At 37.6% G+C, this 71,845-nt stretch overlaps 4 protein-coding genes across 10 annotated transcripts; 1 reads left to right on the top strand and 3 right to left on the bottom strand.

The window, feature by feature from the left end:
- Positions 1 to 18,543: 18,543 nt before the first annotated feature.
- On the bottom strand, positions 18,544 to 26,599 carry LOC114463536 (bcl-2-like protein 1). Of its 2 annotated transcripts, none has more exons than XM_028447158.1 (3): positions 26,545 to 26,599; positions 22,836 to 23,431; positions 18,544 to 18,985 (listed from the first exon to the last, which is right to left on the bottom strand). In XM_028447158.1, the coding sequence occupies exons 2-3, from the start codon at positions 23,352 to 23,354 to the stop codon at positions 18,845 to 18,847; spliced, it is 660 nt and encodes a 219-aa protein (XP_028302959.1). In that variant the 5' UTR covers positions 23,355 to 23,431; positions 26,545 to 26,599; the 3' UTR covers positions 18,544 to 18,844. The 2 variants fall into 2 exon arrangements, with proteins under 2 accessions (XP_028302959.1, XP_028302958.1); XM_028447157.1 differs by lacking the exon at positions 26,545 to 26,599 and adding an exon at positions 24,423 to 24,536.
- Positions 26,600 to 28,446: 1,847 nt separating this feature from the next.
- adnpa (activity-dependent neuroprotector homeobox a) lies at positions 28,447 to 35,621 on the bottom strand. Of its 2 annotated transcripts, none has more exons than XM_028448127.1 (4): positions 35,258 to 35,621; positions 33,030 to 33,143; positions 31,281 to 31,373; positions 28,447 to 31,182 (listed from the first exon to the last, which is right to left on the bottom strand). In XM_028448127.1, exons 2-4 carry the CDS (start codon positions 33,135 to 33,137, stop codon positions 28,885 to 28,887), a joined length of 2,499 nt encoding a protein of 832 aa, XP_028303928.1. In that variant the 5' UTR covers positions 33,138 to 33,143; positions 35,258 to 35,621; the 3' UTR covers positions 28,447 to 28,884. The 2 variants fall into 2 exon arrangements, with proteins under 2 accessions (XP_028303928.1, XP_028303929.1); XM_028448128.1 differs by having other exon boundaries at positions 33,030 to 33,139.
- Positions 35,622 to 38,312: 2,691 nt separating this feature from the next.
- On the bottom strand, positions 38,313 to 48,103 carry LOC114463723 (DEP domain-containing mTOR-interacting protein). Of its 4 annotated transcripts, XM_028447474.1 has the most exons (10): positions 47,967 to 48,103; positions 44,782 to 44,872; positions 44,487 to 44,665; positions 43,311 to 43,434; positions 42,230 to 42,408; positions 41,881 to 42,090; positions 41,676 to 41,801; positions 39,196 to 39,266; positions 38,923 to 39,027; positions 38,313 to 38,812 (listed from the first exon to the last, which is right to left on the bottom strand). In XM_028447474.1, exons 2-10 carry the CDS (start codon positions 44,862 to 44,864, stop codon positions 38,687 to 38,689), a joined length of 1,203 nt encoding a protein of 400 aa, XP_028303275.1. In that variant the 5' UTR covers positions 44,865 to 44,872; positions 47,967 to 48,103; the 3' UTR covers positions 38,313 to 38,686. The 4 variants fall into 4 exon arrangements, with proteins under 4 accessions (XP_028303275.1, XP_028303274.1, XP_028303271.1 ...); XM_028447473.1 differs by lacking the exon at positions 47,967 to 48,103 and having other exon boundaries at positions 44,487 to 44,697; positions 44,782 to 44,869; XM_028447470.1 differs by lacking the exon at positions 47,967 to 48,103 and having other exon boundaries at positions 38,314 to 38,812; positions 41,676 to 41,798.
- On the top strand, positions 48,043 to 49,464 carry mafbb (v-maf avian musculoaponeurotic fibrosarcoma oncogene homolog Bb). 2 transcript variants are annotated; one of them, XM_028447475.1, is made up of 2 exons: positions 48,043 to 48,168; positions 48,282 to 49,464. In XM_028447475.1, the coding sequence occupies exon 2, from the start codon at positions 48,330 to 48,332 to the stop codon at positions 49,329 to 49,331; it is 1,002 nt and encodes a 333-aa protein (XP_028303276.1). In that variant the 5' UTR covers positions 48,043 to 48,168; positions 48,282 to 48,329; the 3' UTR covers positions 49,332 to 49,464. The 2 variants fall into 2 exon arrangements, with proteins under 2 accessions (XP_028303276.1, XP_028303277.1); XM_028447476.1 differs by having other exon boundaries at positions 48,049 to 48,168; positions 48,287 to 49,464.
- The last annotated feature ends 22,381 nt before the right edge of the window (positions 49,465 to 71,845 follow it).

Here is a 71,845-nt window from a genome sequence, read left to right as displayed (position 1 = left end):
AGGCGTTTCAACTTTTTCGCTCGTTTTTATGTCTTACTATAGCCTTACCTCCGTTTTTAGGCGTTAGAAATTTTTTTTCCGTTTTTATGCCTTACTATATCCGTACCTCCGTTTTGAGACGTTTAAAATTTTTTGCCCATTTTTATGTCTTACTCTAGCCATACTTTCGTTTTGAGGCGTTTCAATTTTTTTTTGCTAGTTTTAATGCCATACTATAGTCTTACCTTCTTTTTGAGGCATTTTGAATTTTTTAGCTCGTTTTTATGCCTTACTATAGCCATACCTCTGTTTTGAGGCGTTTGAAATTTTTCCCCTGTTTTTATGCCTTACTATAGCCTTACCTCCGTTTTGAGACGTTTGAAATTGAATGTCCTTTTTAATGCCTTACTATAGCCTTACCTTCGTTTTGAGGCATTTGAGATTTTTTAGCTCGTTTTTATCCCTTACTATAGCCTTACCTTCATTTTGAGGCAATTGAAAATTTTTTCCGTTTTAATGACTTACTATAGCCTTACCTCCGTTTTGAGGCGTTTGAAATTTTTCGTCTGTTTTTATGCCATACTATAGTCTTACCTTCATTTTGAGGCGTTTGAAATTTTTTGACCATTTTTATGCTTTACTATAGCCTTACCTTCATTTTGAGGCAATTGAAAAAAAAATTCCGTTTTAATGCCTTACTATAGCCTTACCACCGTTTTGAGGCGTTTCAATTTTTTCGCTCGTTTTTGTCTTACCTCCGTTTTTATGCCTTACTATAGCCTTACCTCCGTTTTGAGGCGTTTTAATTTTTTAGCTCGTTTTTATGCCTTACAATAGCCTTACTTTCGTTTTGAGGCAATTGAAAAAAAATTTCCGTTTTAATGCCTTACTATAGCCTTACCACCGTTTTGAGGCGTTTGAAATTTTTTGACCATTTTTATGCTTTACTATAGCCTTACCTTCATTTTGAGGCAATTGAAAAAAAATTCCGTTTTAATGCCTTACTATAGCCTTACCACCGTTTTGAGGCGTTTCAATTTTTTCGCTCGTTTTTGTCTTACCTCCGTTTTTATGCCTTACTATAGCCTTACCTCCGTTTTGAGGCGTTTTAATTTTTTAGCTCGTTTTTATGCCTTACAATAGCCTTACTTTCGTTTTGAGGCAATTGAAAAAAAAATTCCGTTTTAATGCCTTACTATAGCCTTACCACCGTTTTGAGGCGTTTGAAATTTTTTGACCATTTTTATGCTTTACTATAGCCTTACCTTCATTTTGAGGCAATTGAAAAAAAATTTCCGTTTTAATGCCTTACTATAGCCTTACCACCGTTTTGAGGCGTTTTAATTTTTTCGCTCGTTTTTTTGTCTTACTATAGTCTTACCTCCATTTTGAGACGTTTGAAATTTTTTTGTCCGTTTTTATGCCTTACTATAGCCTTACCTTCATTTTGAGGCAATTGAATTTTTTTTTCCATTTTAATGCCTTACTATAGCCTTACCTCCGTTTTGAGGTGTTTGAAATTTTTCGCCTGTTTTTATGCCATACTATAGTCTTACCTCCATTTTGAGGCATTTTAAATTTTTTGCCTGTTTCCATGCCTTACTATAGCCATACCTCCATTTTGAGGAATTTAAAATTTTTTGCCCATTTTTATGTTTTACTATAGCCATACTTTCGTTTTGAGGCGTTTCAAATTTTTTTTTGCTAGTTTTAATGCCATACTATAGTCTTGCCTTCGTTTTGAGACGTTTGAAATTTTTTTGTCCGTTTTAATGCCTTACTATAATCTTACCTTCTTTTTGAGGTGTTTCAATTTTTTAGCTCGTTTTTATGCCTTACTATAACCTTACCTCCGTTTTGAGAGTTTTGAAATTTCTTTGTCCGTTTTCATGCCTTACTATAGCCCTACCTCCATTTTTAGGCAGTTAATTATTTTTGCCCATTTTTGTCTTACTATAGCCTTACCTCCGTTTTGAGGCGTTACAAAAATTTTTTCCGTTTTTATGCCTTACTATAGCTTTACCTTCATTTTGAGGCAATTGAAAAACTTTTTCCGTTTAATTGCCTTACTATAGTCTTACCTCCGTTTTGAGGCATTTGAAATTTTTCGCATGTTTTTATGCCTTACTATAGCCTTACCTCCGTTTTGAGGCGTTAAAATTTTTTTTTCCGATTTTATTCCTTATTATGACCTTACCTTAATTTTGAGGCGTTTGATATTTTTGTTTCCGTTTTTATGCCTTACTATAGCCTTACCTCCGTTTTGAGGCGTTAGAAATTTTTTTTCCGTTTTTATGCCTTACTATAGCCATACCTTCATTTTGAGGCATTTAAATATTTTTGCCCATTTTTATGCCTTACTATAGCCTTACCTCCGTTTTGAGGCGTTTCAATTTTTTAGCTCATTTTTATGCCTTACTATATAGCCTTACCTCTGTTTTGAGGCGTTATAAAAAAAAAATTCCGTTTTTATGCCTTACTATAGCCTTACCTTCGTTTTGAGGAGTTAGAATTTTTTTTTCAGTTTTTATGCCTTACTATAGCCGTACCTTCGTTTTGAGACGTTTGAAATTTTTTTGTCCGTTTTTGTGCCTTCATTTTGAGGCAATTGAAATTTTTTTCCGTTTTTATGCCTTACTATAGTCTTACCTTCGTTTTGAGGCGTTTGAAATTTTTTGTCCGTTTTAATGCCTTACTATAGTCTTACCTTCTTTTTGAGGCGTTTCAATTTTTTAGCTCGTTTTTATGCCGCACTATAGCCTTACCTTCGTTTTGAGGCGTTTGAAATTTTTCGCCTGTTTTTATGCCTTGCTATAGCCTTACCTCCGTTTTGAGGAAATTGAAAAAAAATTCCGTTTTTATGCCTTACTATAACCTTACCTCCGTTTTGAGACGTTTGAAATTTTTTTGTCCGTTTTTATGCCTTACTATAGCCTTACCTTCATTTTGAGGCAATTAAAAAAAAAATTCCGTTTTAATGCCTTACTATAGCATTTCCTCCGTTTTGAGACGTTTGAAATTTAATGTCCTTTTTAATGCCTTATTATAGCCTTACCTCCGTTTTGAGGCGTTTAAATTTTTTCGCCTGTTTTTATGCCATACTATAGTCTTACCTTCATTTTGAGGCATTTTAAATTTTTTGCCTGTTTCCATGCCTTACTATAGCCATACCTCCTTTTTGAGGCATTTAAAATTTTTTGCCCATTTTTATGTTTTACTATAGCCATACCTCTGTTTTGAGGCGTTTCAAATTTTTTTGCTCGTTTTAATGCCTTACTGGAGACTTACCTTTGTTTTGAGGCGTTTAAAATTTTTCGCCTGTTTTTTTTGCCTTACTATAGTCTTACCTCCGTTTTGAGGCATTTAAAAATTTTTGCCCATTTTTATGTCTTACTCTAGCCATACTTTCGTTTTGAGGCGTTTCAATTTTTTTTTGCTAGTTTTAATGCCATACTATAGTCTTACCTTCTTTTTGAGGCGTTTTGAATTTTTTAGCTCGTTTTTATGCCTTACTATAGCCATACCTCTGTTTTGAGGCGTTTGAAAATTTTCCCCTGTTTTTATGCCTTACTATAGCCTTACCTCCGTTTTGAGACGTTTGAAATAGAATGTCCTTTTTAATGCCTTACTATAGCCTTACCTTCGTTTTGAGGCATTTGAGATTTTTTAGCTCGTTTTTATCCCTTACTATAGCCTTACTTCCGTTTTGAGGCGTTTGAAATTTTTCTCCTGTTTTTATGCCTTACTATAGCCTTACCTCCGTTTTGAGGCGTTTGAAATTTTTCTCCTGTTTTAATGCCTTACTATAGCCTTACCACCGTTTTGAGGCGTTTCAACTTTTTCGCTCGTTTTTATGTCTTACTATAGCCTTACCTCCGTTTTTAGGCGTTAGAAATTTTTTTTCCGTTTTTATGCCTTACTATATCCGTACCTCCGTTTTGAGACGTTTAAAATTTTTTGCCCATTTTTATGTCTTACTCTAGCCATACTTTCGTTTTGAGGCGTTTCAATTTTTTTTTGCTAGTTTTAATGCCATACTATAGTCTTACCTTCTTTTTGAGGCATTTTGAATTTTTTAGCTCGTTTTTATGCCTTACTATAGCCATACCTCTGTTTTGAGGCGTTTGAAATTTTTCCCCTGTTTTTATGCCTTACTATAGCCTTACCTCCGTTTTGAGACGTTTGAAATTGAATGTCCTTTTTAATGCCTTACTATAGCCTTACCTTCGTTTTGAGGCATTTGAGATTTTTTAGCTCGTTTTTATCCCTTACTATAGCCTTACCTTCATTTTGAGGCAATTGAAAATTTTTTTCCGTTTTAATGACTTACTATAGCCTTACCTCCGTTTTGAGGCGTTTGAAATTTTTCGTCTGTTTTTATGCCATACTATAGTCTTACCTTCATTTTGAGGCGTTTGAAATTTTTTGACCATTTTTATGCTTTACTATAGCCTTACCTTCATTTTGAGGCAATTGAAAAAAAAATTCCGTTTTAATGCCTTACTATAGCCTTACCACCGTTTTGAGGCGTTTCAATTTTTTCGCTCGTTTTTGTCTTACCTCCGTTTTTATGCCTTACTATAGCCTTACCTCCGTTTTGAGGCGTTTTAATTTTTTAGCTCGTTTTTATGCCTTACAATAGCCTTACTTTCGTTTTGAGGCAATTGAAAAAAAATTTCCGTTTTAATGCCTTACTATAGCCTTACCACCGTTTTGAGGCGTTTGAAATTTTTTGACCATTTTTATGCTTTACTATAGCCTTACCTTCATTTTGAGGCAATTGAAAAAAAATTCCGTTTTAATGCCTTACTATAGCCTTACCACCGTTTTGAGGCGTTTCAATTTTTTCGCTCGTTTTTGTCTTACCTCCGTTTTTATGCCTTACTATAGCCTTACCTCCGTTTTGAGGCGTTTTAATTTTTTAGCTCGTTTTTATGCCTTACAATAGCCTTACTTTCGTTTTGAGGCAATTGAAAAAAAAATTCCGTTTTAATGCCTTACTATAGCCTTACCACCGTTTTGAGGCGTTTGAAATTTTTTGACCATTTTTATGCTTTACTATAGCCTTACCTTCATTTTGAGGCAATTGAAAAAAAATTTCCGTTTTAATGCCTTACTATAGCCTTACCACCGTTTTGAGGCGTTTTAATTTTTTCGCTCGTTTTTTTGTCTTACTATAGTCTTACCTCCATTTTGAGACGTTTGAAATTTTTTTGTCCGTTTTTATGCCTTACTATAGCCTTACCTTCATTTTGAGGCAATTGAATTTTTTTTTCCATTTTAATGCCTTACTATAGCCTTACCTCCGTTTTGAGGTGTTTGAAATTTTTCGCCTGTTTTTATGCCATACTATAGTCTTACCTCCATTTTGAGGCATTTTAAATTTTTTGCCTGTTTCCATGCCTTACTATAGCCATACCTCCATTTTGAGGAATTTAAAATTTTTTGCCCATTTTTATGTTTTACTATAGCCATACTTTCGTTTTGAGGCGTTTCAATTTTTTTTTGCTAGTTTTAATGCCATACTATAGTCTTGCCTTCGTTTTGAGACGTTTGAAATTTTTTTGTCCGTTTTAATGCCTTACTATAATCTTACCTTCTTTTTGAGGTGTTTCAATTTTTTAGCTCGTTTTTATGCCTTACTATAACCTTACCTCCGTTTTGAGAGTTTTGAAATTTCTTTGTCCGTTTTCATGCCTTACTATAGCCCTACCTCCATTTTTAGGCAGTTAATTATTTTTGCCCATTTTTGTCTTACTATAGCCTTACCTCCGTTTTGAGGCGTTATAAAAAAAATTTCCGTTTTTATGCCTTACTATAGCTTTACCTTCATTTTGAGGCAATTGAAAAACTTTCTCCGTTTAATTGCCTTACTATGGTCTTACCTCCGTTTTGAGGCATTTGAAATTTTTCGCATGTTTTTATGCCTTACTATAGCCTTACCTCCGTTTTGAGGCGTTAAAATTTTTCTTTCCGATTTTATTCCTTATTATGACCTTACCTTAATTTTGAGGCGTTTGATATTTTTGTTTCCGTTTTTATGCCTTACTATAGCCTTACTTCCGTTTTGAGGCGTTAGAAAAATTTTTTCCGTTTTTATGCCTTACTATAGCCATACCTTCATTTTGAGGCATTTAAATATTTTTGCCCATTTTTATGCCTTACTATAGCCTTACCTCCGTTTTGAGGCGTTTCAATTTTTTAGCTCATTTTTATGCCTTACTATATAGCCTTACCTCTGTTTTGAGGCGTTATAAAAAAAAAATTCCGTTTTTATGCCTTACTATAGCCTTACCTTCGTTTTGAGGAGTTAGAATTTTTTTTTCAGTTTTTATGCCTTACTATAGCCGTACCTTTGTTTTGAGACGTTTGAAATTTTTTTGTCCGTTTTTGTGCCTTCATTTTGAGGCAATTGAAATTTTTTTCCGTTTTTATGCCTTACTATAGTCTTACCTTCGTTTTGAGGCGTTTGAAATTTTTTGTCCGTTTTAATGCCTTACTATAGTCTTACCTTCTTTTTGAGGCGTTTCAATTTTTTAGCTCGTTTTTATGCCGTACTATAGCCTTACCTTCGTTTTGAGGCGTTTGAAATTTTTCGCCTGTTTTTATGCCTTGCTATAGCCTTACCTCCGTTTTGAGGAAATTGAAAAAAAAATTCCGTTTTAATGCCTTACTATAGCCTTACCACCGTTTTGAGGCGTTTCAATTTTTTCGCTCGTTTTTATGTCTTACTATAGCCTTACCTCCGTTTTTCTGCCTTATTATAGCCTTACCTCCATTTTGAGGCATTTAACCATTTTTGCCCATTTTTATGCCTTACTATAGCCATACATCTGTTTTGAGGCGTTTCAATTTTTTTTTGCTCCTTTTAATGCCATACTATAGTCTTACCCTCCATTTAAGGCATTTGAAATTTTTTGCCTGTTTTAATGCCTTCCTATAGTCTTACCTTCATTTTGAGGCGTTCCAATTTTTTAGCTCGTTTTTATGCCTTACTATAGCCTTACCTCCGTTTTGAGGCGTTTCAATTTTTTAGCTCGTTTTTATGCCTTACAATAGCCTTACTTTCGTTTTGAGGCGTTTGAAATTTTTTGTCCATTTTTATGCCTTACTATAGCCTTACCTCCGTTTTGAGGCGTTCCAATTTTTTAGCTCGTTTTTATGCCTTACTATAGCCTTACCTCCGTTTTGATGCGTTTCAATTTTTTCGCTCGTTTTTTTGTCTTACTATAGCCCTACCTCCGTTTTTATGCCTTACTATAGCCTTACCTCCGTTTTGAGGTATTTAAAAATTTTTGCCCATTTTTTTGTCTTACTCTAGCCATACTTTTCGTTTTGAGGCGTTTCAATTTTTTTTTGCTAGTTTTAATGCCATACTATAGTCTTGCCTTCGTTTTGAGACGTTTGAGATTTTTTGACCATTTTTATGTCTTACAATAATCTTACCTCCGTTTTGAGGTGTTTGAAATTTTTCGCCTGTTTTTATGCCATACTATAGTCTTACCTTCATTTTGAGGCAATTAAAAAAAAAATTCCGTTTTAATGCCTTACTATAGCCTTACCCTTGTTTTGAGACGTTTGAAATTTAATGTCCATTTTAATGCCTTATTATAGCCTTACCTCCGTTTTGAGGCGTTTAAATTTTTTCGCCTGTTTTTATGCCTTACTATAGCCTTACCTTCATTTTGAGGCATTTTAAATTTTTTGCCTGTTTCCATGCCTTACTATAGCCATACCTCCTTTTTGAGGCATTTAAAAATTTTTGCCCATTTTTATGTTTTACTATAGCCATACCTCTGTTTTGAGGCGTTTCAAATTTTTTTGCTCGTTTTAATGCCTTACTGGAGACTTACCTTCATTTTGAGGCAATTGAAATTTTTTTTCCGTTTTAATGCCTTACTATAGCCTTACCTCCGTTTTGAGACGTTTGAAATTTAATGTCCTTTTTAATGCCTTACAATAGCCTTACCTTCGTTTTGAGGCATTTGAGATTTTTTGACCAGTTTTATGTCTTACTATAGTCTTACCTCCGTTTTGAGGCGTTTCAATTTTTTGTCCGTTTTAATGCCTTACTATAGCCTTAACTCCGTTTTGAGGCGTTAGAAAAAAAATTTCCGTTTTTATGCCTTACTATAACCTTACCTCCGTTTTGAGACATTTGAAATTTTTTTGTCCGTTTTTATGCCTTACTATAGCCTTACCTTCCTTTTGAGGCAATTGAAATTTTTTTCCGTTTTAATGCCATACTATAGCCTTATTTTCGTTTTGAGGCATTTGAGATTTTTTGACCATTTTTATGTCTTACTATAGTCTTACCTCCGTTTTGAGGCGTTTAAATTTTTTCGCCTGTTTTTATGCCTTACTATAGCCATACCTCAATTTTGAGGCATTTAAAATTTTTTGCCCATCTTTATGTTTTACTATAGCCATACCTCTGTTTTGAGGTGTTTCAAATTTTTTTGCTCGTTTTAATGCCTTACTGGAGACTTACCTTTGTTTTGAAGCATTTAAAAAATTTTGCCCATTTTTATGTCTTACTCTAGCCATACTTTCGTTTTGAGGCGTTTCAATTTTTTGTTGCTAGTTTTAATGCCATACTATAGTCTTGCTTTCGTTTTGAGATGTTTGAAATTTTTTTGTCCGTTTTTATGCCTTACTATAGTCTTACCTCCGTTTTGAGGCGTTTTAAATTTTTTGTGCTTTTTCAAGCCTTCTGATAGTCATATCTGTTTTTGGCTATATTTCACATTTTGCCCGTTTTTTTGCCTCACTATAGCCTTACCTCCGTTTTGAGGAGGATAAAATTTTGGCCGTTTTGTCACATTTCGCTTGTTTTTCTGCATTACTATAGCCTTATCTTTGTTTTTGGCTGTAGGTCACATTTTGCCCTCTTTTATGCCTTACTGTAGCCTTATCTTTGTTTTAAGGTGTTTTCAATTTTTATATATATACACTATATATAAATAAATAAAAATTTATTTTATTTGCATGTTTTTCATTCAAAACATTGGTTTTATCATGCCATGTGCCAACATCTTAAAATAAAAACAAATAACACAATCTGCCTGTGGCTTTTAAACCAACTTTGACTTTAGTGCATCTTAGCTGAGTTATATGTCTAGAACAACAAATAAATGCAGAAAGTTAGTACTTTCTTTTTAGATTTTTTTGAAGAAACACAAGCTGGTCAACATGCCCAGGTTTTAGCGCACTCCTTTGTGCAGTTCCGTCTCCTGCAGTGGAAAAGACTCGCTCTGCGGAGACGCTTGTGCCTGGGATGCAGAGGAATCGACGGGTTACAGAGGACATATGAGGATAGGCTCCCTCCACCAAGGGAGAGGATCATCATTCAGGAACAAAGATGTCTCCATCCTGAACATCTTCAACAGTCTTTGTTTCAATGCCATTTTTGAGAATGTGGAACCAAGGAGATCAACTAAAGCACACGATGCTATGGGTTTCTTCAGGGGTGGCATGTTGGTAGCAGGTTCACATTCTACTGGCTGAAAAACAAACAAGATTTTATTCACACAATATAATTGTAATGTAAATCTTATAAATAGTTATAAAAGATTACACTACAACTTACAGTTATAATTGTAAACATGCAAGTTTAACGTTTGTTTTCTTACACTGCGTTTTCACATTTCTGCTACCACAGCCTCAGTCAGTAGGGAGAAGATGTGGGCAGTGTCTTCAGACAGGAAGGGTAAACTCTTGAACCACAGTTCAGCTGCTGATGCCATGTACGGGGGTCTCCTCATTGGCATATCTTTTAGACAGATCTTGTGCTATAGCCACCGTTATGTCCATAACTATATCTGACTCCTCTGGGTTTTCATCTGTTCCCATGATCAGCTTGGCATGAAGTGGGCCAATCACAGAGTTGGCATGCTCTCCGCAGACATCACTAATGTAGCATCTTTCATTGGCTTCAGTGCTTTGAGTACCTCCTCTGCACATGTGATGTCAGTCTCACTCAGTGTGAATACTTCCTTTTCATTCTTTCGCACTTTATTGGAATTAAGTGCTGCACAGATAGCAGGTTGCTGCTCTAAAAACCTCTTAGTCATGCCAGAGGAGTTATTCCATCGAATGACAACATCTGTAATCAATCTATGCTTTGGTAGCTCCAGTTGAACTTGTTTGAGCTGTAGCTGGTGACTTGCTGTGATACTGTGTCTGAAGAATCCAGTAACACGTGTAATTCTCCCAAGCCGCCTTGCCACTGCTGGTAGTCTGAGTGCTTTCTGTGACTCAAGGTTAATGGCGCATTCACACCAAACACGTTTTGGGCGTCAAAATTGTGCCTGTAAATGCCTTACTGCATTCTTAGACCTGTTTAAGTTTGTGCGTTATATTTGCAGTAGTTTTTAGGGTCTAATGATGATCCTAACTCTATTTTTATTCTTTGAAATTTTTGAATTATATGCCTTACTATATGTTCTTACCTCCGTGATTTTCTTAAAATTTTTGTCATTTTTTTTGTCCCTTACTACATTCTTAGCCCTGTTTAAGTATGTGCATGTATTTCCATTTTTTTTAAGTTAAGACCATCTTATCTCCGTTTTTGGCCGTTAGTCACATTTTGACCATTTTTTTTTATGCCTTACTAATAGCCTTACCTTAGGAAGCAATACAATGTGGGACTCGAACCCACACCCTTTGAATTACTTAGTAACACTACCTAGATGTCAGACTAAACCCTTATTGTTTCCTGTAATAATGCTAAAATCTGTCTTTACTTTACTTTAAATATGCTGACCTTAATGTTGATAATGTGGCCCTCACATAAGATGCAATCACATTTTGTGGCCCCTGACAAGATAAAACACATCTATCTTTGCCTTTGATTTGTTTCACTCTGAAAAATGCCAGACTACAACAAACAGGAATATATAGTGATGAAAGTGTTGGAAAATAAAAACATCTCACTACATCAAACTTCCTGAGCGCGCGCGTGTGCGTGCGTGTGCGTGCGTGCGCTGTGGAGCTACTGATAAGTTATCAGTGAGGCTCAGACATTCAGTGCATCCACCTGCTGTTAGCAGCAGCTTCTTTCACACACTTTGTCAGTTAATAGTCATTGAGGGTGACAAACTTATCATATAGAACTTATCCACAAGCTGCTAAATGCAGACCTGAGGCCCACAGTGTATCCCCAGGTATTTTATTTGCTTTTTGGCTCCAAACTGTTAAAATCATACAGAAAATATGGTGAAAGTGAATCACGACATGAAACAACTCGGTTATCACTGTTTTCATTGTTGATAATAGTGTGGTGCCCGTGGGAAGTATGTCTTGCTGTAGAAAAGTGGGAGGTCAAGTTGCTTTTTCATGGATGGTTTACATGGGAGCTAAAATCCTCTTTAATTCAGAATAAAAGTTAAATCCTCTTTAAAATTACCTTGTAAACACTCAATTCCTAATGCAAATTTAATTTTGAATTACATATCCTGAGTTACCATGACTACCAGTCAACATTGAGCTGTTCTGTAAAGCTGCATTTATGACAATTTCATGAAATAATTTATGAACGGTATCATTGCAGTCCAAACAAATCTGACGTTGCACATCCTTGAACTAAGCAGTAGCCATGTTGAAAGTCTCAGCTCTGAATGAGCATGATGAGCTGAAACACACACACACACACACACACACACACACACACACACACACACACACACACACACACACACACACACACACACACACAGAGGTTCCTTGCTTTATAGAAAGACAGATAGACAGATAAATAGATGTGCTGCTCCACACGTTTTAGAGCAGGTGTCTCTCAACCTTGGGGTCAGGACCAAATTTGGGGTCGCGGGACACTGGGAGGAGGTCGCCAGATGCCTTCAAGAAACGAAAAATATATTTATTCTAACATTTTGAGCCCATTTTTGCTTATTTTTACCTTTTTTCTGCAACTTCAACAAACTTGCCATATTTTTTACCTATTTTCCCTAATTTTTTCTTACCATATTTTTGCTCCTTTTAATGCACTTTTGCTATTTACTCCCATTTCTGCCACTTCTCCATCAAAATAAATTTTTTCCACTTTCAAGACATTTTCAGCACTTATAAACTCTTTCCACCACTTTTCCACTTAACGTCGCATACGTTGAGCTTTTATTGTCACTTTTCTCCATATTTCATGCTTATGTTTTCCAATTTAACCACATTCACCATTTGTCATGCCCATTATTTGCCAGATAAAACTAGTTGTTCCTTTTAATTGTTTCAATATTGACACTTTGAACCATTTTTTAACACTTTTTCTGTCCGTTTTGGCCCACTATATTTTGCAACCCAAAATCCCATTTCACCACCTTTTCCACCATTTTTGGTCACTTTTAACCCATTTTATTTCTGAACAAAACAAGAATTTCCATCATTAAGATGACTATATACTATGGAGCAAATGATAATAAACTTCCTGGATAACAGTGGATATTATTCAGATGAATAAATAAATGTGGTTATCACAAATTCAAAGAACAATGAACAATCATTTTGCTGACTTTATGGGTGGGCCCCAAAAAGTTCCCCAAAAAGTTCCCCCCCTTTTTTTCCCAAATTTAAAAATAATTAAATAAATAAAAGATAAATTTTAATATTTTTCTCAAGGCAAAAAGGGCATAAAATGTACAATGTCCATGAGACAAAAATAAAATGAAGAGATTCTGCAGCACATGCATCATCATTAATATTCTATCCCTATAACTGTGTGGATCTGCTGTTTATCAGCTGCTGTCTGCTCTGCTGTGGGGAAATGGGAACAAATGACGAGGTTAGATATGCGACCACAGGCCCATCAGATGCTCCAACCCGGCCCTGAGAATTATTTCTGCAAAGTTTCTTGGTAAAAAATAAAAAGAAAGCTCAGAAAATTCAGTCAAACATTTTAGTTTTTCATTCTGTATGTTAATTAATGAATGCATTGCACCTTGGTTATTTAAAGATGTCATGTTTAAACTGACAGTTCATAGATTTTTCCATATTCCAGCATATTTGGAAATATGATGTGGTGATGTGGGCTGTTCTGGGTGCACCAGTCAAAAGTTTGGTAGCAGCATTTTGTACGATTTGAAGTCTGTCCAGAGTCGACTTGTTGAAACAAGAGAAAACAGAGTTACAATGTGCGGGACGAGATGAACGAGTGGATAATCATTTCGAGATCTGATTTTGCCAACAGATTCCTCGAGATTCCTAGAGATATTTCTCAGGTGAGAAAAACAGTTTTTGGTCACTTGACGACAGTGACCCTCAAAAGACATTGATTGATCAAACACAACCCCAAGGTTTCTGAGGCTAGTTTTCACAGATGAGTCCAGAGCACCAAGGGAGTTTATAATCACAGGGATCTTTTTATCAGGAGCGTTGATCAGAGTTTCTGTTTTGTTAGAATTTATCTGAAGGTAGTTTGATGACAACCAGTCTCTGATACAGGATACACAACCCAAGCACGCAGATGAAAAGTGAAACTCTGAGTCATTAAGAGAGCAATAAAACTGAATATCATCTGCATAGAAATGATAAGACACATTGTCAAAACCACGGATCAACCGACCAAGACGCATCAGATACAATAAAAACCAAACAGGCCCCAGAGCAGAGCCCTGGGCGACTCCACATAGCAGGTTGGACACATTCAACACAACATTGGTAATAGCAACATTAAAGTTCTTCCATTTATATATGTAGTAAACCACGGGAGAACAGCATCAGAAAACCCCATCTCAGATTTGAGTCGATCAATCAGTATACTGTGTTCTACAGTGTCGAAGGTCAATGTCAAATTGAGTAAAACGAAAACTGTGTAGCAACCAGAGTCAGCGACAATTATCACGTCACTGGAAACCTTCACAAGAGCAGTTTCAGAGGAGTGTATTTATCATAAAAATCAGATTGTTCCTGGAATGAGGTTAGCTGCTTCGCCACCACTTTCTCCATGATTTTAGACATGACGGTGTGACATGTCACATAATGGCAGACATGTTTAATCTTAAATTGATGCAAGAACTCTCAATTTTTTCAAAATGCTGCAATTTTCCACAAATTATTTAAAAAAATTGTCATTTGTATAATTTAGTTTTTATTTTGTACTAGTACAGAGCCTGTTGGAAGTATGCATTCATGTGTGGGCTTAAGTAGAGTTGTCAATTATGGACAAATGAGTATGTGTTTGAAGGTTGAATGTACAAAGAGGTGTACATACTCTGTCTCTGTGGTGTTATAAAGGGTTTTTTTGCAGGTGCAAAGTAAAATAAAGTAATATATTTCCCTGGTTTAATTCTATGGGACATGCGCATGATAAATGTGTTTGTTGTTTTTTTACTCATCTTTATATTTTTTTCATCTACTATATATTTTTGTATCTTTCTATAGTCTTTTTGTGCATTTTTTGTATGATTGGTGTTTTTTGTTGCCATTGTAGTGTGATTCTGGAATCATTTTGTGTATTTTTGTATCTTTTTTGGTGCAGTTTTGTGCATTTCTGCTGTCATTTTGTGTTTAAATATTTAGTTTTGTGTATGTTTTTTGGTGTCACTATGTGTTTTTGGAGACTTCTTGTAAATTTTTGTGCATTTCCGTTGTCGTTTTGTGTACTTTCAGTATAAATATTACGTCACTATGTGTGTTTTTGTATCTTTCAGTTGTCTTTTTGTGCTTTTTTAAGGTATATTTGTAAAATAGCATGTGCGATTTCCCTGGTTTAATTCTATGGGTTATGAGCATGATAAACGTGTTTGTTTGTTTTTTTACTCATTTTTATATTTTTTCGCTTGATGTTTTTTTCTGTAATGTATGTTTTTGGAGTCATGTGTATTTTTGTATCCTTCTGTTTTTGTGCATTTTTTGTATAATTATTGGTTTTGTTTCCATTGTAGTGTGATTCTGGAATCATTTTGTGTATTTTTTGTATAAATATTTAGTATTGTGTATTTTGAGTCATTTTCATATTTTTGTTGAAGTGTGTGTGTGCGTGACTCGCTACTCCGTGGCTCACACACACGCACGCGCTTTATGCACGCACATCAGTGACTCACATCAGGCCCAATCAGCGAGACTTGAGAGCTTTGCTAGTTTATCAGTGTGATCGCCCCTCCCCCTCTCCGGTCTAAACTATCTTCCTCTCTTTAACTCGTGTGTTTACAGTCCGTGTCTGCTTGGTTGTGTGCGCAGCGATTGGCTCTGGCCACACACGTGACTCTAGCTCGCCACTGTGAGGAGCAGTGCAGTGAAATAGATATAGATGGTGTTCTAGCGCCCCCTCACACACTGAGGTCAAAAGCTGAATAGGTTTCACTTCTGGGTGAACTTGAATGTGTCGTCAAGCCGAAATAAAACTAAAATAAACATTTGGAAATGACCAAATTCCTCCAACATAACGGATGCACACACTCGGAGTATTTGGAAGCAGTTGACAAAGTTTCAGGTCCACACACACGTACGCAAAAGTTCTTGCTTTTATAGACTAGTACAGTGCCTGTTGGAAGTATTAATATAGTGGGAGGAGCTTAAGTAGAGTTGTCAATTATGGCCAAATGAGTATGTGTTTGAAGGTTGGACATTTTTTTTGTTTTTATTATTCATTTTGTATGTTCTCTTACTTTGTGTTTGTTTTGTTGTTGTGTTTTTGATTCATTTCGTGATTGTGATTTTTTTTTCCTTGTTATTTTGTGTGTTTTGCATATTTCTATTGTCATTCTGTAATTTTTTTTTTGTCATGTCTATTTTTGTTGGCAATTTATTTGTTTTTTTTTCTTAAAATGTTGGGTGTTTGTTTTTGTTTTGTATTTTATGAAGTCATTTTGTGTATTTTTGTTATTGTTTTAAATGTTTTTCTGATTTTGTGTACTTTTGTTGTCAAGTGTGTTTTTGGGGGAATCATTTTTGCAACTTTCTTTCCTTTTAAGTTTTGTATTTTTAAAGCTCCTGCAGGCACCAATATCTGTTGTGTATTACATACTTTCTTATCATATATATGACATCAGATCTATATTTGGCCCCTGAACTAAAGTGATGTGTATGTGTTTGTTACACACACCAACAGTGGCTCTTTACTCAATAAGTGGCTCACATACACCACCTAGTGGTAAAAACAGAGCACTGCATCTCCAGATTTTTTTTACTTAACAGAAAGTAAAGCAGAGGTTCCCAACCTCGGGTCGTGAAGCCATTTTTATACCACAAATGTCCGGCGACCCCAGAGACATATTTTTTTTCTAGAATTAGTTTTTGAATCATGTTTATTTAAGTGTTAAAAATACTGAGTAGGCGGGATTATTGCACAAAGTGCCCCGTGTGCAACCTCAGATATTTTTATTCTGCATTATATTTTAACTAGATTTATATTTGAGAAAGTTAATGCATAAGATAGTTATTTTATTTTTATTGTGTGTGATGTGTATTTAAAATATATCAATAATAAAAATATAGAATTTGAATCAATTTTTACCTAACATTTTTTTTTTTTTAAATAACTAGACGTTCCAGGTGACCCCACATGGGGTCCCGACCCCAAGGTTGAAAAACTCTGATGTAAAGCTTGAAGCGCTGCAGATTAAGATAACACACGACACAGTAGTCTCACTGCATTTTAAGAAATGCACACAATGTAATGTTTCCACAGAAAACTTCAAAAACATATTTTTTCAGCAAAAATCTAAATCTGTCATGACAAACTATAAATATTGCATAATATATTGTAGTTTAATCTATTCAGACAACTGAGTCTTTGTCATAGCCGTCTGTTAATCACTTTGATGTTTCCTTTGATGTTTTGTTGACTTCCGTGTGATATTTTCGGCAAGATTCTTATTTTTCTTCTTTTTTGTCAGAATAAATTAAACCTTAAAGCTGCTATCCGGAGTTTCTGAGAAATGTCTCGATGTCCCGTCCTGTACAGCCTCACTTCCTCCCACTGCCTCTGCCAATCTACCAGAAGCTCTACTTTTCTGCATGTGCATCGCGCAGCATAACAAGGTAGCATTGGGTCGCATTGATATATGTCTATGGGTCAGGTAAGAGCCAAAATCATATTCACCTGTTTGCTGTTGTGACGCGTGGCCTTGTTTCTGTGCACAGTTCCACATTCACTTTGATGGACAGTCTCAAAAACAGGAAGTCAAAGCCTATTGGCTAGGGGCACTCAGCGATCATTTCCATTTGTATAGGTGTCTATAGGACGAAGGAGGGACTTATATACAATAATGTACATGAATGACCACCATCAGTAGACCATAGTAAAAGACTAGTTTGGTATTTTTTCGCATTTCAAAAGAATCATACTTAAACATAAGATTTCTCAGAAACTCCAGATATCAGCTTTAACATATTAATTAAAAAGAAGAAATAAAAAATCTTGCTGGAATTACAAATATCACATTCTTCAGCCCAAACATCATAGTTTAAATCCCAGAACGAGGCCTTCACTTGTTTACTTACCCCCTCTTGCAGACAATTGGTTGGGGCTGATTCTAGGAATGTGGGATGCTGGAGGAGGTTATATTACATCCATCCAACAGAAATATTTCCTGGTATGACAGAGGCGCTGTGTTCAGCAATGTGAGGTATGTGACCCATAAGTGTGGTTCTCTGCAACAGATCAAAGCATTAAAGCCTGGTTTATTATTACAACAGATTTAAACTTTCGATGAAAACCATCTCCAACTTTATTATAATTTCACGTTCAGTATTATTAGAGTAAAGCAATAAGGAAAGACTTAGCGTTACATGGAGAACAAGGCAGCCTATATCACTCTGCTGCCTATTTATTAGAGGTGGGACGATACACTGAGTTAACAACATGAAACATACTGTGTATATCAGAATATTAGGCCAAAACTTTCCAAACTATATGTTTCATTTGTGATGCTAATAGCAATAATTTTCATGTATTTTTCCACCTCACCCAACTATTATTAACCACTGGGACAAAAATTGAGACCTCTCTAAGAAAATCTGCATGCGCACACACACAGGTCATCTTTTATATGTATATATTATTATAAAACTGTATAGCTATAGCTCTGCTTCCATCCTGTACTGTCTTTATTTATGGTTTTGTGTTTTTGCTTGTATTGTTTGATCTACAATGAAATCTGAAAAAAAGAGAGAAATTTAGGCCAAAAGTTTCCAAATTAAATTATGTTTCAGATTTGTCAAATTACAATTATTCCTTGAACCTCTGATGTGAACCTGGCAATTCACTAGTTTGAGTCTAATCGACATATTTCAAATACCTAAAAGGACCAATCAAAGAATATATAATTCAAATAGTGTGGTAGTTGGATTGATCTGAAAGTATTTTTTCTTGAAAGTGGCTTGGTCAGAAATATGAAGACACAATAAAAACATAAATATATTTATTTGTGAAGCATGCTTCCAGTACAGCCAACAAAAGGAGCTGAGAGTTACACAGTTACAAAGAAAGAGCGTACGCTCTCTGTCCATTTGTCATAAAAAATTGGTCCTCAGAGGAATGCATTAAAAAACAAAACAAAAAAAAAAACACTATTTAAAAAAAAAAAACAAAAAAAAAAAAAAAAAACAGGCTTCTTCCGTCCCATTGTCTGTTAGCTTATAAGGTTTAAAGCACATCCTGATGGAATCCACACCCTGAAATACTCTGCAGTATGTTATTAAAAAACAAAACAAAATAAAAAAACAAACACTGGGCAAAACAAGGTGAGTATTATACCAGCTCACCAAGCTACATATTATGGGATGCTCTCACAAACTGCTACAGCCATTACACATCCTGTCAGTGCACAAGCAGGCTTTATTTTGTAAACATTAGGTACGTAGTTAGACGTGGCGGAGCGTCACACAAGGCTCACGGGTACAAGCGGCACCGTCACCGTCTCTTGACGTAGCAGACGAGAAACAGAACTCCTGTGAGCACAACGGCACCAAACAAGAACCACCGTTTCATACTGGTCCGAGCTTTCCTCGCCTTGGCAGCCGCGTCCTGTCCGAAGATCTGGGCAAAGGAAGCCTGCGTTCACAGAAAAGAAGGCGGAAGGTTAGCATTTAAGTGGAAAAAGTATTTTAGCATTTTTATTGTCATAAATGTAACAAAAGTTAATGTAATTGTGGCGCTTGTGTGTGTGTCTGGTCACAAGTTCTTCTTTTTTAGGTAATTTTTCAAGACATTAGTTAACAAAACAAATGGGCTTTCTGGAGGACGCATTTGAACAGATTTGTCATTCAAAAGTATCAGTGTAAATTAGGGCTGGTCAATATAACGAGTTTTCTATTTTGGTGATATGGAAGCGGAAAGGAAGGCGGACAACATCGACGATAAAACAGCACAGTGTGACTGTAAGTTTGATGAAGCCGAAGGAATTTCCTGACAACCTTCTGGACCAGGTTCGCTGAAGAAGAATTAACCACCCTTGCTAGAGAGTCTGAGTCAGCCATGGACCAAGCTGAAGTAGCCGACCACCAGCAGATGACCAGAAGGGAGCTTAAATTAATGAATAAAGACCTAAAACAGAAGGTCCACCAGCCTGAAGGGAGATTGGATGAGTGAACAGACCTAGTCCCGAGGGCCAAGGTTACTGATTTCAGAGACCGTGCTAGAAAGCTAAGGAGATGCCGAGACAGGCTGTCGAATCAGTGGCTAGCCTGGGACTGGTCTGAAGATGAAGAGAAGTTGCAGAAGGACAAAAGTGTGGAGAAGAAGGGGTCACACATCAAAGTGGAACAAGACCAAAACGAAACGTCAGAAACTCTGAGCAAGCTGCTGCTGTCGGTGCTTGACCTGAACCTTTCCAAAAGTACTACTACTACTAATAATAATAATGCATCAATTTTATATAGCGCTTTTTTGGACACTCAAAGTCACTTTACAGAATTAATGGATTATTCGTTCACTCCACACTTAGTGCAACAGCGCTCCTCCAAATGCAGGAAGTTCGCCACTTGATGCCTTTAACATCACGCAGGGTGATGCCGGCTCATACCCCCTGGCTCACAACTTAAGATCCCAGATCAGTCCTGAGCGAGTACACCAGGCAATGTTTATTGGTAACATGAGAGATTAACACCACTGGAAGGCTGAAGGAGAAAATCTGCAGCAATTGGGGAACCCTCATCAATTGGAAGATGTGAAAAGGTTCCACTTCCTACGCAGCCTAGATGAAAGGGTAAAGAATGTTATGTTGTGTTGTATTGTTTTAATCCTGTAGCACTTTGAGGTTTGGCATCAAATGTAAAGTGCATTACAAATAAAATGTATTATAATTATTATAAGAAGAATCTTGTGCTGTCCAGCTGTGGATCTGCTAGCGACGTGTTCAGGCACTTGGACAACAAGTACAAAAACAAGCAGGTGCTGCTCATCTTAAAGGAAGTGCAAGACCTTTCCCCGGTTTGGGGAATCACCCGAGAAAGACGACTGAAATGATTCAAGCTGTAGAGAGGGCCCTGCGAGACTTCCAAGTCCTAGACGAGGAAGATGCAGTGAAAAATCGAGTGGCAGTGCACTTGATTGAAAGTAAACTTCCAGATTCTATCAAAAAGAAGTGGCTGACACACGAGTGACCCTGAAAGTTCTGAAGGTTCTCATCGTGACACCACTTTGTCTGCTGCAGTAAAACTTTAGACTTAAATTAAATCACGTAGGCCATATCATCAAGGATCTAAAACGAGCACACAGCGCTAACAAATGAAGTCTGAAGACGGTGCTACTGCTAATGCTAACAAAACAATGACAGGGACGTCTTATCATCACACTTTTTAGCGTTATTTACAGCTTACCGAAGTGCTCTGTTCATCGTCTCCAAAGATAGAAGGAATTGAACCCTCAATCAGACAAAGTCTTTCGGCAAATCCTCCTTTATACTGGCGGCGGTTGCAGAAGCAGTCATCCTTGAAGTGCTTCGCGCACACAAAAATGATCTTACCCACAGATGTGGGTACATTTCCGTGAAAAATAAAACTCAACAAGGCACTTTGAAAAGGTTCTGATGCTGGGAGACGGTGTAATGAAGCGTGTGGGTTACTACATCCAACAACCAAACATTTTGACTTATCCTCTCGTAACTTTGGCATCCTTGAGCTTGGACTACAAAATAAAAGCGAGAAATAAAAATGACGGATTGCTCGAAGTGTTGGACCTGGAGTTGATGTACTAATTTGGCAGTTCCGCTGCAAATACTGTGATGTAATAGTTCAAAAAACGTAATAGAGAATAGAAAAATCGAAACAGATTGAAAAATATGAGCAAAACAGAATATAAAGATATCTACGGAGCACCTGAAGAGACTAATTTGATTTTTTCTGTACTTCTAAGCACTCTAAATATACAAAAAAATGCATTTAAGGGCTAAAAAAGTGGATTTAGCATGATATGTCCTCTTTAACTAACACAGTGCAAAGTCTGTTGAGAAAAATAAAATGATGTAGATATGTTTGTGGTGTATTGTAAGCAGCTAGTTAACTGGCTAGTTGTTGTTGTAGCGGCTAAACTAGCATGTACACAAGGGGATCATGTATGCGCTGATTTAATGCGTAAAGGGGTCCGTGGAACATATTGTGCAGCTGTTTGATAAATGTGCCTGTGTGGCATTTTGCATCAGCAAATTTAACCCAGAATTTTCTTTCTGGTCAGACTTAGAGTTAAAAATATTGAGATTTTTTATTTGATTTGATTTTTTATATTAAAGTTCTCTTTTTCTTTTTTCATAAGAAAAAAAGAAATAGAGATTTATGTTGAATATTACCATTTTGGGAAAAAATATTGAGATATGAGTTTTGCACTTGTAAAGAAACATCAAAGCAATCACTAGTAGATGCCTCTGAGAAAGACTGATAGTTGGTAGTTGAAACATGTCAGGAGATTCAAGTAAATTTCCAGTAAAACGTCTCAATAAATGAAACGTTAGGGCTCAGTGATATGGATCAAAACTCATATCAATATTTTTTCTTAAATCTCGATATTTCTAACTCAATAAAATCTGACCAGAAAGACAATTCTAGATTAAATTTGCTGATGCAAAATGCCACACAGGCTCATTTATTAAACAGCTGCAGATTATGTGCCACTTTTGCCTTTTTCTCCTCTAAGGGACAGCACGTGAGAGTGAGTTCTGTCGCGTTGCTAGTAGAGGTGTCCCGATCCAATATTGATATCGGATATCGGTCCGAACGAATATCGGATTTTATCGGACTGCATCTAAAATCACAGATACAAGCTCTCCGATAAAATGTTGCGCTCCAGCACTTCTATCCATAGGTGACTGTGGTTCACAATCCAACAAAGTAACCTACTGCTGCTGAATATTGTCCTCTGTTTGAGTAACGTCACTTAATCAAGCCTTTTCTAACATTCCACACTACAAAATAAGTAATAAAAGTATGTATGATTCATGCTGATATTGTATCGTATCAATATCGGTATCAGCCAATATGCAAGGCTGCAATATCGGTATCATATCGGAAGTGAAAAAGTTGTATCGGGACATCCCAAGTTGCTTGTTTATGAGAAGGTCTGGGTTAGGATGCATTCAGCAATCCATCTAACTGAGATTTTCATGTTGTACTGAGCGAAAGCAACAACTTCTAAAATGAGTATTTTTATAACAAAATAAGCTATGAAATAAAAATATGTTGTTACAGTTGATATTGTAATTTTCAATATCACAAAAACAGATATCTCCATATAATGCCAAGCCTACTCAACATTAAAAAATAAGTTCAAAAGAACTTTCTGGAATTAAGTGATGTCATGGGTACTGTGAAATCTTTAAAAAGCCCTTTTGAATTAGATCAACAGTTGCATTAGATCATCCCCACTTCCTCCCAGGCTACAAAAGGATCCTGATCTCATGGTGCTGACTCACCCATCCTCCTCCTTCGCTCTCTATCCACTCGTTGATGTTCTCATCCAGGTACATGGTCATCCAGTCTGCAATGCGGGGCACCAGCTCGCTCATGTCCTTCTCTGAACACTCCAAGCACAACACACCTCCGAAGACAAAAAGGCCCACGATGCGTCCCCAGTTGACGCCGTCCTTGAACACCTCGTCCATGACGCTTTTGAAGCTGCTGTAGGCCGTGTCGGGGGTGATCTGCAGCTGCGTGGCCAGGTCGTTAAACGCTTGCGTGAAGAGGAGTTCAAACTCGTCGGCTGACTCCACGAGCGCCAACTTCACCGCCTCCACGTCGTCATCGCCGTGGCGAGGTGGGATCACCCCGTCTCTGTCCTGGAGGCCGTTACCGGCAGTCGGGCTGGCCTTTTCCTTCTCCACCACCGTCCTGTCCCTGGTATCCTGCAGCCTCAGCGGGGATGTGGGAAAGTCCCTCTGAGCCAGTCGGTGGCACAAAAAAAACTTCACAAGTTCTCTGTTGACGGGCGCCATTATTCTAATACACACACACACAGATGGATTAACGAGAAATGAGGGTTTCTTCTCTGCCTTTAGCACTTCTGAGCATCCTGTAAGCAGAAAACAATGGGAAATGTACTTTATTTAATCCATTAGAAAAATAAAATAAATTAGCATTATCTTAAATATTCTAACTAAGAAAGGGTTTTTAAATGGCTATTCATTAAAAAAAATAAATAAAAACAAAACAAAAAAAAAACATTAGCAGCCCTAAACACGGGGATGTCAAACTGATTTTAGTACAGGGTCCAAATACGGAGCAGTTCCATCACAAGTCGGCCGCAAGTTTTAAGCGTGTCCAAGTTTGCACTTCTAGTTATAAATTACACATAAAGTATGTAAGGCTTCAAAAATATTTAAGCAATAAGTGACAGATACTTAAATGTCCTTTGATTTATTTATTTTTTAAACCTTTTTTTTTATGCAGGATTTTTGGAAAAATGTAAGGTTCTTTAACAACAATTTATAACTGAATTATTTGGTAATTTACACAATGATTGTGTAGTTGGTAGAGGGCTCACTGTACTATACTTCCTCCCTATTTAATTAACAGTCTTATTTAATTATGTAAGTTCTATTTTCTATGTTTACGTGTTTTTTCTTTTCATTCGAAATATTCTGGAGCATCACTTTCTCCAGCGGGCCGAATCGAAGGCTCTGAAGGGCCGTATTTTGCCCCCGGGCCTTGAGTTTGACACATGTGCCTTAACAGATCATTGGAATGAATCATCCGTGCCTGCCGAGAAAGGCATATCGATTATATTGGCAAAAGCCTGTTTCAGAATAAAATGTAAAATAAATAAATAAAAACAAATTAAGCTAACATAGCTAACAGCTAACAGTGTGCCATGGTTCAAAGCTCGTGTGCGATACAAAGATGTGATTTTAGTGCCATCCTGACAGCTCTGTGTAATGTAGCGATATGAGCTACTACCATTTTAGCATCATATGCTAACTAGCTACCAAGAACTGAGCAGGAAACGCGTTAAAACATGCACTAAACTAACCCCAGCCGTGGTCGTATGATGTGCGTGTACTCACATTAGCCAAAGGGAAGATTTCCTGACCCAGACTGTTGCTAGGAGCTTAATAAAAGATTGGGTTCTGAATGCAAACACGGCGCTGTCATTTTTACAACGAAATGCTCCCCTGACGCACAGGGGAAGTAACACTGATGACGTCCATACACCGAGAGCTTCTGATTGGCTGCGGTCAGACACAACGCCAGTGAGAGCCAATCACAGGCCGAGGGAGTTCGGCGCGGTCTACGCTTTGGCCATTCACAGAGAAAACACGTCGGAAAATGAGTATTTTTATTTAAAACTCACAATCCAGACTACACTGTGGACTCGCACATGGCCAGGCCTTCTTTACGTGGTTCTATTTAGAATTCATAAACTTTAATCATAACATTAAAATACACTTTGATTAAAAACACACAACATCCCCATGGCCCATTCCCAAAACCTTAGCAGAACTCTAAAGGTCAAATATGAGTGTACTTACACCCTTCTAACTATATTTGTCTCCAGGCACGTGTTCAGACATTTTGGGGGACAAAAAAGGGCACGTGGCGCAAATTATTCATAAAAAGTATTATTATTATAATAGATATTTTCGACTTGTATACGGTTATTATTTATTCAACACAACCAATACAAACTGAAATTATCAAATCGAATGAATTAATTAATAACCAAATAATATATTAAATAATCTATACATATCCTAACTTAAAACGAATCAAAACTCTGCTCAAAATAAATGAAATAAAATGAGGCATCCAAAATACTGTATAAAATTACTGCAAATATAATAAGTATAGATACTGTATAACTATTTACTTGTTTTTGTTCAGGGGACAAATACAGCCGAGTTTTTTATCCCATAAGCCAAAGATTTCAGGTAAAAAATAAATAAAATAAAACAACTCAACAATTCCAAGTAATTTTGTGCCCTAGTTTACACTTCTACATGTAAATGATATATACAGTATATAAGGCACATACCAAGAAATAAATGACAAATATCTTTGCAGAATTTTCCCTTTAAAAATTCATTGATTTTGTGTGAATTGGGGCAATTTTGTGAGAAATTCGAAGATTTTACAAAATATTTTGTGTTCATTCCACAATTTGTATTTAAAAAATATTTGCAATCATATGATAAAACTAAAGCAAATTGAGAGCACCTGCAAATATTATGGAGTTTCATTTAATATGTGAATTTAGAAGGACTGATATCTACAGTTGATTTATTTGGTTATTTACACAATTATCACTAATTTTTCAGTTTATTTTCTCTCATTTTCACTAAATGCACACAATTCTAGGCATAATTAGGCAATTCTGACTAAATACTTAATGTTAAAATGGAATAGATTGTTATAGTTTCCGAAGCGCTTTACAATATCAGCTCATTGACACAAGATTATCACTGAATATGTAAAAAAAAACTACAATTTTATTAAACAAAAAAAACAATCATTGTTTTACTTGATTCTGGCATTTAGCTGTGGGTTGATCAGATCTAAATGTATATATTAAATCTAAACAAAAAAGGTGAAACTAAATATTTAGCTAATGTGCAAATTCTTCTGAAGTACCAAAATAAAAGCCAATTTAGATTTAATGGTAAATGGACTTGATTTATATAGTGCTTTATCCCCACACTGAAACAGTCTCAAAGCGCTTTACATATCAGCTCATTCACCCAATCACTCTCACATTCACACACCAGTGGGACAGGACTGCCATGCAAGGTGCTAGTCGACCACTGGGAGCAACTTAGGGTTCAGTGTCTTGCCCAAGGACACTTCGACACAGAGTCAGGTACTGGGATCGAACCCCCAACCTCTCGATCAGAAGACGACCCACTACCACCTGAGTCACGGTCGCCCGTATGTCAAATATTGACATATTTTTACAAGAAAAGTAAATACCACAAATATTGCTATGAATCTGGTCAAAAGTAAAACATAAATAAAAACATTGTTGCTAAATGTTTCAGTTTTTTTAGCATGTACTTTACAATCGGCATCCTATATTTAATTAGCTGCATATTAACTACATTTACAATATTATAAAACAAGCAATATTTACTAACTTGTTCAGGAATATCACTGAATTTGTATATAAAGTTTACAATGTTACAAGAAACTCACCGACTCTGCGACCCTGAAATAGATAAAAGATGTCTGATGGATGGATCGATATAAACAACCCACTTACCGTTGCTTCTGAAAGTCTTTCATGTTCATATAAACGTAGATTCTGCTTTCCTCAAAGCCTGTGTTACCATGACTACCTGTCAAACATTGAGCTGTTCTTTTAGAAGCTAGCTGCGTTCAAGGACTAATAAATATGTCGAACAAAGCACACTTAAGCACATTATTATAATCATCAGACATGACAAAAGTGACATTTTTGTATACCTGCTTTTTTTTATGTACATTTAATTTTTGAATCATCTTTTTCTAGTTTATCTGAAGTCTATGTGCAGTTTTTAAATTCTTATTTTGTGACAACAGTGAAATGTACATTATAGTCTTTGATTGACATAATTCAATAAATGTTAGTTTTTTGTTGTTAAAAAAAATTCTTTATTCAAGTATTTTGTGTTAATTTAATTAAAAAAAACAACTGCGTCTGCACTTTTGAAATTTCCAGTTTGCAAACCAAATGCAAATCAAAGATACTTAATGGTGAACTGCGTTTACTGCCGCTTTGATTTTAAGGCGCATATTAACACAAGACCATCTCAAAAACATAGAGAGCTAAAATATGTACGTAATGTAGTTGATAATGAATGTGAGAGATTTCGTGTAGGCGAATGTTTTATCGTGTGAATGATAAAACATTCATTAACAGTACGTGCTTCAGTGTAATCCTTTCAGCCCAAGACCCCCAAAATAAAGGTTCCAGGGACGCCCACTGTAGCTGAAGGTGGTTGAACACATACATGAACATTGAAGAACAGTCATGTGGAGCAGGACCATCTATAAGGGGGAATAAAGGGGAGAGATTTTTGGGGTCCATCCATAAAGTCAGTAAAATGATGGTCCATTGTTCTATGAATCTGTGATAACCTCATTTATTTATTCATCTGAATAATATCCACTGTTATCCAGGAAGTTTATTATTGTTTGCGCCATAGTATAAAGTCATCTTAGAGATGTAAATCCTTGTTTTAATCAGAAATAAAAATGGGTTGAAAGTGACCAAAAATGGTGGAAAATGTGTTGAAATGGGATTTAAAAAACCACAGAAATTAGTAAAAAGTTGCACATTAAAGTGGCCAAAAACAGACAGAAAAAGTGGGGAAAAGGGTTTTACCCCCAGGTCTGGATTTTGACTCTAAACAGGCAGTGGGAACTTGTAATAGGAGCACAGGTTTGACTGTGAGAATGACTCAGATTAATTTCTGCCCTTTCTATATGTCCATATGTAAACAGGTAAAGATGAGGTGGATCAGCTTTGTAGGAAAAGAAAAACAATATTTTTATTTACTTTTAAGTGTTTTTTAGGCCTCATAATGTCCTCTCCTGATCTGTGCTTCGTGGTCCAACCATAGCTTTGGTTATTCTATCGTCTCTTGATCCTTTTAGACTCTTCTTTTAACTACCCCATTGAGACAAATGGCCACCACCTGAGTCTGCTACACCTACAGGTTTCTTCCTAATACACTCATTTTCCTCTCCATGATTGTAGTTTCTTCTTTTTAAATAAAATAATGAGATTAATGCATTGTTTTTGGCAAAAATGAATATGGAAAATTTCCCTCTATCTACTATATATATATATATATATATATTAGATTGAGATATATTTCTACATTTCTATTAATTCTGGTCAGTCTACCTAAAAAATTATATGAATCATAATACTTTTTTGGAAATGTAAATTGAATTGCAAAATTGTGTTTACAATCATTTTTTTTTTATGATGTTCCGTTTACGTGTTTGAAATAAATTAGAAAAAAAATCCAAATTTAATATGACAAAGATTACACAAACTTTACAGAAACCTCAGGGTCTTAAAAAAATAATTGGTTATAAAATGTCCGTTATATTGTTTCTGCTTGTTAAACCTTTTAAAAGTTGTGATGTTACTTTCTATTCGACCCGACAGAAAACCTTAAATATTTTAAGAAAAAAAAAAAGTCTTTATTATACAAAGAATAAATCATGTACATTTGTAATTCACATATCTACTACTTCCTAAATATGCAGGAATATGTGTTGTTGCTACCACAGGTGAGGGACAAAAAGTGGGAAATGACCCCATTGTGCTAGGTTGTGACATAAGATAAAGAAACTAACAAAAACTGCTAACGTATGTACAGGGTCCTTGTTTATGATGCAAACAATATAACGTTTATTTTTTTTTTGCTGCCATTTAAAAAAAACCACCAGATTCTATCAAAAACTCCAAACTTTGTAATAGTTTTGTCCAATTGGACAGAATTTGAATACCTATTTTGAAGGCACACAACTCAGAAAAAACTAATGATTCTCACAGTCGTCCGTTTTCTCATTTTTTGGAGAGATTTCCTTTTCTTTGGCGGTTTCTTCTGAAATTTCTGTTATTTCCTCTACACTTTCCTCCGTCAGGTTCACCGCCTCCTCGCTCTGTGCATCCTTAACGTGGTTTGTGTTGATGTCGCCGTTTTCAGTGGGTTGATCCGGTTCTGGTTCGTTGTCCGAATCAATGGAGATGGTTTCCGTGCACTCGCTGAATGTTGAGGTTAAAGGCGTTTGCGTTTTGCTCATCTTCGTCTTTTCCGAAATGGTAAAACCTGATTTGAGGCGTCCGACCTTCCTCGTCAACGGGTCAACGTTGCTCTCGATAAAGTTAATGTCATGTTGCACTTTCTTTAGTGCTTGCATGTCAAAGCCAAGCAGCACTTGCGTTTTCTTATCCTTACAACTACTCACGCACAACTTCCGCTTGGATTCAAAGTGCTTTGAAATGTCAGACTTCCAGAGCCACAGACTTGTCGAGAGACTTTCCTCTTCTTGGGTAGAAATGTACGGTCGCCTGTTGAAGTAGGCCGTTAGGAAGTTCTTCCTAGCCTCATATGTGTTGTGCTCATAGCTTCTCGGATCCAGTGCGAACTCCTCGGATTCAGCGTTTTTTGCAGAAGTGGCGCCCTTCGGTTCTTTGTTTAGCCTCATCTTCTTAACATAGCCACTAGCCTGTGAAGGCGACTGCCGCTTGAGAAAACCAGCCCCCGAGGAGTTGAGTGTCAAGGCCGACTTAAAGCCGAAGCTTGATAGGCTCCTGCCCACAGCTCTGCATTGAACAAGGTGCAGCGTGATGGTGGACGCGACCATGTTACTGGTGTACACCCCCAAACAATGGATGCACTTGTAGGTCATCTTCTTTTCAACGGGATGCATGGTTTGCAGCACTTGATGTCGATCTCTCAGATGTATGGCTAACGCATCGGTGAGGCGACCTTTGAGGATGGTGAAGCAGAGTGGACACACAACCTTTGCAATGGCCGAGCCCAAGGCTCCAACGGATGCTCCTTCATTCTCTAACGCTCGAGATGCATTTAGTTCAACAAGCGACGAGTTCAAGTTGTGGGCGGCTTTCGACTGATTCTGTCCGTTCACCTGCTCCTTCATGTTGAAGGTGAGAACAGCGAGCTGAATGTTACACGGTTTGTCTTGCTTAAGGGTGAGGTCAAAGGTTAAAGGCGTCACCCCAGGGGGCGTCACAAACTCGTTCGGGTGCGCCTCAGCTGCGTGCTCCGTAATCTTCTCGACGGTATGGAAAGTGGCTTGGCACTGTGGACAGGTTAGCCCGTGGATTAGCATGTGGTTCATCAGCGTGTCACTGGGCAGGTAGCGGTTGCAGTGGAAACACTTGCTAGTGAAGTTGTGGATCTTCATGATGTACTTGGCCGTCGCCCACACCTTTTTCGCTTTGTGCGCACTCTCAAAATGAGCGCCGTAGAGGTTTTCAGGAAACAGCTCATTGCAAACGGTGCATATCTTCCACTTCTGAGTCTGGCGTGTGTTCACACTCGCGGAAGTGATCTCGGCGGCCGTGCTGTTGCAAGGGACGGTGACGCGCACCTGAGTTGCTGGAGAGGTGGGTTTACCCTTAAGGGCCAGAGGTTTTAAATAGCCGATAGCCGTCTGTGCCACCATATCGCGCCTGTACGTTGGAGCCCTCTTCGCAGTCAGAAGTGCCTTTGGAGACATTAAAGGTTGAGCCTGAAAACTGGGCAAAACCACATTAGCGTGTCCGATCATGATAGTGACCTGAGCTCCGATGCGTTCATGGTACTCCACCACGTGCTGTACCAGCACCTCGTAGCTGCGAGTGGAAAACTGGCATCGCTTGCAGAAAATGTTGTTTCCGCTAAAAGGACTGGAACCATTTTTGGACGAATCGGAAACCATTCCGAGGTACGGCGCGACGACGTGCTGAAAATGCTCCCTGTAGATGTGCCGACGCACAACGTTGTATAGCGTGTCGCGGAACGTGCATTTTTTGCAGAAGTAGACTGGTTTTGCGCCGTCTCCTTGCTTTGCCTTTTCAAGTTTGCCCTTCTTTCCCAACTGAGCGGCCTGTAGACTGTTTGGCCGTGCTGAACTGGGAACGTGAAATATTTTAACGTGAGTCTCCACAACCTTTTTGCTCTCGATGAACGTGCAGTACGGACAGTGGATCAGAGTCCGGTTGTCAAAGGTTTTGCTGTGTACGCTGCGGAAGTGATTCTTATAGCCTGAGTAGTATTTGGAAGCAAACCGGCATTCCGTGCAGCAAAATGGCTTTGATCGGTACACCTGGAAGACATTAGGAACAAATAAGATAGACATCAGGAATGGCTTTGATTCAAAAGGATTTTCATTCGTAACAAAATGGAAATTAAAAATGCAATTACCTGCGATTTTGAGTATGATGGATCCCATCCACAAATATCAAGGCAATACGTATTTTTCACAAACTGTTCATCGGGGCAAAATTCTTTAAAGTCCTGCAAAAAAAAAAAAAAGAAGGAACACAATTAAAATATACAATAACAATTACTACTATTGTTTCTATATGCATTCTTCAGAGCCCATGCAACCTTCTTACGATTATGACTAACTTTGGTCTATGAGCCCCCCCTTGCTGTTGTTTCATCTGCCTCCTGCATTTTAATCTCTACTAAAATTATATTTACTCTTTCATATCAAGAGTCAGCTAGGGAAATTACTAGAGAAGTAAAAACGTAATCACTTCTGACGATAATTAAGCCTGAATCATGCTACTGCGTCACATCAACAACGTTTTAGTGCAATGCCACTAGAGCAGTGTTTCTCTAAGTGTGGGGTGCCCCCCCCAGTGGGGTGCGACAAGCAAGACGAAATCTTCTAAAATGCCTTTTTTCAATAAAGATCATTAACACTAAACAAAATTCCTACACACAAAGAAAGCAATAACGAGAAGCTTAAAAATGTAGCAGAAACTAAAAGAGCATTAAATTATGAGACAGCGTTAAATATGGACCGGAAACAAAATTACGTTGGCATGCACTTCACATGGAGCACAACAAACTTTGAATAGCTGACTTAAATTAATTTCGCTTTTGTTTTTTTTTAAGCTTTTTTGGCACAGATCATAAACAATGTTTGGTTATTTCCTGTATTTTTTTTTAAATGCAGCACTTTTACATTTGTTTTTTTTTAAATGCACGTGATTAGTTTAATTTCATTTTCTGAGTTTTGATTTATTTATGAAATATGTTACTTGCATTATGAAATATCGCATTACTCTTCCCTCTGTTAGTTCATTTTATACTTGCACTGAATTTCCTTTTTTATTAAAATTTTTGGTACGGATTGCAAACAATGTTTTTCCTTATTACCTGCATTTTTAAACTTGTTTTTATGCAGATGATTAGTTTAATCTAGTTTTTGTTTCATTATGAAACATGTATATTGTTATTATTCATCACGATTATTTGGGGGTCAATAGGGACAAAGTTCACCTTTGTTCAAAGTCGATGTGATGCAGTAGCATCGTTTAGGCTCAAACTAATCCTGCTACTGATTAATTAACAAAAACTGATTGTTTTTATGTTACTTAAAACAAAAAGGTGAACCCACTCCTGATCCAGAACGTTTCTGTCAACTCGAAATTATTTTTTAAGAAGTTCTGCACAATGATGAGCTGCATCTTTGCCAACTGTGTGCAGTGAATGATTGGGAACAGAATAAGGTAGACATGGAGATCACATTTGCATAAAAATTACTTTAAAAAGCCAAAAATAATTGACAAAATGACTCCAAAAACACAGAATGAAAGAAAAAAATATACACAGTATATAATGACAACATAAACGACATACAACAAAAAACAGACAAACCCTTTGTTGTTCCCTGTGTTAAACTCAGATTAGTCATTATTCTAAATAAATAACAATGTGAGATTAAAAATGTGCTTGTATGATATAAGCATAGGAAAACCATGAGCCCCGAAAATATTGTGCAGTTTTATTGAATTTGTGTATTTGGAGGGGCTGAAATATTAATTATGTGATCATTTTTTACACAATGATTCATGTTTTTTTCTGTCTTAGTGGATGAATAGCGCCATCTGTCTTTTTTCCAGTGCTCATTCAGAAACAGTTACACCATTATAAACTCACCTCAAATGCTTCCTTGCAGAAGTCCAGTCCAATGTCTCCCAGAGCTCTCTTCACTTGTTTTCTGGCTTTCCTGATCCGTGCCAGGTTGTATACTGGGAGCTGATACATCTCTAGCTGAGATTTAAACAAGAAGCACACAACAACAACAAAGCACTTTAAATTATTTAAATCATATTTTATACAATATTTACAAGTCATTTGATTGGACAAGACATTCTATGAGTGCTGATATAGAGTATAACATAATTTCCACTGGATGCTAAACTACTCCGTAACGTCTCTACTGCGCAACCTGTTGTGGTGAGGACTCGGGAAATCGCTAAAATTCACGCAATATAGTGAATTGTCGTGAATACAAAGAGAATCATAAAGCTATACAAACAGTTCATTGTGTCCTTGGAGAGGATCAGAAGGAAATCCACTCAGTTCTGCCGTGTAGATCTTCAGCTTTTGTGGAGATTATTATTTTTATATGTGAAATATGATCCATTTGCCAGAGTGTAGTAGGGTTGGGTGATATGGACCCAACTCATATCCCAATATTTTCCCTCTAATGTACGATATAAATCATTATTTTTAACTCAAAGTCTGATCAGAAAGACAATTTTGGGTTAAATTTGCTGATGCAAAATGCCACACAGGAACTTTTAGTAACACACAGCTGCACAATATGTAACAGTTTAGTCTTTTCCTCCTCTAAAGGACAGCATGTGTGAGTGAGTTCTGTAGTGTGGCTTGTTTATGGGAATTTCTGGGTTAGGACGCACTCAGAAATGCATCAAACTGTGCTTTTTGTGCTATTCCAAGAGGTAGCAAAAGCAACGACTTTGAATTTTAATACAAAATAAGTCATAAAATAAAACTATATCATTATAGGCGATATTGTAATTTTCTATATCGCCAAAATAGAAATCTTGATAGATTGCCCAGGCATAGGGAGAGGCACAAACAGACCTCCGTCACCCTGAAACGGAGCAAGACAGTCGGAAAATGGATGGAAATACTGTACGGTCCGCTGTGAACACGGGATTACTTTCTGTCTCACACAGGCTAATTTTTGCAGCATTGGTTCAATGTCCAGCAAAAATAGAACAGCTGCGTATCTGTTGCAGAGGGCTCCGAACTGACGGAGCAGTGATGTGGAAATTGACTTAATGAAACTGTATCAGAGCTGTTGCCGTTACGCAGCGGTTACGAATCCAGTGGAAATTGGGGGTGAGATCTGAAGGTCTTTTTACAGATATTATGACGCCGACGTGCAGACGTTGTAATAACCTTTAAAGGTTATTACAAGGTAGTAAGATGGACATTTTTCCACAAATAACTTGATTTAAATCACGAATGGTCGGCCTCGTGCTCGTGCTTACGACTTTCAGCATCGCTGAAACTGATTTTACTTTAGAGCAGTAGTTCCCAATTGGGGAACGCGTACCCAAAGGGGTACAGGAGCACATTGCAGAGGGTACTTGAAAAGATTTAACAATTAATTTAAAGATAATCAGGAAATGTTCCTAGTTATTTATTTATTTTTTTGTATAAATTGACCACAAACTATCAGCAATATTGCTCAATAAAATACTATATTTTCTTATAACTTATAGAAACATGATTATTTTATCACACTTCTGACAATAGGACACAATAACTAGCTACATTTTACACTGGAGACCCCATTAACTTACTATTGAAGTAATCACATAAAAGCTGCATTGGTGTCATTTCTGTTAAATTTAACTTACTGTTTCAATTTTTAGATCATCACAGTTCAGGGTTTTTGGAGAGTCCGTTGTTCCAAAAATGAATAAGCATATTAAATTATAGAGAAGGTACTTGATGTGAAGGGGGTACACGTGATTTTACCAAAATGCAAAATACATTGGGAATCACTGCTTAGAGAACACACACACACACCTTCCTTTATCAAATACCGCCTTTCACATGACAATTCACCTTATAAATCCCAATACTGTAACATCTAACGCTTCCGTCTGATGCTTTATAATGAATCACGATGATCGCAATGACGTCCTGCAGTGACTTTAATCATGTCTGTGATCTGTGCTGATTCACTAAGATAAATTAATTAATCTGAACAGACAGAAGAATCCCTCACACGTTGGTTAGCTTCGGCTAGCACCGTGTCCCGCTCTATATTAGCATCAATGCTAGCGTATCGCTAGCAGCGCGCCTAAAATACAAACAAACAATCCTACAATGGTTTTACTCACCGGTTGGACAGCTCTACACAGAGGCTATAACTGCACCAGATGATAACAACAGAGCTAACAGGCTAGTGAATGCACACTCCTGGGATGTTTAGCTGTCCTTCACACCGGTGTGCGGATGCTCTGCAGCTAAAATGCGAGCTGGGATAGCCGAGCTTGTTAGCTTGTTAGCCGTCACATCTGCTCTTCAGCAGCTGGAATAGACCAAGGATGAGGCTGACTGGTACATTTCTATAATAACAACATGCGTACTTCAATAACACTGATATAACTAGGGGCACTCAGTATCTACAGGGCGTCTCTATCACTTTCACTCTGAGGAGCTTGTTAGCTAAACGCTATGTACAATCAATGATTAGGTCTCGAGCCAAAATGGCGACCATTACCGGAAGTGGGCCGTCGGAGAAAGACTCAACCCGACTGGTCTAAAGTTTATGTTTTTACTTTTAAGTCTTACTTTATTGAAATACCAAGGAAAGTAACTGCTTTATTCTATTATTTATATTTTGTGGTTGAACCGCCGTTTATATGGAAAAATATATTTTTGAGCATTATATTATACAAACAATATGATTATATTGTACAAACATTTTTTTATAAACGTGATACTATATTGAAAGAACAATATGATTATATAGTATTGTACAAACATGTTATTATACTGTACAAAATTTTTATTAAATTTGAATTTTATTTTGGCGGTCTTCACAAACAAACAAAAAAGTACAGAACAAACACTGAATTGACCAATTCATCCACCTAAAGAGTGTAGTTTGAAGCAAAGCTTATATAAACCTATCCCATCACAACAAAAACAAAACAAGGTTCTCTACATCAGCGATTCACAATTGGTGGGTTGGGACCCAAAAGTGGGTCACCGACCTGTACTGGGTGGGTCGCGGACAGCTAGTCAAAAATAAACAAATACTCAATATGCCTTTTATTTTTAAAGAAACTTTTCTTTTGACAGGCATGCTGTGAAATGCATGTCGCACAGGAAAATGTATAAATGTAAGTTTTTAAAAAAAAGATTACATATGTGTTTTTTCAACAGCTATTTTTGAAAAACTAAATTTGGTTGGTTGAATTCTAAAAAAAAATTGGGTCGCGATTTATTGACCGTGGCAAAATGTGGGTCACAGGGTGAGACCAGTTGAGAACCCCTGCTCTACATAATATCACACACAAAAAAATATTTGACTTGTATTACTATTTTCACAATATACATTCAAAATATATTCCGCACGTTTTATACATACAGTTTATACATTCATATCAAACATGTATACATACATACACATAAATGTATATGGTATGTACATAATAATATTATACTATTTCATATTTACAACACAAATTTCATCAATTAAATTTAGTGGCAATATATAAATTAATTAAAAAAAAACCTTTTATTATGTTATTAAGTGTTAATATATTTTATACCATGATATACACATTATTGCTGTCCTAGGTAAAATTGTTACTCTTCTTTCTTATACAAACTAACAATATATGATTTTAAAAGCTTTTTAAACTGGTTTATGTTGTTGCTTTGTTTTATTTCATCCTTTAGACAGTTCCATAATTTACCCCTGATATTGTTTTACTCATGTTTTTCAATGTTGTTCTAGCATATTGGATCTTGAAATGTAGTTTTCCTCTTAAATCATATTCCCCTTCTCTCTCTAAAAATGTTTTCAACCCTTTTGGAAGTGAACCTTTACTTGTTTTATAAATCATTTGGACAGTTTTAAGTTAGATGAGATCTGGAGTTTTAAATCTGTGTGTTCTCTGTATTCTGTATCAGTCTGATGGATCTTTTTTACATTATGAATAACGGTTGGATGTTCGTCATGTATGTATGTCCCCAAACTTCTAGACAGTAACTCAAATATGGTAAAGCAAGTGTACAATAAAGAGTGTGCAATGCTTTTTTATTAAGAATGTGCCTCGTTTTGTCCAGGACAGCAATAGAAATAGCTCTCGCCAACTTCCCTTTAATGTATTTAAAGTGTGACTTCCACAGGTCCCGTGGTCCAAGATCACACTGAAAAATGTGACTTTGTTCACTCTTTTGATGTTATTATTGTCAATATTTACTTTTACATCTATATTTTTTTTTCTGATTTCCAAATAACATAAAATTAGTTTTATTTAGGTTTAATGATAATTCATTGAGATCAAACCATTTTTTTAATATACACATCTCCATAGTGACTATCCTCAAGAGCTGCTGCAAGTCCACATCAGTACAAAGCATATTGGTATCAATTGCAAATAACACATATTTTAGTTTTTCACTTACTATACAAATATTATTGATATAAATTATGAACATTTTCGGTCCCAAAACTAACCCCTGTGGTACCCCATATTTAATATGTATTCAACATGATTTGTTCTGGGTTGTCTGTACAAACTGTTTTATATTACATAAATCACTTTTTATCCAATACCCTTAAAACCATACTTTTCCATTTTTCTAATAAGTATACTGTGGTCAACTGTATCAAATTCCTTCTTAAGATCTAAGAACACTCCAATTGTATATTCAGTTTTATCAATACTATTGGTTATTTCTTCAATTAAATCTGTTAGAGCTTGTCATGTTGATCGTTTATTCCTGAAACTACACTGCCTATCTGTCAATAATTCATTTTTTTTCTTCAAAACCATCATATCTATTTATAAATATTTTTTCTAATATTTTAGAGAACTGTGGTAATATTGAGATTGGCCTGTAGTTTGTGAATAGGTGTCTGTCTCCAGCTTTGTGAATAGGAAAATATGAATATATTGTATGAACATGATATTATTCTGTACAAAAATATGATTACATTGTACAAAAACATATTTTATTGTACAAAAAGATGACATTTTTCATAAAAATGATATTATTGTGTAAGAACAATATGACTATATTGTACAAACATGATATTATACTGTAAAAAAGTAGGATTATATTGTACAAACATATTATATTGTACAAACACAGTATAGTGTACAAAAACAATATGATTATATTGTACAAACAGTGTGATTATATTGTACAAACAGTGTGATTATATTGTACAAATGTGATTTAATATTGTAACAAAAACATGATTATATTGTACAAACATGATACACATACCCCCGTCACCATATCTCAAAAATTATTCATATGATCAAAATAAAAATTTATAGTGTGCCAATTGAATTATTAAAGAACAATTGGTAAAAATCCTGAAAGTCCTGAAAAACTGTTGAAATGACATGGAATGACCCATTGTGTATTTTAAGACGTTTCTATCTGATCTACTGTCGCTCTTAATTTTCCAAATGTTAGCCGTCACGACAAGTGACCGAGAATATTTTGTTATGCATTGGAGTTTATTTGAATAGTTGTTTTACACAACTAGTATACAAAAACAGAATGTAAATCAAATGGTTTTATTCCTGTGGCTCCATAACCTCGAGCACAAGAGTCCGAGGTCCAGTCATCACCAGTCTGGAGACGGTTCTGTAGTCCAGGTAGAGGACACACTGTCCATTCACCTGGCACACAAACTGACACACCTACAATTATAATAATTTAAAAAGAAACATCATGTAACAAGCCTTGTTTTCCTTTGGGACACATTAATGCAATTTACAGAATTATTTCTATTCCGATGAACTGGTTGTACCTGAACTCCAGCAGCTGCTGCAGGACTTCCAGGATCCACAGCCTGCACGTAGCATGGAGCTACACCTCTGACAATGAAGCCACAACCCAAAGCATCTCCAATCACCTACAGTATATGATCAAAGCACAGGTAACTTTTTTTATTCTATTCTACAATGATATTAACAGAAATTCTTCCCAACATTGACTGTTTTCTACTCAATATACAATTAACTATGGTGAACGTCATACATTACTTAAAGCTTGATTAAAGTCCTACATAATAAAAACTCACCGTCAGCACTTTCTTAATGAATGGTGCTCCTGGTGACAGTAACTCCTCACATGTAACACGTCTTTTTAACACTGTGAGGTCAGAAAATTATATATTGGCATGATTTCACAAACAAAGACTCAACAAAACAAATCAAACAAGAAAGAAACTGTGTTATTTTAAATGTTTGTTTCAAACCTGTTACCAGCCTGTCAAAATACGCACTGTATGGGGAATAGGTAAAATAATACACATTAAATAAAAGCACTCAGAGAAGCCTCTGCCCAGTGCCAAATATCGTTGTTGCCAGATATTGGGAGAAGTTTCTACAGTCAGACCTGTAGATACAGTATGGGCACGCCCATTTTTTTTTTTTTTTTAAATCACCGCAAATGCGCAATCCAGATCGGATTGGGATGTAACTCTGTGGGGTATTTAAGGAACCAACCAGACATAAGTGGGTTAAAAGTCATTAAGATCAGTCGACAAATCAAAATGTGATTTTTTTTAGAAATTTCCCCAATGATTTAATTTTCAAACTGATCCAGAATCAGTATAATGTTACAGATCCGCTACAAAATTTACTGGACTCTTCCATGGCGTAAGGTCTGTCTTCAATTAAACATTGGTAAAAAATTGTTATGTACTTTTGATGTGACCTCGCTAACAGACAAACATGTAAATAAATAACCGCTGGTGAAAATATTAGCTCCTTTTCTCAATTATTTAATTCAGTTACACATATAGTCACATATTTAGAACATTAAATTGTAATAACAGTAACCCCCCCGTTTTTTCCTGACTTACCACTCGTATGAATGGATATGAATGATGTGAATGAATAATGGTTTCTGTAACACGCTTTGAGTCTCCTTGAAAAAAGCTCTACATAAATCTAAGCCACTATTATTAATATAAGGGGGGCAAATACAAAAAAAATCTTGATTATGGGTGTGGCTCCTGGAGCAGTTAAGACATGCCCAGTCTATACTATATAATCTACAAAGAAAAATCTATGCTATGCTAACTAGCTACTTAACACTCACTATACCTCTCTATTCACAATTTTCTCAGTCCAACCTACTCACCACAGATTGTAGAGCTCACAGGTGATAGTTTTTATAAAAGGGGCGGAGCCAACAGTGCCTCGTTGTGACTCAGCCAATTGCAAAATTCAATTGTAATAGCTGGGTTTCAACCCATATAGGGCAGTCACTCTGACATTTTACAACAAAACATGCCAAATTGAAATACCTTGACCGAAATGTTGAGAGTTGGACCAGGATCAATCAATCAACAGCACTACTTACAGTAATACCAAAATATGTTTTTTTCCAGCAGATAAAAAGAGGTTTTGGGTTTTAGTTACTTTTTAAGCTCCTGGGTAGACTGCTTCTACAAACACTTGTGATACAATTAGATGTGCCAAAACTGCCCTGTTCTGATGCTAGTTGCAAAATCAGTGAGAAGATAATTTCATGTAATGGCGTTTATGGTCAAACATGTGAATCCAAGCCTGGCATCACAGAGTGAGAAGCAAATAATCTGATGCAATTGTGTGATAGATAGATAGATAGATAGATAGATAGATAGATAGATAGATAGATAGATAGATAGATAGATAGATAGATAGATAGATAGATAGATAGATAGATAGACAGACAGACAGACAGACAGACAGACAGACAGACAGACAGACAGACAGACAGACAGACAGACAGACAGACAGACAGACAGACAGACAGACAGACAGACAGACAGACAGACAGATAGATAGATAGATAGATAGATAGATAGATAGATAGATAGATAGATAGATAGATAGACAGACAGACAGATAGAAGACAGATAGATAGACAGACAGACAAACAGACAGACAGATAGAAGCCAGAACAAAACAGAGCAACAAGTTAACCACTATGAAAAAGTGTTTACTAACTACAATAATTGCATATCTTAAGATTTTATTTGTTCAGGCAACTTTTTTCAGGAAGTTTACGTTGATCTCCTGACTTGTTTCAACTGTTGAACTGCCAGTCATCCTCAGAGGTGTCTGCTGATTGCTTTGATGAGTCCTTATAAGTTGTTACTGGGCGTGGCCAGTGGTCAAATATTGCAGAATTGAGATTTTCCTGTTGTGCCTTTTCTTTCCCCATCCTTGGGGCCCAGTTACAACATATAAGGACACATCAAAGCGATCAGCAGATGCCTCTGAGGAAGACTGCAGTTCAGCAGTCAAAACACGTCCAGAGATAAAAGTAAACCTCCTGAAAAAAAGTTGTCTGAATAAATGAAACCTTAACATTATATTCAACAAGACAACAAAATGAACTTGCTGAAATTGTTACACGGAAGTAAAGGAAACATTAAAGCGATCAGCAGACGCCTCTGAAGAAGACTGGCAGTTGACATTCGAAACATGTCAGGAGATCAAAGTTAATTTCCTGAAAAACTGTTGTCTGAATAAATCAATAAATACAGTATTAATTTTGAGCACTTGCCTGATTTAGGATTAAATTTCACGACTGCAACTGGAAGAGAAGGGAATCCATCAGAGTGAAGCTGGAGGGCGTTCAAGCTGCCTCTTCTCCCACTGGTAAGCTGCTTTAGGTCTTTGTGGGATCCTTCTGTGTCAAAAAATATAATTTACAACATATTTAAAAACCATAGATTTAAAAGTAGGAACATCCTCATAATTTCTTGTACCTGACTGGAAAGCGTTGTTTCGCCCTTGAAGGCTTTTGTGTACAACAAACGGACTGTCGAGGTGGTGGTCGTTTTGTGCTGAGGCCACTACGCTGTCATCGTTGTCTTGCTCGCTTTCATTGAGCAGCTCAGAAAGACGCCTGCGCCGGCGAAAATTAATGCAGAACTGATAGAGCAAGCCGCTGTCAAAGAAATCATGCTTCTTTGTGACTGATGATGGTTTTTGAGAGAAAAGGAAGGAACACACACAGAGGGGGATTTGTGAGTGTAAAGACTACGTTTTCACAGTCAAGGTTTTTTTGTTTTGGATTGGAACAATCTCACTGCTGGCATAGATGCTTCCTCTCACCATGCTGAATGATGCCATGCTCCTGCAGGGCTCGGCTCAGCTCCAGGCCCTGACGCCGGCTCTCTGTCTCTCCGTTCTGAAGGAGCCAGTCAATGAACTGGCAGCCAGGGAATGAGCGGTGATATGAAACACCATGCTCTTCTCTCAACCTGAGAATCGAGTTCTTGTCTGCAATTAGACTGAGAAACACATGGAAAGTCAGTAATTAGATGGATCATACATGTGTCAAACTGTTCTCCTAAAGAAGATGCATTATATTTATCTCAGCTAATATTAAGTTTTTAGTACAGGAACGATGATATTTCTTGCAACAATATATTGCGATATTAAAAAGATACAAGATCTATCCTCAATGATATAAGTTTTTATCTTTGGAGGGTTGAAGCATCCCTTTCCATCGCTGCTACATTTGTCCCAGGTGAGTCTTTTCATCGCTGGAGACAAAGTCCATGGCTGTGTTTTAAATGTCGCACTCCGTACTATACACTACAAACTTAATGAGTATATACTGTCTAATATATACTATTAGTATGGTTAGGATAAGTGTTCCCATTGAAGTATACTTCCAAGTTTCCCAAGATGTATTTGGATCCTACATAAACCTGAACCACATTGAGGCTAAATATCTCTGTTGATTCTCCACCTTTGAAAGTTCTCAAAACATTTGAAGTGAAAAAGTGACCAAGTAAAATATCAACATTCTATTTGGTCACTTTGACCGCGACCAAGTAGAGTAGACCAACGTGAATTTTGATCCATAAAACTCACGTAGACACATTTCATGCCGACATTTCAGAGTTTTCCAAAGACCCTCCATTGTGCTACTGACAAAACTTCCGGTTAACTTCAAAACAAGAGCCCCATTTTCATAAGAGTTAAAAAAAACAAAAAATGATAGAACAGAAGAAGAGATGCTTTTGTTTTGAAAAGGGGATGTTTGATTTTTGTGCTCACAATGCATGGGGCGGTTGAGTATGGCTAGTGTGCCCACCGTGCATACTATAGTATACATATACATATATGTATATATATCGTGAACTCCCACCCCTACTTTTTTGGCTTAGGTTTTTCTTGTTCTTACTGTTCATACAGTCGTTGTCCTCGCATGAAGATTTTCACCTCCGTGTTGAAGGGAAATGTGCCGTCGTCCTTACGAAAGCGGTACAGCAGATTGGCGTCCTTGAACACAGGCTGCTTATCCAATACTATATGAAAACACAAGGTAAAAGCATTCAGTTTCGTTCACACTCACGGACCCTCATTTATCAACCTTGCATGAAGATGGGTGTAAATCTGAGCTCACATTGTGTCGTACGACAGGACCAACGTGTGATTCATGAAACATTCATATCTAACCAATCCCAGCGTACAAATGATCGGGTGTTGATAAATACGACGGCTGAATTTGATCGTCATTAACTTGTTACATCCTCCTGTTTTTCGGAGGCCCCGCCCACTGAGGTCAAACAAGAAAAGAAGCTTTTCCAAGATGAAAATCGGCATCTTCACAACTGAGGTGGAGCAAAACAAAGATGTGCTTGTTGAACGTGTGAAGACTGGAATTTAAGAAGCGCATTTAAATGCTATGTGGAAGAGAATCAGCTACTGAGCAGTTGACGTCTGCCCCCCTGTGTGCGCTTAGAACAACTTCACAACTGAGATCCAGGAGACACACGGAAATATGACGTTTATCAACCTCACTCCGCACACTTTAGGCAATGAATATCACATTAAAAGAAATGAACAATAGAAACGCTAATAAAAAGCCTTAAAATTAGTAAATGTTGTCCCTTGTCTGCATTTGTTATGCCTTCAGCCAATTTCACCTATAATTCATCACATTACTGATTAAATACTGTAGCGCATTTGTGAAAGTTTAAGGAACTATTGACATTTAAATAGTGCTCCTGCTTAGTAGCAGAGTTTATTAGCAGGGTTATTAGATTTTCTGTGAAAGAAAAACCAAAAAAGTGGTATCAGTAAATAAAATTCATTTTATTTAGTTTAATTGTTTTAATAATTAATTTAGATCTGTTCCGAATTCATGTCTGCTAATGTTTAAATGACAGTGGAGGCTTGTTTAATACTTTATTTTCAGTTAGATTATCGTACACAAACTCAGACCTGACGTGAGATCTGATCGTAGCGTACGATCACGTCAGCATTGATAAATACCGAAGCTTGCTTGAAAATGGTCAAACACACATCGTACGCTCAGATTGATAAATGAGGCCATGGTCATTATGTGCCGTCTTACCGTGGTGAACGATGTCGTGGTCCATGAGGTGCTGCATGAGACACACAGCTGTGGCTCGATCAATAGCTTCCTTATGGTTCACCAGCCAATCAATGAGCTCCTCTGCCACGAAACAGTTGGGATATGTTCGCAGGTGGTAGCGTCTCTCCTTGATCAGTTTTCCATCGTGAAGTTTCAACCTCAATGAAGTGTTTAGATAAAATGTACATTCCTTACACACACAGAGACTCATAGAAGTTGGAAAAGCCCTGTTTTCTGCAGTAGATCAAACAACCCACAAACTTTTCCCTCTTACCTGAGTTGTTCACCTGCGATCATGACTTCAGCCTTATGGTGTCGGGCCACAGCTTTTCTCTTAATGCTACCTGTTTTCTCCATTCTCTTATCTGTGCTCAGAAGGTAAGTGGAGAGCACTTTTCAATAACGCCTATGTGTTTACAAAACAGCTGTGGTAACACACAGAACTACATGTCTATGAGGGAAGGCTGTTGTGTATACAGAACAGAAAGCATCAATACACAATGACCTAAAGGAGAGGAGAGAGCTATGGAAAGTAGTCTGAGCATAAATAATTATAATAATGATATAATCAGGGGCTTTCACCTTTATTTATTGTTATATATGTTTACACATGTATGAAATTTGTTCTCTGCATTGACCCATGCCTGACGAGCAGTTGGGAGCAGTTGGTGGTTAAGGGACTTGCAACAACACACAGTGATGGCCCGGGTGAGATTCAAACCGGTGATGTAATGCAGTGACGTGCAGTCAGGTTTAGCAAGGTAGTCAGTGCCTACCCAAGGGTGAATTGATATTTTGATTATTTGTTATAATTATAATATAATTATAAATTATTTATTTTTTAATTTCCGATAGCCTACAATACCTATAAGTTTGAAAGTGTCAGCATTTTGTGCTTTTCATAGACCAAATTGCTAAACATCGCTATTTCCTAACCGCTGTAAGGCAGGAGAAGGCCACACCCTTTCTCAAAGGCACGTTGCTGCTCTGCCTCTGTTCCCATTGCGTGTTTTTATGTGTTTGCGCATGCACAGTCATTTCCCCAAGATGACAACCATTCACATTCAAAGGCAGCATAGAGAGCTGCCTTTGGACGTGCTATGCTAAATGCTATACCTAAGTTCACAGTGCGTTAGTGAATTAATATCACGTGACCGCGCTACGATCTCTAGCTAGTGGGCGGGATAACACTACAGTCAGGATGACAGCGCTAGACACGATAAAGAACCTTTTTTTTGAGGAAAAATTACAGCTTTTAAAAGATGGGAGACCAACACCTGAGCTACCAGACCTTCAGCTAAGGTAAGGTCAGAAAATTGTTCGTATTTTCCACAGTGAAGGGAAGGACTGGCTTTGTGGATGCGCCTCACTGAGGCTGTTCTGAGTTGTTGTTGTCATTTTCTCCGTGTTTCTGTGTTTCCAACACAAACAACGGATGTGCTGTCGTGTCATGAGATATATCTTGTTGGGAGAGTATGGAGGCTATATTAAATAATTATTTATTTTTCTTTAATGGTGTTTTATGATGTTGATTTTGTTAGATGGCTAAATACTTGTTCATGTGGATCTTGTTGGGTTTTTTCTTTCTTATTATGAATTTTATATTTTGATAAGCGCATTGAGATGACGTTGTTGTAAATTGCGCTATACAAATAAAGTTGAATTGAATTGAATTGAATTGAATTAACACTTGCCAGCAGAAACAAATGAAACTGTCATTGGTGTTGACATTGGTGGTCTCGATTTGGAATGCCCTGCCTACCCAACCCTAGTGCTCACGGCACGTCACTGATGTAATGTAATATCAGTGATATTATCAATTATTATACAACAGTTCCGAATGCGGGATTTGATTGAACTACAGACAATGCAAGAGTGCTGATATAGGGCAACAACGCACAGGAACTTCTTACAAATTCATATCACTCCGCTGTCCAGCTGATCTAAATACCGTTACATCTTGGGCTACATAATACAGTACACTGTCACTACGTTCACACTGCAGATCTTAATGCATAATTTTGATTTTTTCAAAAACTCAAATTTTTGTGTGTGGTCGTATCTAATACATATTAAATGCGTCTTCAATCAGTTTGGAGTATGAACAGATTGTGACTCTGAAGTGATGCGCATGCGCAGCAGAGGTCCTAAGGTGACCAATGACCTTATGGTGTTTAGTGAAGTAAATATGGAGGCGTCCAGTGTAGGACTGTGTGTCGCGCTGAGAAATGTTCTTTCCAACAGAAGTCAGCACTCCATAACTTTAAGAAGAGTGAAAAAGAAGAGAGCCATGTTTATCGCTCTAGCCGTTTGCTGTGATGGTTGCTACATCTGTACAACGGACTGTTTGGATACGCGCAGTCGGAGCCAAAAGTAGTGGGAGAAAAGGATCAAAGTGCACAGACCCAGTGTGAAGTCTCCCAAAGCAGCATTTGGAGATAGTGGGAAACCATTATGGGATGCAAGCTCAGGCTTGATCACCCTGTAGCTGGCCACCTTTGATGAGGGTGTCTAATCTGTAACGTAGTGTCACGATTCAACTTCTTTTTGGAACTTGCTGGAATTATTACGTGCAAGTCAAGGAAACATCCAAGCAATCAGCAGACATCTTTGAAGAAGATTGGCACTTGACAGTCGAAACATGTCAGGAGATCAAAGTACATTTCCTGAAAAACAGTTATCTGAATAAATGCCTTAACATATTAGCTTTTGCTTCACTAGTAAGGTCTACTTGTACTATTGCACCAAAAACCTTAATGATAATAATAATAAGAAGAATAATAGTTTTAGTGTTAAAAAACAAAACAAAGTGATGGACTTCATAAGTTGCAATAGGTTTAAATGTACAAAAGGAGGAGAAGGATTCTCTCTAACTTTTGCTCAATTGGAATTACAGTTTTATATATTTTATGTTGGAAGGCGTCCTTTCTATTCATACCACTGCATTTGCTTCTTATGTTTAACTAAAAACACTGATTTCACAGCCTTATCCTTTTTAGAGTCCTGTAGTGTAGATGCTTAGCCACAAGATGTGAGCATTTCGCTGTGAGTGATGAAAACATCAGTTTGTAGAGCAGATATTCTAACCTGCTTCACTGTCTTTACAATTAAATTAGACCATCCAGTCTGACCTGTGTCAGGATTTGCAATGTAACACGTTTCCAAGCTAATTTAAATATTGTAAAATTAAAATGCAGGCCAAAAGTCAATGAAAATAAGTCCAACACGAGTTTTAGGACATTTAGAAGGTATTTGCTTGTGAGTTTGCGTATTAATCGATGCACATCTGATCAAATCTGGTGAACTGTTGTCATGCAAAACGTCGAAATAAAGGAGTTCTCCCTGTGTGTGCAGGAGTTTATGGGTTCAGGTCAAATGATAGTCTATCACGGCTCTATGGTGGGGAGGGGGACTCTCTCTCTCTCTCTCTCTCTCTCTCTCTGCTATTATGTAAATCACCTTCTGCGCGTTTCCATTGGAGAGCTGTGTGGAGGTGTAGTCCGGAAGGCGTGACATCAGGCCAGTGCTGCTTTATGAGGAAAGTGCACGTCTCCCCTGCAGCCAGAGGTGCGTGCGGGTCTTTGGCACGAGCGGACCTTCACATGATCGCTGTAGAGTCCAAACCCGGTGCGAGGCGCTGATTTACACACAGAAACAGAAGGTGGGAGCTGATTTTTCTTATTATTATTTACAAAAAAACAACACTTATCCGTGGGCTTTGCTCAAAGTTCAGCAGTGTTTATGTTTTATTAACCTGATCTGACTCCATGACAGATCAGTGGACCTTTGGAGCTTCTTGACGAAGAGTCGGACGTGCGTATTATGACCGCTGAGGCGCACGCACACACCAAGGGACCCCACAAACCCACCGCCATGGATTTCGTCAGTGAATTTGACTTGATGAAGTTCGGTGTGAAGAAAGAGACGGTGCACGGTCTGGATCGCACCTTCATCGGCCCGTGCAGCCAGATCCAGAGACCGGACTCGGTGTCCTCCACCCCGGGCAGCACGCCCTGCAACTCGGTCCCCTCGTCCCCCAACCTGGTCCCCAACGAGCAGAGGAACAACCCGGGGAACGACCACTTTTGGATACCTAACAACGGTGGGTACCCTCAGCAGATGTACCCTCAAACTTTTGGTCTGACACCCGAAGACGCAGTGGAGGCCCTGATCGGGGTCACGGCCCCGCAGGGACACCCCAGTGCGCCCCACGGCCACATGGCCCCGCATTTCCAGAGTGATTACGAGGGGTACGGTCACCTGTCCGAGCCCGTGCAGCAGTACCCGGGCCTGCCCGACATGCAGGGCATCAACTGCCCAGAGCCCTATCTGAAGGACGAGACGGAGCTCACGTCCCCGGAGTCCCCCGAGGACCAGCAGCAGGTGACCGGTGCGCACCACCCGCTCCAGCCTCCCCACCACCACAACCACCACCACCACCACCACCGGCGCTCCTCCAGTGCAGACGCGCACTTCTCCGACGACCAGCTGGTGTCCATGTCCGTCCGGGAGCTGAACCGGCTCCTCAGGGGCCTCAGCAAGGACGAGGTGATGCGTCTGAAGCAGAAGCGTCGGACCCTGAAAAACCGCGGCTACGCGCAGTCCTGCCGCTACAAGCGCGTGCAGCAGAAGCACGTCCTGGAGCACGAGAAGACCAGCCTGGTGACGCAGGTGGAGCATCTGAAGCACGAGCTCAGCAGACTGATGCGCGAGCGGGACGCCTACAAGTTAAAGTGTGAGAAACTGTCCGGTGAGAACTGTTACCATGAAGCGGGTTCCACCAGCGACAACCCGTCCTCACCCGAGCCCGAGTACCTCATGTGACTTTATACCAAGCCCTGGACATCACACAGCTATTCTACAGGGTTGGGGTCAATTACATGTTTCAATTACAATTACTTCTTCAATGATACATGTTCATTTACAACTAAATTATGATTATTGTTATTATTATTTTTTATCCTCAGAAAGTCAATTGCAATTATGTTCTCAATTACTAAAGTTGATCAACAATTAATCACAATTACTGAGCCTGAAATAAATAACTTGAAGGTAAAATTAAAGTTAACCTTCCTCTTGTGTTAACTTTATGTTAGCATCTCTAATAATAATAATAATAATATCCTAAATCAGTTGTAAAATACATTAAAAACAAATGTGACTTTGACCAAGCCCTGGACATCACACACTTATTCTGTCACACCGGGGATGGGGTCAATTACAATTTTTCAATTACAATTACGTCTTCAAATATCAATGTTCAATTGTGATTATGGTGACCAACATTTTTTTCCAAATGACAACTAAAATTGCACTTATTATTTTTCCCCTGAAAGTAAATTACAATTTCGAAAGTTCAATTACAATGAATCACAATTACTGAGCCTACACTAAAAGAAATATTATTATTCATCTAATTTGTTTTTCATCTCTTGGTTACCTTGTCAGACTTCCTTATCCATAAAAATATAGGTTTAAATATTTTTGGTGTGTCAGGATACCCCTCAATTTATATTTTTATATATTTTATTAAATGGTAAAATGATTCTGAAGATTCACTGACAGGTAAACTTGATATGAAACATATTGTATTGATTGTTAACTATGTGTAAGCCATAGAACTGTACCATGGTTCACCAGGGTTGCGTTTAATTAAATTGTAATTGACATTTTTTCATATAATTTCCATCACTATTATAATTACAAAGTCAATTATCTGAACTCAATTACAATTGACCCCAACCCTGTATCACATACAAATCACAGCAATTTATAATTGTATCACATCATGCATGCAGGTCATGTATGATATGTTTATTATAGAGGTCTAAAGACATGGCTGCATTTTCCTCTGATGGATTTTACTTGAAATCAATAGATTTTTTTTTCTTCCTTTTTCTTTTTGGCTTTATTCACGATATGCGTTTAATCTTTATGTTCCTGCGCCTCTTCATTCTGGTGATTTACTGAATATCTGAAGCTCGAATCATACGTTGTGTGCTTTGTTTCCAATAGAAAAAAACATCTTCCAAACAATGCAATAACATTACACTTAGTTATATTTTTATTAAGCCATGCAGTTCTGCTGGGCAGATGATGTTGTTCCTTATTTGCCTTTATTATTATTTTTTAAAGATGTATATATATATATATATATATATACAATCATGCAAAAGAGAAATTGAACTTGTTTTTCATTTACTGTGTTTTTTCATGTACTATGATCAATAAACCTATACAGTGACTTTTTAAAAATGTTTCTCATATGGAAAATTAAATTTTTACTATAAAAAAAGGAAATATCTACGACTGTCGACTTTTAAATGAAGGATAATGTCGTCTGCATCACAACGAGAAGTGTAACTGATTATTTTGTTTGAAGAATTTTAAAGAGACATACATAATCAATATATTCCTTTAATAAATTTGACTATGTCAGTTTTTTTGGGATATATTCCTTTAAGATATAAACGTTGCAAACATTCTAGTTATTTCAACACTATCACACACATTTTCTATTCCTGCTCAGAAAAAGGCGTAACCGGGGGTGTCGATTATCATTTTAGTTCAGGGGCCAAATACGGAGCAGATTGATCTCAAGTGGGCCACAGATTTTAGGCAGGAAAACGACACATTTCAACATTATTGTGCCCGAGTTTACATTTCTAGATATATAATAAATGACAAAATAAGAAACTTACCATATCCAAGCAATAAGTGACAGATATCAGTTCCAACAAGGATCTTCACTTAAAATTTTCTAGATTTTTTTTAACAATTTCTATTTTTTTTTCAACTGTTTAACATGAAAAATGACTGCAATCATGCGATATTAGCACCAGAAAAACTGTGAGCCTCTTCAAATATTGTCGAGTTTTATTTACACAATGATTCATGTTTTCTCTGTCAATTTTACTTTCTCCTGTGGGCCAAATCAGATGTTCCTAAGGGCCAAATTTGGCCCCTGTGCCTTGAGTTTGACACATGGCCAGGCTAAACCTTCAGTCAGCTGACACACATACAGTGCATACAAAAGCAAGCATACATTTATTTTGAAAGGCTAAACCTGCAGTCAGGTGACACACATACAGTGCATATAAAAGCAAGCACACTTTTATTTTGAAAGTCTAAACCTGCAGTCAGGTGACATACATACAGTGCATATAAAAGCAAGCATACATTTATTTTGAAAGGCTAAACCTTCAGTCAGCTGACACACATACAGTGCATATAAAAGCAAGCACACTTTTATTTTGAAAGGCTAAACCTTCAGTCAGCTGATACACATACAGCGCATTTAACACACATGTTAAACTCATGGCCCAGGGGCCAAATCTGGCCCTTTGGAACACTGAATTTGGCCTGCAGGAGAAAGTAAAAATGAATCTTTGTGTAAATGAAACTCAACACTCCTGGTGCTTATATCGTATGATTGGAGTTATTTTTAATGGTAAACTGTTGAAAAAACACAAAATTCTTAGAAAACACTTTCCTTTTCCTCAAATCATTACATAATATTTCCCTTAATTAAATATAAATTGGTCACAAAATTTAGGAAATTTAAAGTGAAGATCCTGTTGGAACCGATATCTATAGTTATTGTTTGGATATTGTTGGTTTCTTACATATTTTGTATTTTATGTATATGTAGAAGTACAATAATTTTTTTTTTTTTTATTATTAATTATTTTGATTGTCAAAAGCTTTATTCAAACACTTCACAATTGTCCAAGTCATTGCATTCTGTTCTCAGATCTTTGGTTGAAAACTAAAAGCACTAACAATAGTGTTGTACATGAGTCCCTTTAGCAGCGAATGACGGGACGAGTGTCTTTCTATTCTTCCCTGAACTTTGACCTTGGTGGAGCGCTGCTTCCTGTGGGAGCGTGGCATGTGAAAGCACCGGGGGCCGACAGCGTAGAGGCTGTAGGGCAAAGATAAAATAGAGTGGAAATCAGGCTTCCCTTCAGCTCTCTTCCTCACACAAACAGATCACCTCTGCATTCATTAACAGAGGAAGAGAAAAAACAACCAAGCTCTAGAACACAAGTGTCAAACTCAAGGCACGGGTGCCACGCCGGCCCTTTAGAACATCCATTCGGCCTGCAGGGGAAAAGTAAAAATGGCTGAGAGAACATGAATCATTGTGTAAGTCAGTGTTTCTCACATGGAGGTACGCGGTTGCACAAAGGGGTACTAGAGAGAGAGAGTGGAAAATTAACAAACTAGGAGTCAGTGTTGGTCCCACCCCAGACCTGATATGATCAACATAAGGTGCCCACACTTGAAAACCCTCAGCCTGACATTTGAAAAATCCTCAAAAATATTAACTGACACAAAAAATTATTTACATTGATTTATTGTGACCAAGCTAAGCACTTCAGTGAATTAATAGTTGGAAATGGATCATCCATTACATTTACAATACCGGTAGGGGAATAAAACATTAATAAATATGATTACTCACCCATTTACGCATAGAATTTTATTACGTAGTAGTTTCTGTGACAAACACAAAGATAAAAAATGTTGCCACTAATCAAGAGCCCTGAGTGAATGTCACGTTACAGCAAGGTACCAATGCTCCACCTCCTTTCTTTCTTTAAAATCAGTCCACCACAATGTTTTTTCAAAATTCTCAAAACCAGAATTTTTTGTTCATTACCTAGAATCCCCCCATTAGTACCAATGTTTTGGTGTGAGAATGGTTGGTGGGTATTACAGTTAAACACACCGGTCTACACACACACACACACACACACACACAGACGGACGGACGATGAACTGATGACAATACCCTACGGCCATTGTTGGCCGAGGGTAAAAACTACACACTATTCAGGGGCCGCTATATGACTGTTTTTCAAACTTGGGGTCGTAACCCCGTATAAGGTCTGCTGAAGTTTAAATGGGGTCGCCTGAAATTTCTGATAACTTTACATAGATTTTTTTAATTATTTTTTTTTTTAATAAAAACAACACATCTTAAACTGCATTTTTACAATTGAACTTTGTGAAATATAAATCTAGTTCAACTAAAATGCAGTAAAATAAATAAATATCTGAGCTCAAACATGATCAAAAATGTCTTTGGGGTTGACAAAAATTCTTGTTATAAAAATGAGGTCACGATCCACGAATCCAAGTCCCCCCTTTGTCCGACTACAACATTTTTCTTAGAAAACAATTTAAAAACAACTATAGATCATAATGATGGAACGAACGAGTGATAACACACATTTTAAAGAATCTCATTTTGTAAATAAGTGGAAGGAAACAGTATTAAGTGTAGTCGTTCACAACCTTTTTTGGACCGTGACCCTATTTTTATTACAATATTTTTTTTTCTAGAACAACATTTTTGATCATGTTTGAGCTCAGATATTTTTTTTGACTGCATTTTAGTTGAACTAGATTTATATTTCACAAAGTGAAAGTATAGAAATGCAGTTGTTTAAGAAAACAAAGAACAATTAAAACAAAAACAAAATGAATTTTAATGGGATCCTCCACTGTTTTTACAAACGTGGCCTAAAACCTTTGAAATGTCCTTATTAGAAGATCTACAGTATGTCTAACTAAATGCATTATTTTGCACCATATTCATTGTATTAACTTTTAAAAATGGGACTACTTTACCGTTTTACGACCTGTGCACCGCTATCTTGAAATCACATGACTGATGACATGACCTTTTATTTCAAAGATTCTTGAGAAAGTTGTGGCGGCTCAGCTCTGTGACTTCCTTCAAAACAACAGCCTGTTCGAGGACTTCCAGTCAGGTTTTAGAGCTCAACACAGCACAGAGACTGCTTTAGTTAAAGTAACTAATGATCTACTCTAGGCTTCAGATGAAGGACGACTCTCAGTGCTGGTTTTATTAGATCTTAGTGCAGCTTTTGACACTATAGATCACTAAATTCTACTAGAGAGATTAGAGGAATTACTTGGAATCAAAGGGACTGCCCTAAACTGGTTTAAGTCCTACCTATCTGATAGGTACCAGTTTGTACACGTGAATAATAAGTCTTCTGTGTACACTAAAGTAAGCTACGGGGTTCCTCAGGGCTCTGTGCTAGGTCCAATCCTCTTCTGTATCTATATGATCTCCCTTGGTAATGTCATGAGAAAATACTCTGTTAACTTCCACTGCTATGCTGATGATACCCAACTGTATGTATCAATGAAGTCAGGTGAGACAAATCAGCTATCTAAACTTGAGGCCTGTCTAAAGGACATTAGGGCCTAGATGGACCAAAATTTTCTTCTTCTCAACTCAGACAAGACTGAGGTCATTGTACTGGGCCCACGACACCTTAGAGAAACCTATGCTAGCCTAACTGCCCTAGATGGCATTACTCTGGCACGAAGCACCACTGTTAGAAACCTTGGGGTTCTATTTGATCAGGATTTATCCTTCAACTCTCACATAAAACAAACTTCAAGAACTGCCTTCTTTCATCTCCGTAACATTGCTAAAATCAGATCTATCCTGTCTCAGGGCAACGCCGAAAAACTAGTCCATGCTTTTGTTACCTCTAGACTGGATTATTGTAATTCTCTTTTAGCAGGCTGCCCGAGCAAGTCGCTTAAGACACTTCAGCTGGTTCAAAATGCTGCCGCACGTGTACTGACTAAAACTAGGAGAAGAGATCACATTACTCCTGTATTAGCCGCTCTGCATTGGCTTCCCATAAAATATAGAATAGAATTCAAGATTCTTCTTCTCACTTATAAAGCCCTAAATGGACAGGCACCAGCCTATCTCAAGGAGCTTGTAGTGCCATACAATCCCCCCAGAACACTACGCTCTCAAAATGCTGGACTACTCGTTGTTCCATTTGTCTCTAGAAGTAGTATAGGAGGAAGAGCTTTCAGTTATCAGGCCCCACTTCTCTGGAACCATCTACCAACCACGGTTCAGGGGGCAGACACCCTCTCTAGCTTTAAGGCTCAAAACATTCCTCTTTGGTAAAGCTTTTAGTTAGGAACCAGCTCATAGCTCATAGTTAAGATGCAATAGGCATAGACTGCCGGTGGGGTCTGGCATGCTCGGTTGGAGAGAGGTTGGAGAGGGTGTTAAGAGAGAGGTCATTTAGGTTAGAGAGGGACCGGAGAGGGTCCCATTCCTCTCTCTAACACTCCCTCTATGTCTGCTTCTTCCCTTGTGTGTTTGCTCCTGTACTCCTTCTGGCTTTTGTCTTGCAGGTCCGTGGGATCCTTAGTGTGGAGTTACAGAGTCTCAGCAACTCTGTCTCCACCCTTTTCTCTGCACACACCCAACACAACATAACGTGGATGGCTGTTCATCATAGGAATGGGATCCACACAAGGTTCCTGCTGCTTAACAGAAGGTTTTCCTTGCCGCCATGATGAATTCATGTTGGGTGTGGGATACATATGTATGTGTATATACGTATATATGCATATGTGTGTATCCATAAAATGAAGAGTCCGTCCTTTAGACTGCTCTACTGTAAAGTGTCTTGAGATACCATTGGTTATGATTTGGCTCTATACAAATAAAAGATTGATTGATTGATTGACATGATTAGACGTGGTTAGCCCGTATTAGCTTATTGAGCTCTATAGGAGGCATACAGGATCATTTAGCAGATTTTTCAGTCAAAATGACAACTTGTGCTGCTTTGGGTTTCTCTAAAAATCAGTAAAAGTATTAAAAAGTCGATATAAACCTCTTTTGTTTACTGAGAGATAATAAATTAAAACCGTGACCCGAAAAAATCTGTGGCCACAGGGGACGACAGTTCCCACTCTGCTGTTTGGTAGACGTCATTAATAAGAGAAGAAGAGCTCTGTGTGCATAATGCATACATTCACACGAAAAGAAGAAGAGCACATGCACACAGAGAGGTTTACATAATTTTTTTTTTTTTAACTTTTATTGATTTTTAGAGCAAACCAAAGCAGCACAAGCTGTCATTTTGACTGAAAAAGCTGCTCAATGATCCTGTACACAATAGAACACAATGGGTCCAATCACGTCATCAATGATGTCATTGCAACATGTCGGCGCACAGGGTAAAGTAGTCCCATTTTTAAAAGTTAATAAAACAAATATGGTGCAAAATAATGTGTTTTGTTAGGCATAGACCTTATAATAAGGACAAACAAAGGTTTTAGGCCACATTTGTAAAAATAGTGGAGGATCCCTTTAATTTCAGGCAACCCCAAGACTGAAAAACACTGAATTAGTGGCTCCTGAATAGATTTATTTCTCACACCAAGACTGACACTTTATTTGTTCATTTTCCACTCTCTCTCTCATCGTGTACCCACATTTGAGAAACACTACTCTTTTATTTCAATTATACATTAAATGCAAAGTCGCACTAATGTTGAAATTGTTCGATTCCCAACCTCTGCGGCCCACTTGACATCAAACTTGTCAGTATTTGGCCAATGAACTAAAATGAGTTGGACATCCCTGCTCCAGAAGTTTTTTTTCCCAGGTTTTTTTCATACGGTGTGGTGTTTTTCTTTCTGAATTGCCAAGCTCATTTCCCGAACACGGATCATTCTTAGTTCAAGACTACAATAATATTTGGATGACCGTAATAGTTCCAAGGCCATTGGTGATAGTGTGCGATAAGTAGTCACATTGTAAAGTCACTTTCTAATCTCTGTAGCAGCATGTGTGCAGAGACTTTCACAGCCGTTGCCTTTTCAAAGTCGACGTGTTTTTCCCAGGCATGTGTGCTGCATTGATGCTGCCACCTTTTTAGCACCAGAAATTAGCTTCTCTTTTCATGTGTGACCTGCCGTGATACTTTGACCTCAACCTTGAGTTCAGAGAAAGCAGTACTTACGTCTCAGCACAGGTGCAGGATGACTTTCCCCCAACCAGCAGAGCCTGAGCCGGTCACTGAAGGTCGGCGTGCTGCACTGGAGCAGCGTTTGTGAGCATCACTAGCTGCGTTTCCATTACCCATGGAAATGCACAAAATCTAAGTAGCGCAATAACAACTGGTGATGGAAACACCTGAATTAAAAAAAAAAAAAACCCACTGAAATATCACTAAAAAAGTATGTTTTCATGAGGAGGTTTCCATATTGAAATGTTATGGAAACGTGCTATGGAAACACTTTTTCTGCAATTAAATGTCACAGGACGAGACATACCTGATCACATGACCACTTCTCTCTGAGAAAACATGACACGGTACGTGTGAGCAGAAGAGGAGACCCAGACATTTCTTAACTTTTTTCTTTAAAATCATTACTGTCACATTAGACGTGAAACAATAAAGGAATGCAGAGTGTTCTAAGGAGGTTCTGAGAGTCCGTCTACCTGCAGCAAAGTCTTGTGAGATGAGATTTCACGTTACGAGGCTCCTGCCCAAAACAACGTTCAATGAAAACACGTTCAAAATGCGATTATGCTTTGTGGACATTTGGAAAACGTTTATTTTGCAAAATCTGTAACGGAAACCCAACTACAGATGTAGCAGAAACATCGAGATGTGTCATTCACAGTTTCTCACGAGACACAAAACTCCATTCTTTGAATAACTCCATATTTTAACGCAAACTTTAAACACAGTGTAAACATAAAGGTCAGTAACGGCATCAGAATGGGAACTCCACTCTTACTCAATTGTGGCCTTAGATTTTTGTAGTCAACAACTCAAAATTAAACATGTTTGTCTAGTGGTGTGATTGGCTCTTGACCAACTGGAGAAGATAAACGTCAGACTTCACGTCAAAGAATTTCTAACAGGGTCATTCCATCAAATGACCCACGCACCTGGGTATAACAAAAAATCTTAATTTTTACCAATTGTTCCTTAATTATTCAATAGTCACACTGTAAATATTTAGTTTGATCAGCAGAAGACTTTTTGAGATATGGACAATTTAGTGAGGGGGGTGTGTCCTTATTTTTCTTCCATTTTCAGCTTCTAATATCTCAGGAACTACAGCACATAGGAAACTGAAATGTGGTATAATAATACAACTCCATTTACTCTCTCAGAATATACTAAAATATCTGCTATACATCCTATCTGGTGGACATGCCAGTGAGTGTGTGTTTGGGTCTGGAACATGTTTGGGTCTTCAGTAAACAACTTAACATATGTCTCAGCTCCCTGTAATGTGATCAGCTTAGAGCTATGAACATAGACTGTTTACATCAATAATGATTAGTCACATATATGCATTGGTTCTTTAGTAACAGTCTCTTGAAATCCAAAAATCCTTTTTTATATACTATTTTAATGGCCCATAACTGCATGTGGGAATGTAAGAAAAAAACTAATCTCTGTTTTAATTTCTCGTAAAAAAAATATTGCTCTTTCTTGGGATATAAAACGATTTTTTTTTATTTCTTGATCCTGTCCTATGCTCCTTTAAGTCTCACAGCAAGAATGCCCTAGATAATGGGTTTACTGTAGTTTTTTTTGTCAAAAAATATCACATATGCTATGCTAGATTAATTAAAGTCTGTAAATGTCCCATAGAAGTCAATATGTTTGTGAATTAAAAGCTACTTGAGACTAAATAGTTTAGTGTAGGCCTCATAGATCAATAATTTGCTTAAAGGTTGAAATTGCTATTTTTGTTTTCATTTTCATTGTAAACACTCTCTTATTGACATTTTCGGAAAGGTTTTGTACATTGCATTGTGGGATGTGAAGTCCGGCAGATGGATTGATGGAATTGTTTTTATTACATATCATTCTTACTGTGATTTTTTGTGTTTGTTCACCAAACAAGGAGCACATCAATTAGCTTGACTCCATTTTTGTTATAGTTTGTTTCCAGTATTCCTCGTGACATCACTTCTCTCCATGAGACGTTCAATTTTGTCTGACTTAAATCTTTTCGTGAAAACACCAAAACAAACTTCCACCATTGTTTTGCCGCAACTTTCAGTGAAAACACCAGCAATGTGTTGGGAAGTTTTTTTGGGGGGAGAAACACATCTGTCCATGAGACTCCTCCTCCCACAATGCAATGCATCAAGCTTTTCAGTGAAGATGAAAACCAACTTTCTAGCGAGAATTTCAGCCTTTTACATTTGATCAAATGATCTCTGATTTATTGATCAATGAGGCCTTACACTGTCTTTATCTGATGAAAAGTTTGTCTCAACAGCTTTAATTTCTGTTTCTGTGTCCTTTATCTAAAAGCCAAACACTACATTTCAGATTTACAATATTAACAGATACCATAATATACACAGACTTCGTCAATTTCCACTTAATATTTGCTCACATTAGATTTGACTCTATGGAAATCCCAGGTTAAACAGACATTTAATGTGATGCCCCACTGAATGTATTCCATTTAAAACATCATCTATGCAAATTAAGAATAATTATTTAGCCTCATTAATGGAAAAAGTGTAATATTAGCTTTTAATATGTTGTCTAAAACAACAACACATATTGGTGTTTAGGTATCGGTAGAAAAACTGATACTGATGTCGACCGATAATACATTTAATGGCTAATATTGTATTACTATACTCAAACGTCTGTTGGGGCGTTACATTTAAAGACTTTACTTATATAAACTGTATACTGACATGTAATTTATTTTTAATAGAACAGTGTTATTGGCAACACCACATTTAATAAAAGGAGGATTTTGTCTGTTTAATTATAAAGATTACTTTTTATGTCCTAATTAATCTTGAATGAAGTGATTTAATTCTATATATGTGTTACTCCGTGTTGTCTAGCTTGCGTGTGTGTCTCTGTACCACAGTAGAATAATAAAATATAAAAGAAGTGTGGAGCAGTTTGTGGTTCTCTGACACTGTGCAGAACGCTGTTGTAGAAACGATTAGCCAGCTCTTTTTCCCTCACATGTGATAGGCTGGTCGGCCCAATGTGGGAGCATTGCACTTCCCCTCCTCCGCACTACCCCATAGTCTCCCCCCTTCCCTCCTCGTCACCAACACCCCCAGCCCACAGTGCCTGAGGCTGGATCCTGAGTCAGCAGGAGGGAAAGGTGTCTGCACGGCTGTGGCATCAGAACAAGAGAGGGAGGATAGAGAGCTCTAAAAATGCTTTATAATACACATACACTTGCATTTTTCCACAGCAGTAACAATGGTGCAGTAGATTAGACGATAAAGGCAGTAAAGAGGAATCGTTATCACAGCCTCGAAAATCTCTGCAGAGGAATCGTCTGCTAATAAACATTAATACAGGAGGGTTAGTGGTCCAAATGGGGCCGACTGTTCATCACTGTAGCAGGAATGTGTTAGTACTGGAAATGAAAGCGTCCGACATGATGATGATGATGATGATCATGGTTCTCTTTGGCGTCATATTGTGCAAAAGCCTGGCACAGTCTGAGGCAGTGAAGGCAGAGGAATGCTGCAGATACTCAGCTTTGTGTGGGTAGAGGCAGAGGAATGCACGTACACTAACGCCAATGAACACAGCCAGAGGCCTCCAACCAGCGCTCTCTGACACCACCAGCACCCTTTATAAAAGACATGGGCAACTGGCGGCCACATGTGGCCCTCGATCTAATTTTGTGCTACCCCCAAAGTTCATTGCACAAAATAAATCCCAAAATATACAAAATGCCAATCAGAAATTCACAAAATTACTTAGAAAAACTACAAAACCACAAAAACACACAAAATGGACAACAAAAACAAATTGAAAAAGACACAAAATGACAATAAAGATGCTCAATGAGACTCAAAAAACAAACACATAAAATGGCAACAAATATACACAAAATGCCAAACAAAAATTTGCAGAATGACTTGGACAAAAATACTAGACAAAGAAATATATAAAATGACTAAAAAAACAAAAAACATAAAAGTTTACTCCAAAAACACTAAAAAATGATGGACAAAGACACAAAATGGCAATAAAGATGCACAATGGGACTCAAAATGACTCCAATAACACACATTACTTACAATGACAAAAAACAAGAAAATACAAAAACGCTAAATGACCACATAACCCCACAAAACAAGACCAGTGGAGGCAGTAATGCATCAAAATGCTGCTCTAGATGTAGAAGAAGAAATGTATGTTTAGGTTTTTCTTTTATTTAGATCACTTTTTTCAGGAATTTTACTTGGATCTGACATGTTTTTCAACTGTCAACTGCTAGTCTTCCTCAGAGGCATCTGCTGATTGCTTTGACGTGTCCTCAGGAGTTCTTTCTCGGTGTGGCCAACTGGACAGTTCTGTCAAATTTAGTAAAGTAAATTTCATGAAAAAAGTTGTCTGAATAAAAGAAAAAACACATATTATCAGAAAAAGAAGAGAAATTAACTTATTGGAATTAGAAGAAGAATTGGGACAAATTGCGCCAAATCGTCACATAACACGGCAAGCAAACAAAATCAAGTAAAGTTAATATCTCTACTTTGTTGTTAAATTCTTTTAGCACAGTATTATAGTATTTGCACGTAAGTGAACTGGACAAGTTTTGTTCTTCTTCTACATCTTCTGTTTCAAACTACGGTCGACATCAAGCATTTTGATGCTTTACTGCCACCATTGGTTGAAACTGGTAATGCAGTATTTGCATCCCAACTCTTTAATCGACACATAGCGCGATTTGTATTCAAAAGAAATAAAATCCACAAATGCAACTGTGATTCAGGTTCACACACAAAACCTTTGATGGTCACCTTAGCCCCATACACTTTCATCACAGCAGGGCAACAAAAATGTGATCATCTGATCCAAAGGGCCACATTTCCTGCTGGAAAATGAAATCAGAATCTCCATAAAGCTTGTTAGCAGAAGGAAGCATGAAGTGGTCTAAAACATCCTGGGAGATGCTACGTTGACTGTGGACCTCAGAAAACACAGTAGACCAACATCACATGATATGACATGGAAACCCAAATCATCACTGACTGTGGAAACTTCACCTTGATTTCCAAATGATTTGCTTCAAAGGTCCCATGTCATGCTATTTTTCTCAATTTGTTCTAAGAACCCCAAAAACATAGTATTTGAGGTTTATTTTCCCAAACTCGCCTGTTTTCCAGAGTTTTAGCCTCTGAAAAGTCACTTTCTGAACAACTCTACACAAACAGGCTGATTTGCAGCCTACTTATGCATATTAATGAGTGGGCGTGTCTATAGACAGGACAATGACTTCCTCCTCCCCACACAATGATGTAGGGCCAGAGGACGGCCCGCCCTCCTCCCACCCACTCCGTAGCAGAGCTCATGCTGCTTTTTAAACACGAGACAGAGCGTGGGGGCGGGGCGTTCGCCAATACATACAGTACATAGACTGTAGAAAATACATACACGCGAAGGACGCTGAAATGCTCACCTTCGTGGGCGTGTCTGATTACATGTCAATCACGGCATAGAGCTTCCTGGAGGCGTGGCTTCTCCAGCTCAGTGTCTCGTCAAATTCGTCATCAAAGTGGGAACGTGTCCTCAAATTGTAGCGAGGTGTTTGTGCTCACCCTGTAGTAAGAAAGGACTAAATCACCCTCTACCTAAGCCTGACTTTTGAAATATCCTTTTTTTCATTTATCTTTTGTAATATTCAAATTTTCTGAGACACGCCTTAATCATCAAAATTTCAGAAAATAAAGGCTTGAAATACTTCACTCTATAACTGTGTTGGAAAAACACACTCTGTACTATACACAAAGATTAGGATGATGACCGATGATAATCGTTCCCACTGAAGTGTACTTCCACATTTCCCAGGATGCATCTGGAACCTACAACAACAAAAACCATGTTCACACTGAGGCTAAATATCTCTGTTGATTCTCCACCTTTAAAAGTTCTGAAACATTTGAAGTGAGAAAGTGATCAAGTAGAAAATCAACATGTGCTCATTTCATTCATAAAACTCACAGAAACAAATTTCATGATGAAATTTCTGAGATTATTGGAGACCCTCCATTAAGCTTCTGATAAAATGTCCGGTTAATTTCGGTTTGATTTTTAGCTTGAAGTTGGTCCCAGGACCATTTTACATTCCGCTCACAATGCATCATGGGACGGTTGAGTATGACTTAAAAAATGTCCCCATATAGTGTACTGTACATCCGGGTATTTCTCACGTACTCAATTTTTTCATACTATCCAACGTGAACACACTACATACTCATTTTGACGTTAAACTTGGTATGAATAGTACGTTAGTACGACATTTCCAACACATCTGTCATGTCTATATCATATATGGCCTAGGTTCCCAAAGTGGGTTACGGGTACCCCCAGGAGTACGCAAATTGTCATAGGGGGTACGTGAATAGAAATAAAAAAAACATTGATTAATGTACCCAAGTTTGTACTTTATGTATGATTTATATGTCGTGTAAAGTATGTGAGGCGCCAATAATATCCAAGCAATAAGAAACATATCAGTCCCTGCAGAATTTTCTCTTTCAAATTTCATTAATTTTGAGACCAATTTTTATTTAATTTGTGGAATTCATGTTAAATAATTGCAGGAAATTTGACTTATTGAAACATGCTTGTTTGTCATGATTGCAGTCATAGGAAACAAGCATGAAAAAATTGCGATTTTCCAAATATTGTGGAATATACATTGAATATGTGTGTTTAGATATCTGAGCTGATTTATTTACAACCGAATTGTTTGGTAATCTGGACAATAATTTATGTTTTTTCTGTCTTTTAATCTTTCTCATGCAGGCCGAACATGATGGTCTGAAGGGCCAGATTTGTGCAGTAGGGCTACGTTGTATGTGACATTACATAATTATATTTATAAGTGTGCAGGAGTAGGGGGTACATGGCTTCAAGTTAAATGTCTGAAGGGGTACGAGAGTGTGAAAAGTTTGGGAACCACTGATATATGGGTTTCAATGTCTGTACATTTAGTTAGATGTACCTGTAATAGTTTTTGGGTTGGGTTGAGGATCCAGTAAAGAATATATTTTCTCCAAAATGAAAAGCAACTGAAGTATTTTAGGTCATTGGTTGCTGAGCATGCCTGAAATAACCCACCACGCTGTGTCTGGTTATTCTACACTTTCAATGATAGTGACTGATCTTTATGTGACTAAATGTCAACTGACCAGACATTTGACCCATTAGCAGAAACTAACTGGTTCCAGCTCTAGCCAGTTCTTTTCCACTTGTTTTGCAACAAGTGCAGTCTCACAGTGTCAGTGACATGTCTCTGTGTGTGCGGTTTGAAGCACAGAGAGCAGAGATTTGGATAGAGTACAGGATGGACGAGGGGCTTCCTCTTTCACTTCCTATATGAGGGTCCAGTCAAGTGACTCTGTGAGAGTGTCAGGTTGTATTTCGCAGGAAAACGCTGCTTCGGTGCCTGTGGTTTCCGCTCAGGATGTCCAGCTCTTTCTGCGCACGGTTGTGACACTGTGAATCATGCAGTAATCACACATGCACACACACATCTCCATGGACATGGCACACACACACATACACGAGCGCACACTCACAAAGATGTTAATGGGTAAGAGCAGAGTTGGGCTTGTGGTGCCACTTAATCATATAAAATCACGCGGCTGTGTCAAATGTTTTTGGCTGATATATAATTTTCATCACTCACTGATTTGGCTCCTGAATAGATTATGACAGCGTTTTTCACTGCCGTAACATCCTGAAAGATTTCTACGGTAATTAAGATTGTACTGGTTGGTAATGAGTGAACATATCACATGACAGGCTCTGCAGGATCCAGCTGAGTGGATTAATGTGTAGCCACTGAACGACAATAAAGCTTGTCTTGCAATCTCATTGGCTGTAATGATGAACCTTACTTCCTGGGGACATTGTATTCAGCATGTTTGTGCACGGACTCCTGGGGTGCTGATAGGAAGGCCTTCTGATAAAGTGCGTGTCACGTTCCAGTAGGCACCACATGGAGAGCGCTGTGACAAAGTCCTGTCACATTACAGAGCCTGGACTTTAGCTAGTGAGCAAAGGGCGCTCCACTGTATGTAATAATTATACAGGTTTCTCCCACTCTGACAAAACCATTAGAAAACAATATACAGGCCAAGGCGTTAAAACAAAGAGCAGAGAGCAAAGCAAAACAAGAGCAAAATAACAGTGAAAACGTGAGGAAATTACCTTTTTTTTTAATCTACACTTGAGTTTGTTACAAAATTTCAACACATATCAATAAATGTCTTGTAGCATAAAACTCCCTAATGTCAAAAAAAATGTCCATCATTCTGTAATAACTGCGCTTCAAACTGAAAACTGGATTGATATTCTGATTCTTTAAAAAATCAAAATATCCCCGTCATCGCAAAATTTCGAAATTCTTATCTTGGTTTGGATTTGACCAATCTTCATAAAATTTGACTTTGTTTAAATGGTTCAGATCTGGATTGTGCATTTCAGAAAAGGAAATCGAAAAACAAAAACGATTTTTTAGTTGATTTTTATTTTTGAAATTGAAAAAACAAAATTTAAATTCAAGGCATATTTCTTTATCAGGGTTAAGAAGGGATAAACAAACATTTTAAAATGAGTTGATTTTCAATGTTTGTTTCTAAAACCAAAAAACAGAAATACCAGAGGACAAAAAAAAAGAAAAGAATGCTTGTCTTTCATTCTGGTGAGACCGGAAGATGTTCTTTTCAAAATAAGAGCACATATATGAGGACGCTGCTGTTTTTCTGGCACTAGAGTATATGAATTATCTCTATATTTTCCCTGCTGCTTAAAATGTCCATTAAACCATTTTCTGTGCAAAATCTCCTCATGTTTTGCTGAAAAACCTCTTCCACTCCCATTTTGGTGTGATATATTTGCAGCAATTTCTGCAAATTTGGGGAAATTTGGGGGAAAGAGTTGAGGAAAATTGTAGGATTTTGGAAAAATTTAGAGTACTTCCAATGATCTGAGATTATCATGTGATATAGGCATGGGAAAACTGAGCCCTGTAAAAAAGAATTGTACAGTTTCATAACATTTGTGTATTTGGAGGTACTGAGATATCTACAACTGAATCAGTTGGTGAGTTACACAGTGAGTCATGTTTACTCTGTCATTATGACTTTCTCCTGTGGGCCAAATTGGGAGCTTTAAAGGGCGGGATTTGGCCCCTGGGCCTTGAGTTTGACACATGACATACAGGTTCAGTTTAAAAACTGTTGTTTATGTGGTTTAGCAGCTTTAACCATTAGTCTGAGAAGAAGAAGAAGAAGAAGAAGAAGAAGAAGAAGAAGAAGAAGAAGAAGAAGAAGAAGAAGAAGAAGAAGAAGGAGAAGGAGAAGGAGAAGAAGAAGAAGAAGAAGAAGAAGAAGAAGGAGAAGGAGGAGAAGGAGAAGAAGAAGAAGAAGAAGAAGAAGAAGAAGAAGAAGAAGAAGAAGAAGAAGAAGAAGAAGAAGAAGAAGAAGAAGAAGAAGAAGAAGAAGAAGAAGAAGAAGAAGGAGAAGAGAGAAGAAGAAGAAGAAGAAGAAGAAGAAGAAGAAGAAGAAGAGAGCCTTTCCCTTTCATGCCTGTTAGGATTTCCTGCTCTGTTTTATGGGGGTCATGCAGCTGGCAGGCGCCCTCCTGTTTCTGTCCATAATGATGACAGGCGTCCATTAGTGCACAGTAGAAACACGAGCCACGGAGGTTAAGTCAGGTTGTCCCCCTCCTCCTGACAGCCTCTTCCCTTTCCACAGCCGCTCGGACCCCAGTAAACAACCCACCTATCTATAGGGAAGATAATTGTGGCTCTCAGTTGTTGTGGACAAAGCCTCTCCGTCTCAGGGTCAACTCCAGCATGTGTGGCTTGACGACTTTAACACAACCTGGGAAGCGGGTCCAGTCCTCTGGGACCGTGCTGTGTCTCTGGTCTTTACCAAGCGTGTATCCGGGAAAAGTAATGATCTGGGAGAGGAGCGGACTCTGGGATTTGGGGGAAGCTGATGAGAACACAAACACTTCTGGCTGCTGTTGGGAAATGACAGACAGCAGTTTTTTTTCAGTGAGATTTAGCAGAAGAAACAGACTGTTCTGTTTTTGTAGATAACATCCATTCCCTGCAAAAGGGTAAACTTCACCAAAAAAAAGTGAACAAAACAATACTATAAGTCAGGACATGCAGCGTTGCGTTCAGGGACTCTTTTCATATGTTTGTGTGAGTGCTGCTGATATAAGAGGAGCTAAAGTACAGCATGTTGGTGTGTTTTGGTGAAGCCTGAGAGGCCTCCCAGGAATTGGGCGTGTCCCTCTCCCACTGATGTGTCATGTTAACATTTCCCTCGTGTCATAAATCTCCCTCAAAGTTTCTCAAAAGCACTCCCCTCAACTTCCATCTATATTATTTTTCTCTTGAACTAAGTTTAGCTGCAGTGTAACTAACTCCACACGGAGCCAGGAACATACTTCACACGTCTGTAGTTACTTTGTTTTGTGTTTTGTATTCAGGCTCAATAATAACTATAACACAAAGGTTCTCAAACATGGGTTTGCGAGACACTAAGAGGAGGTCACCAGATGCCTTCAGGAAACTAAGAATATTTTTTGATCAATTTAAGTCCATTTTTGCTTATTTTACCCTTTTTCTGCAACTACACCAAACGTACCATATTTTAACCTATTTCCATCACTTTTTCTTGTCCTATTTTTGCTCCTTTTTGCTATATTGTGCCATTTCAATGTCTCTTCTGCACATTTTTTCAACCATTAGGACATTTTCAGCACTTTTAAACCCTTTACACCACTTTTCCCACCTAATGTCACACATGTTGACCCATTATTGTCACTTTTAACCTCTTTTCACCATATTTCATGCTTATTCTTTTGCCAATTTAACTACATTTAGGATTTTTCATGCCGATTATTTGCCAGTTTAAACTGATTGTTCCTACTTTTTAAATGACATTACCCCCTTTCCCCCATTTCTTCCACTTTTAAGCCAATATTGACACTTTGAACCCTTTTAACCATATTTTCTGTCTGTTTTGGGCCACTCTAATTTGCAACTTTTAACCAATTTCTGTGGTTTTTAAAATCTCATTTCACCACCACTTACATCCTTTTTGGCAATATTTTGGCTATTTCATTTCGGATCTCTTTAAGATAACTATATACTATAGCACAAATAATAGTAAACGTTCCTGGATAACAGTGGATATTATTCAGATGAATAAATAAATGCGGTTATCACAGATTCATAGAACAATGGACCATTATTTTACTGACTTTATGGATGGACCCCAAAAATCTCTCCCCTTTATTCCTCCTTATAGATGGTCCTGTCTCCACATGACTGTTCTTCATGTCTGCGTTCAACTACTTTCAGTTACAGTTGGGGTCCCCGCTCTCTGGGACCGGGGGTCTTGGGCTGAAAAGGTTGAGAACCACTCTCAGGACTGTCCGATAGTAAATCTCATGTTTGTGAGATTTCAGGGGGTATGGGGTGTTATCCTACAGTAAACCCCTGTGTACTTGTTGGTACTTTTTGAGGATGAAATAGAGGAAGTGTTTTCTTCAATCTTATCGAATAGTAGAAGAAAAAAAGGAACTGTAACTTCTCAAAAAGTAAAAGAAACACTCGTAAACAACAAAGTATATCGAACATGTGACGACAATTCCCACTGAACTGAAGACGTACAACAAACCCAAAATTCCAGCTTTCCCATATCAGCAACATGTGGACGCAAGCAAGGCATCGGATTAATGTGTGATGTTAATGAAGAGGTTCTTTGGGTAGTTACTATAGTGTCTGCAACAATTAGCAGCTTGTCTGGACAAATATAGTACATGCAGGTTTGTGCATGTGTACTTAGACGGCTATTGTGTCTGGCAGAAATGCTAATGAGGGGAGAGAGTGAGCATCCAAGGACTTAAAAACAAGTACACTCAGTAAAAGGTGAATCAGGTGGAGGAATTAGATGCTCCGTGTGTGGCTGATGTAAGAAATCCTTCATTATTCAAACTGAGGGTCTTTATTTTTCTTCCTAAAACAGGCTGTAATCTGCTGCCTGGCTCATCTTTACATTACAGGTTCGGATAGAAGGGGGGTGTCCAAACTCAGTTCTGGGGGGTTCTAATCCAGCAGGTATTTGTTTTCTTTCTTCTCAAACACGCCTCAAGTAAGAGCTCTAGAATTTAAATGCCAGGTCAGAGTGAGATTTACAGTATGCTGGCTAGCACTAATGTATGAGTAGACCTTACTAGTGAAGCAAAACCATCTACTTGAAGGACATTTCATGTTACTAGTAGTACTAACACCTAAAATATGTTACTAGTACAAAGCTTTACTAGTTTCACTCGTGACACAAAATTGTCTGCAAGTAGACGTTTTGGTTTACGCATAAAACTAAAATAAATTGAATCGCTTTTTTTGCACTCCAAACATTCTGTAACCTTTTCTCATTTTACAAGTTCCCGGTATACCATAATACTGATGCACAGTCCACAACACAAGAAACAGGAGAACCTGAGGAGAAGCTGCTACAGTGCTTCGTGGACGTTAAATTTAGTTTAAATAAAAACACTGGATGGAAAAATAAAGCTAGCACCTCAATGTTAAACATGTAGCAGCTAGCACCTCAGTGTTAAATATGTAGCAGCAAGCACCTCAATGCTAAACATGTAGCAGCTAGCACCTCAGTGTTAAATATGTAGCAGCAAGCACCTCAATGCTAAACATGTAGCAGCTAGCACCTCAGTGCTAAACATGTAGCAAAAAGCACCTCAATTTTAAATATGTAGCAACTAGCACTTCAATGCTTAACATGTAGCAGCTAGCACCTCAATGCTAAACATGTAACAACAAGCACTTCAATGCTAAACATGTAGCAGCTAGCACCTCAATACTATACAAGTAGCAGCAAACAGCAATACTAAACATGAAGCAGCTAGCACCTCAGTGTTAAATATGTAGCAGCAAGCACCTCAATGCTAAACATGTAGCAGCTAGCACCTCAGTGCTAAACATGTAGCAAAAAGCACCTCAATTTTAAATATGTAGCAACTAGCACTTCAATGCTTAACATGTAGCAGCTAGCACCTCAATGCTAAACATGTAACAACAAGCACTTCAATGCTAAACATGTAGCAGCTAGCACCTCAATGTTAAATATGTAAAAGCTAGCACTTCAATGTTAAATATGTAGCAGCTAACACTTCAATGCTAAACATGTAGCAGATAGCACCTCAATGCTAAACATGTAGCTAACACCTCTATGCTAAATGTGTAGCAGCTAGCACCTCATTGCTAAAAATGTAGCAGCTAGCACCTCAGTGCTAAACATATAGCAGCTAGCACCTCAATGCTAAACATGTAACAGCTAACATCTCAATGTTAAATATGTAAGAGCTCGCACTTCATTTTTAAATATATAGCAGCTAGCACTTCAATGTTAAAGATGTAGCAGCTAGCACCTCAATGCTAAACATGTAGCAGCTAGCACCTCAGTGCTAAACATGTAGCAAAAAGCACCTCAATTTTAAATATGTAGCAACTAGCACTTCAATGCTTAACAGGTAGCAGCTAGCACCTCAATGCTAAACATGTTGCAACAAGCACTTCAATGCTAAACATGTAGCAGCTAGCACCTCAATACTATACAAGTAGCAGCTAACACCAATGCTAAACATGAATGGTCCTAGTGGAGCAGACAGTGTCTCCAATCCACACTGACACTCAGACAGGGTTCAGAACCAAAATGAATAAATCCATGAGTGACAAATGAACAAAGTCAGTGATAAATGATTGTAGTGACAGTCGACCACTCTGTGGTAGAGGATGTGGGCGGGGCTAGAAGCGCTGCTACAGATAGCATCGTCTGATCCGACTTATCAACTGTTATGTAGAAAAACTATTTCACAATAAATTCATCATCTTCATCAGTTCTGTTTATTTCATGATATCCACAGATATTCTAAATATTTTACACTGTTCCGTTTACACTTCTCTAGAATGTTCTGGACTAAGTGCTAACATTTGTTCTACAAAAAATCCAAAAAAGCATGGATACAACTTATTTAAATGTAAGTTTGTGCTTTGTGAACAATACAATCTTAATATTATTTATTCATTATGTTAAAACTCAGTTGTGAAAATAATAAACACTATTTTGTTGTTTAAGCTGATTTATTGTTTTTATTGATTCAGTCATATACTAAAATACATTTAAATTGGAAAAACATTGCTTCTCGTGCCAAATATTGCTCGGTCATTAATTGAGATTAATAAATAACAAAGCCGTTAATTAATTGGTCTCTTCTATCCACATGTACAGCGCCATGGTTTCTCAGAGAGAAGTGGTCATGTGACCAGGTACATTACATAATGTAATGTGTAATTGCACAAGAAGTGTTCTGGTGTTTTCATTACCGGATTGCATTGAACTATTGAGATTTTGTGTATTTCTAATGGTAATGGAAACAGCTTTAGTTGAC

This window comes from Gouania willdenowi, chromosome 5 (assembly GCF_900634775.1).
Source record: "Gouania willdenowi chromosome 5, fGouWil2.1, whole genome shotgun sequence".
In the NCBI taxonomy this organism is placed as follows: domain Eukaryota; kingdom Metazoa; phylum Chordata; class Actinopteri; order Blenniiformes; family Gobiesocidae; genus Gouania; species Gouania willdenowi.
The sequence above is the reverse complement of the archived record's forward strand: the minus strand, read 5'-3'. Positions and strand labels throughout refer to the sequence as shown.

Excerpts from the sequence above, each read along its gene's own strand:
- LOC114463536 (XM_028447158.1), bottom strand. The coding sequence starts at position 23,354 with ATGGCGCCCGTCAACAGAGAACTTGTGAAGTTTTTTTTGTGCCACCGA. Across the intron at positions 18,986-22,835 it reads AGAGCGAAGGAGGAGGATGG|GCTTCCTTTGCCCAGATCTT; the intron begins GTGAGTCAGCAC and ends CTGTGAACGCAG.
- adnpa (XM_028448127.1), bottom strand. The coding sequence starts at position 33,137 with ATGTATCAGCTCCCAGTATACAACCTGGCACGGATCAGGAAAGCCAGA. Across the intron at positions 31,374-33,029 it reads TCTGCAAGGAAGCATTTGAG|GACTTTAAAGAATTTTGCCC; the intron begins GTGAGTTTATAA and ends TTTTTTTTGCAG. Across the intron at positions 31,183-31,280 it reads CATCATACTCAAAATCGCAG|GTGTACCGATCAAAGCCATT; the intron begins GTAATTGCATTT and ends AATGTCTTCCAG.
- LOC114463723 (XM_028447474.1), bottom strand. The coding sequence starts at position 44,864 with ATGGAGAAAACAGGTAGCATTAAGAGAAAAGCTGTGGCCCGACACCAT. Across the intron at positions 41,802-41,880 it reads AAACAACGCTTTCCAGTCAG|AAGGATCCCACAAAGACCTA; the intron begins GTACAAGAAATT and ends TTTTTGACACAG. Across the intron at positions 39,267-41,675 it reads GAAATTTAATCCTAAATCAG|TGTTAAAAAGACGTGTTACA; the intron begins GCAAGTGCTCAA and ends CTGACCTCACAG.
- mafbb (XM_028447475.1), top strand. The coding sequence starts at position 48,330 with ATGACCGCTGAGGCGCACGCACACACCAAGGGACCCCACAAACCCACC.